Below are 72089 nucleotides of genomic sequence, written 5' to 3' on the forward strand. Positions count from 1 at the left end.
TATAGGCATGGTATCTAAAATGCAGAAATGATTCTGAAAATTCCTATTGACATGGTATCTAAATGCAGAAGTAGTTCTGAAATTTCCTATAGACATGGTATCTAAATGTAGAAATAGTTCTGAAATTTCCAATAGACATGGTATCTAAGTGCAAAAGTGATTTAAAACTTTATTGGCATGATTTAGAAAATGCAGAACTGATTTTGAAACTTTGCAGGCATGTATTTAAATGCAGAAAATTAATTTGACAGCCTTATAAGCATGGTATCTAAATGCAGTAATGTGAATCTTGAAAGGATATTCAGAATTATTTTGGCCCTATAGGCATAATATCTAAAAATGGATCAAGACATATTGAACAAATTAAATCCTATAGGCATGTTATCTACTGCATGCAGTAACAGAATATAAATAACCTATAGTTAGGATATTTAGCATATAGTAGTGAAAAATATTTGAAAGAAACATGCACTTAAAGTAGGTTTTCTACCCCCATTCTTATGAAAATAGTAAACTAGGCCCAGTTTTCCCCAATTCACTATATCCCCATCGTTATTACAAAAAATATTACATACCATAAGAAAATGAATAAATTACAAGGTGTATAGCTATAGGAGGCTTGCAGTAGGTCCAATGTATCTAGATAACCCAAGCCTTCAAACCATAACAACTCCAAAGCTTAGAGATACACAGCAAACATTGGCAAAGTACCAAGAACCCCAAATCTCTAGTGTGTTAGAGTTCCCAAGGGCTTCGAGAACCTAGGGCAGTACTCACACAAGAGAACAAATGTTCAGAAGTAGTTCATAAATGATAGGAAACCAGCCCCAATGTGTCAGAGTTCAGAGGAGTCTCATGGACCCTAAGCAGTGCTCACATTGGGGGTAGCAGGACCATAGTTAACTAAGAGTAGGATTTGAAAATAATATATGAAAATAGGAGACAATTTTGTTTTATAAAAATAGTTTGGATTTCAGAAGTGCATAGGAATAGATTACCAGATTCCAAGAACCACATGCAGTACATATTTAGTAAAATGAGTTCAACCGTGAACTTCAGTAATCAAACAACAGACAGGACATGGTAACAATTAATTTGAACAAGGTTTCACATGACCTTAATCCATTAGCTATTACTAGGTGAACATACAGGCATATATAAATCAGAGAACAACATGCTGGGATTAAATAACTGATCAGACAATCATATAGAAATGTAACAAAAGTTGAAAGCATAGAAATCATGAATTAATCAGGAGTTTGTTAAGGTGAAACACTTAAAACATGACAGGAAGCATGCTAGTTGAGAAACAAATAGTCATAGGTCTAATTGCATAGAGGAAGACGTGCTGAAAACAAGAAGCACATAGGTCTAATTTCATGGAAATAGGCATGCTGATTATGAGTAATAAACATGAAGCAGATAGGTCTAATTACATAGAAGTAGATGATAGCAGAAGTGGAGACATACCAGTTAAGAGATAGTAAACAGGAAGTTGAAAGTGTGCAGAATCCAATTGCCTAGGCTTGGCTTTCAGCTGGCCAGACAATGTAGCAAAACACATGGAGCAGAAAGGTTTGAAAGAGCGCAGGAGTTTGTATGTGTGTGTGTGTGTCTTTATGAGTGTGTTCGTGTAAGTGTCTGAGTCTGTGTTTTTTTTGAAAATCAGAACAAGAAGGGTTTTTATAGCATGCAATAGGGTAGGTCACATAAGGTAATGAATCAATCACACATACATAAGGTATGAAAAATCAATTAGCAATCAGTCAGGAATCAATTAAGAGGACAAAGTCAAATAAGTATCACTTAATTTAATGAGATATCTCACACAGAATCAATCCGTAATTAAGAGCAAGGTTAATAAGGTAAGAAATAGTTTCCGAAATCAATTAGGAATCAGAACACACAATCAAGCCAATAATATGGATACATAAATAGGGTAAGAACAAGTGAAACTTAAATAATAAAATATGGGTACTAAATTCAAACCCTAATTTAGGTAAGTAAATCAATTAACAACTTAATTGGCAGAGTTATTGGTAATGGGAAAAAGACAACAGGATAAATAGTTAGAGAATCAAAACCCTAGGATATGTCAAAGGCAAAGAGATGAAGCTAAAAATGGATCGGTCGAAATAGTAAAGAAAAAAATCATAGTTGAAAGCATTTAAACATCTAAGCATTTTCACAGAAAACCCGTTAGAGATCAAAACCCTAGGGTTTAGAACACAGCCATGAGAATTAGTCGAACAAGTGAAGAAAATTAAGGTTAAACACTTAAAAAGTTAGTATTTTTTTAGAAACTTAAAGGGGTGAAACTCGAGCTTTCGAGAAGGCAAAAAATCGGTTAATAATAAGAAAACACAGAAAGTTTTTTAAGAGAAATAACAAAATAAACTTAAAACTATCTCAGATCTAAAAGGATCTGAACGGATTCGAGTAGCAAGAGGCTATGTTTTAAGAGAATAATAGAGATGAAAGAAAATCTGGTTTGGAACTATATATTTGAGCCATAAACACGAAGATAATAGTACTTACAAACGGATATGATCATAGGTAGATTCATAAATGGTTTTGAACAAATCTGAGTTGGATCTCTTCGAGATTCTTTCATAAAGCAACAAAATCGAACAACCAAAAGAGGTAAGAGGCCGGCAGGGGCCTGAAATCACAGAGGAACCCCATGGAACGGGTAGTTTTCCGGTGACGGCGGCTAGGGTTTGAGTTTTATCTGAGAGAGAAGAGAGGAGGAGATTATACAGAGGCCACGCAATTAAAGAGAATGGGTAGGGCTTGGGGGTCTTTGGATTAAAAATGGATAGGGATAACGTGGACCGTTGATCTCAAAGATCAACAGCCACGATTAGAGGAGGTTATGGGTTGGGTAGGGGTCATTTAATATGGGCTGGGGCAGATTGGGCTAAGGTTTAATTTGAATTGGGCTGGGGGAGTCCGAATTTAAACATAATTAAAGGGGCTATTTGTTAAATTCCAAATTTATTAATAAAATAATTTGTAAAAATACCAAATTAAATGATAAAAATGATTTTTATGCATGAAGATGATTTATAATAATTACTTAGCATTATAAAAATAAAAAAGTTATTTTTTGTATAGGTAATGTAATTATGCATATGTATTGGCTATTATTGCAAAATATGCAATTATAGTCTTAAAACTGCAAATATAATTGTAAAAATGCTATTAAAATATTGAACACTTATATGAGCATAAATGATGAATTTAGATCATGAAGTAATATGAGGGATTTATATAATTAAAAATGTAGAAATAAATTGATTTAAGGTCTTTAAAAATTCTAAAAACACTTGTGCATGTTTGTAAATGTATGTACCTTATCTTGAAAGTATGTATGCATATTTAAAAATATATGAGGAAACAATTAGGTATCAACAATCAAGTCTATACCTTTTCTCATAAGGAAGTTGTCTGATTCCTCTCTCCTGTTGAATATAGGTCTACCCAGGCTCATTTGTCATCCCTGAGGAGGACGTTTTGGCTGATCTTTCTAATGCGGCGAGGTTGCTGCAGAAGGCTTCTTCACAGACAAGCGTCTCCAGGCCTACTTCTAGTGTGAGTTCTTCTTCTCGGAGTCCCCGACCGGAGAACAAGCAACCAAAAACAAGGCGTTCCTCCGTGGCCGAGGGAAAGAATAAGAGGGCAAAGAATACTGCCCCCGAGTCATCTCTGGAAGTCGTGGTGATGAGCCCTCTACCCGAGTCGGCCACAGATACCGTGATGATTGACGATGATGGAGAAGCCAATGAGGAGAGGTATTCTCTACACAGAAGACGACGACCTTCCTCAACTCAATAGACTACTCAATCTGTTGAGTTAGTTACACTAACCGAGGATGATTCCTCGGCGCTCTGGGCGAGTTTGAGATGGTGGAAAATGCCAACTCCTAAATCCGGATCCCAGTTGTTGTGCCAATTATTGTGGGGTTGAGTACCGGGTCCTTGCCGTATTCGGTTGACGAGCAACCGATAAACAGCACTATGTTTTCCATAGCTGCTTTTTACCCTTCAACGCCATCAGCTTCATCTCCTTCTTTATCAACTCTTCCACCAGCAACTGCTACCTCATCTCCACCAACCGTATCTACCCGAGATAAGGATGTTTCTCTCCCCTAGTCCCCCAGTTCATAGGAATTTGGGGAAAAATTATGCTGCCCCCTTAGAAGATCCACAAAGGAGGAGGAGCGTTACTCTATCGGTCTCTACCGGATGCAATTTGTTGTCCCAGCTCGTGGAACTTGCTAACTATCTGAAGCCTTTGGCTTCAGAAAAAGATTGGGAAAAGATACAAGCTCCCTCGGGAGAGTGCTTGTTGAACAATGCTATGCACAATGCCACAACAGTACACTCTTCGTTTCCTTTGTCATTTTTTCTTTCTTTGATTTAGTAATATCCCAAGTTTGCCTTTCTTGTTTCATAGGCCAATTTCCTTGATTCCAAAGTACACCAGAGGTTGATTCGGGAAAAGGAAGAACTTACCTCCATGTGGGATCAACTTTTGGTCGAGCGGGACCAAACTACTACTCGCCTCTTAGAACTGGAAGACAAAGCTTCTGAGGTTGTTGTGTTGGAGGCTCGTTTACATCAGAGCAAGCAAGAAGTAGAGACCCTTAGCCAAGAGATCGTGTTGTTGAGGGTTCAATTTGAAGAGGCTAGGGCCAAATGAGTAATAGGTTGAAGTCCATAGTTTCATTCTTGCTGCATCCGATCGTAAGGCTGCCTCCGTTGAAAGATTTACCAATTTGGAGGCTGCCTTGAACTTCAAAACTGAAGAGCTTAATACTGCTGGAGGAAAGCATTCCAAGTTGGAGGAGAAACATAAGAAAACCTTAGAGCTTAATAAAATTTATATCTCCATTGTCCGTGATTTTGAAGCCAGACTCCGATCCATGAGATTCACGCGAGACAACCTCTCTGCTGAGATCGGCCAGCTTAAAGGAGAACTTCAGTGCTGAGTGTCTTTTCTCATTATTGAAAAAATATATGCTATGTACAACATTAGGAGAAAAACCTTGGAAGAGGTAAAAGGAGGTGTTATTGACTTTGATGCCAAAATCGCTAAGGCTCGCGAGATGGAGTTAGTTGCAAAAAGAGGTCTTCCAACCCGGCCTGATGCTACCAATGAAGATGAAGGGAACAGTGATGGAGGCCAAAATATCAAACCGGCAGCGGATCCAGCTGCTTCTCCTGGGGGTGTAGATGTTTTTCTTCCTTCGAGATGCAACATCTTAGTTTTTGCTTTATTTTTTCAAACTTCTGTATTTGTGCTGTTTGGAACATTTATTGTTCAAGTATCGTATAAGTTTTCCTTTCTGCGTACTTTCGTTTAAATATTTGTGCAAGTTTCCTCTTTTCATCTTTTTTTCGTTTAAGTATTTGCACAGGTTTTACTGTTTGCGCCTTATTATGCAAGGGTTTGGGTGTATTTTCCCCTGAATGCGTTTGTATTTCGAGAACAATTCTTCCAAAATTAACCCTTTATCATGAGAGTTTTTATAAGAGAGGGCCCTCTTATATTTATGGTGCTCTTGAAGAGGACATCTCCTGTTCATTATGGCACTAGCATTTGAAGTACTTGTTTAACTTTCAAATGACAAAATCAATTCATCATTCAGACAAGAAACAAGAAAAAAATAAAAAGGACGTTACTTTATTCCTTCAATTTTTCTAAAGTACATATGCATTCGTTATACTAAAAAGAAATTGCCATCTCATGTGGCCAACTTGTAGAATTTGTTTCTATGGGATGGTTGCGCAGTCCTCGGTCCCGATGATACAACTATGTTTCCGTTCGACGTGGCAGTCATTGTTGTCGTACCCTCATATCACCCCCTAGTGTTTGAATGCAAAGAATGCGAATTTGAACACTGGAAGATTTGCACCTTCGAGGACCCCACTAATGAATTGCTAGATAATCTTAAGTTCGGTAACAAACTTCACTTCCCCTTAGGAATTTATGCTATCGAGCAAAATACTATCTAACAATCCCTTAGTGGTTTGCACTAGTGAACGATCAGGCAACTTTTGCTTGATAGAAAACTTAACTTCCCGGATGGAATTTGCAATCGAGCCAAAGATCATTTAAGCGCTCTGGAGTGGTTATTCGCTTGTGTTCCTTGCTATTAAAAGGTCTTATTGCTGCTTTTGAAACCTTCTTCGTAGTATGCTTTCCGTTGCCGCCTCATTAAAAACCTTTCTAAAAAAATCCAATTAGGACAAAAACTGTACGAAGGGAAAAATAGTGCAGCACATACTTTCAGTACATGTGATGTTCATCAGCAATAATATCTCTTGAGGTGTTCCACATTCAAGTTACTTGGCAACTTTTCTCTATCTTGATTCTCCAAATCGTATGAACCTTTTCTGGTGATAGCTAAAATACGGTGGGGGCCTTCCCATGTTGGACCTAGCTTCCATGCGTTGAGTTCCCAGGTGTATTGAGTTACTTTCCTATGAACCAAGTATCCCACTTGAAATAACGGAGCTTGGCTCTTCGATTATAATATCTTTCTATTCTCTATTTTTGAGTTGCCATCCTTATATGCGCCAAGTTCATGCTTCAAGCCTTGATATGGTACAGTTGAATTTATACGTATTTTCTAGACAAGTGAATTAATTTGATCTTAAAATAATAGAATAATTAAATAAGTATGAAATACTTAGCCTTGAGATAGATTTGAAATAGTAGAAAAAGTAGTTCCAGGAGTAGGGCTTCTGGGCACAACAACAATGAAATCAAAAAGCAAGAAGCTAAATTTGTATTAAGCTTTGAATAGATTATAGCGTAAGTTTGCCAGAAATTCATGTCCTTTACAATGATTATAAAGCTCACTATTTATAGCTCAAACTACGAAATAAGGTCTGAGGATTAAGCCCTTCTTTAATGTAATTTATGAGGGCCATCGAAGAATGTGTAACAGCGAGTATGAATGTCAAATTCTTTATAATGGGCAGTGTACTAAATATTATAGAATATTCTTCCGGGTGGCAGGCATTTACTTCATCTTTATGAGTACCATTCTTTCTGTTAACAGATGGAATAGTTGCCTTCGGTTTTAGCTATCCTCTGCCTCTAGCTCCACGTGTCACTTCCTTATGTAATCACTTAATATAACATATTTACCCTATACTGGTGAGCCTTAACATCACTCTTCCAGACATAAGAATCACAAATATTTACTTGGAGATCATTGGTCTGCCTTGGTGAGAACTGAGGCCCATAAGTAGTAAGAGTTTGAATTGAAACACCAAATCATGCCAACAAGGAGGGCTAGTTTCTTTCCGTTGAAATTTATACATTCCTAGTTATCCTTTTTTGGTTGTGTGACCATCTCTGAACTAATATGGTGGATGCGTTTCTTGTCTAGAGTTGAATCCCAAAGAAAGTTTCGCTGAATGCTATATATGTGCTTCCTAGTTGCTAAAGGCAAATAGTTAATCTGCATTGAGTGGATATAAATTGCTGCTAGAACATATTGTATGAGAGTAGTACGTCCTGCGAGGGTCCAAAGCTTTGCCTTCCAACCTTTTAGGCCTAGTATTCATTCGATCTAAAATGAATTGATAGTCAGACCTTATAAGATGTCATTTTGAGACTTTTAACCATTCTTTCATATTTTGAGCCATAGGCTTTGAGAGGAGGATATCTTAAAGAGCAATTTCGGATGAGTTACCCATGGTCTTTATATATTAATTACCCATGGTCTTTGTGACGACCCGACCAGTCATCTCATGAGTTACCGCTCGGTTTCCCCCATTTCTGCTTTATTATGCTTCGTTATCCGGATTTTATATAATTGAGTTGAGTAGATTGCGTTCGGAGTGGATTTGGTAAGAAATGAGACACTTAGTCTCTTTTGAGAATGTTCAAGTTAGAAAAGTCAATCGGATATTGACTTGTGTGTAGATGGCTCGGATGAGAGTTCTGATGGTTCGGTTAGCTTCGGGAGGTGATTTATGGCTTAGGAGTGTGATCAGGATTGGTTTTGGAGGTCCGGTGTAGAATTAGGCTTGAATTGGCGAAGTTAGTATTTTGGTGATTTCCGGTTGGTTAGCGAGATTTTGATCCGAGGGTTGGAATGGAATTCCGAGAGTTGTTGTAGCTTTGTTATGTCATTTGGGATGTGTGTGCAAAATTTCAGGTCATTCGGACGTAGTTTGGTTGGGTTTTTGATTGAAAACGTATTTCGGAAGTTTTTAGAAAACTTAGACTTGAATTCGATGTGAATTAATGGATTTGGCATTGTTTGAGGTGTTTTGATGATTGGAACAAGTTTGAATGAGGTATTGGGTTGTGTTGGTACTTTTGGTTGAGGTCCCGGGGGCCTCGGGGTGATTTCGGATGGCTAACGGGAAGTTTGGAACTTGAGGGATTGCAGATTTTTCTGCTGCTTCTGGTGTTTTTGCACCTGCGGTTTGGGGACCGCATGTGCGGTATCGTAGATGCATTGATTGGATCGTAGAAGCGGAAAGGCTGAGGAAGTCCTGGAACCGCAGATGCAGAAGTGGGACCGCACCTGCGGAGCCGCAGAAGCGGCGAGTGGACCGCAGATGCGATGTTGGCCCATTAAGTGAAATTCCGCATATGCGGAGATATGACCATAGAAGCGGTACCGCAGAAGCGGCTATTTGACGGCAGATGTGGTTATGTCTGGGCAGAAGGTATATATGTTTCTTCTTCGCGGTTTTTGAAGGGTTTAACCATTTTTAACTTCGGACTTAGAGTTTTTGGGAGATTTTGAAGAGAGATTTCAAGGGAACTTCGATAAAGTAAGGATTTTGGACTTAAAACACACTTATATGGTAGTATTTCATGAATTAGGACTGAAATTTAAGGAGTTAATGGACTAAAAATGGAGGTTTAGGGCTTGATTTTAAAAGGGCTTAAATAAGGATTTAATGGGTCAATTGAACTCCAATTTTGGTGTTATTGATATGTATGAACTTGTGGGGAGATAAGGAATCTAATGATGTGAAAATTTATGAGTTTAAAGAAGCAGGCCCGGGGCTCAGGTTTTGTTAATTTCGGGATTTTTGATATTTTTCGATTGTTTTCGCTTGGGCTTTGTTTCCTTAGCATATTGTGACGTATTCATTCTGATTTTGGATAGATTCGACGCGCGTGGAGGCCGATTCAAGGGGCAAAGGCATAGCGAGCTAGAGTTTTTGCCGGTTCGAGGTGAGTAATGAATGTAAATGATGTCCTGAGGGTTTCAAACCCTGGATTAGCACATCGTAGTGCTATATTGAGGTGAGACACACGCTTGATGATGAGCGTGGGATCATTTACTATTGGGGATTGTGACTTGGTCCGTTCCGAGTGATGCTTTTACCTCATATTTGATTGAAGTTTATTTGTTATCATCATTATTTGGACTGATTGCCATATTTGGGCTTCGTACCAACTATTTGATCCCTCCGGGGAGTTTTATCACTATTTCCTCACTGTTTTGACTTACTACTTGAACTCAGTCGTACTATTTTCCACTGTTTTACAACTCAGCCACTTTTACTCATTTTGAAACTAAAATGATATATTAAATGATGTTTCGGACTGAGAACTACTGTTTTACTAATGCCCGAGGGGCTTATATGATTTCTGGACTGAGTACGGCCAAGGGCCAGATGTGAGGATACTAAGGTATCAGGCTATGCGCCGCAACAGTGTTATATTGATATTGATATGAGGCCGAGGGCCTAGATTGGATGCCACGAGATAGCTTGATATTGCGCTTGGGCCGTAAGGGGCCCCTCCCGGAGTCTACACACCCCTAGTGAGCGCCGTCGACGAAATATATAGATCGGGCTGCACGCCGCAAACGGGCACTATAGGGTACCATTCTATGTGTTGATTTTCTTTATATGTCTGCCACTTAACTGCTTATTTGTTGTATCATTACCATATTTCGTTTCCATTGGTTTATTGCTTTCATATTACTTGTTTTAAACTGCCGCATTATAGATTACTCTGTGTTTTTTCGTGACTTTTTATTCTCAGTCATTATTTATGCTTATTACTCACTGGGTCGGAGTACTCACATTACTCCCTGCACTTTGCATGCAGATCCAAGTGTTCCAGAGGCTGAGTGAGGATTTTCAGTCGATCAGTTCATATCCAGGAGCATCGAGGTAGCTGCACGACATCCGCAGACCATATCTCTCCCTTCTATCCTTTCGGTTTATCCGCATTTCCTAGACTGATTATGTATTAGGCTGTTAAACTTGTACTAGAGGCTCGAGACTTGTGACACCAGATCTGTATGGGCTATGTAGTAGTATTATCATCCGAAATTTCCTCATATTTAACTCGTTGTCTTAAACTCTTATTAGGGTAATTTAGCAATTTAACTGTGTTAGCTGATAATGATTTTTATAAGAGAATGGATTGAGGTTGTTAGTTGGTCAGGCTTGCCTAACAGTGTGTTGGGCGCCATCACGACCGGGGTTGGGGTCGTGACAAGTTGGTATCAGAGCCTAGGTTACATAGGTCTCGCAAGTCATGAGCTAGTTTAGTAGAGTCTCACGGATCGGTACGGAGACGTCTGTATTTATCCTCGAGAGGCTGCAGAACCTTTAGGAAAAACTTCACATTCTTGAAATTCTTGTCGTGTGCCTTTGTTGATCCGAGAACTAAACTTCTGTTATACTATTCTCTCACAGATGGTGAGGACGCGAGCTTCCGGACGAGGTGGACGACCACCAGTGCCACCCACTGAGGCCATCAGAGGCCATGGACGCGGTCGTGGACATGGCAGAGGCAGAGCAGCGAGGGCAGCACATGTTGATCCACTAGCTACCCTAGCTCCGGATCAGGCTCCAGCAGCACCAGTTCAGGCACCAGTTGTGCCCATCGTGATTCCGGGTCTTCAGGAGGCCTTGGAACAGATCTTATCAGTTTGCACTGGCCTGGCTCAAGCAGTTTCAGCCACTACTGCAGTAGCTACTTCACAGGCCGGGGGAGGCAATCAGACCCCCGCTGCTCGCACACCTGAGAAGGTAGTGCAGGGACTACAGATGCTGGGGCCACCTCTAGCTCAGCCGGTTGCACTAGTTTAGGAGTTCGTAGTACCAGCCATGCCGGATGATGAGCAGCATCGTCTTGAGAGGTTTGGTAGGTTGCAGCCTCTATCATTCAGTGGTGCTGAGGGCGAGGATGCCCAGGGTTTTCTTGACAAGTGTCAGCGGATGCTCCGTATAGTAGGGATTCTTGAGTCTAGTGGTGTGGCATTTACCACCTTTCAGTTCTTTGGGGATGCCTTTACTTGGTGGGAGGATTTTGAGAGGCGTAGGCTTGTCGGCGCAGAACCCCTTTCTTGGCAGTAGTTCTCCGCTCTCTTCTTGGAGAAGTATGTACCGCAGTCCCGTAGAGAGGAGCTGCGTAGGCAGTTTGAGTGGTTGACGCAGGAGGGATATGACCGTGACCCAGTATGAGATGAGGTTTTCTGATTTGGCTTGTCATGCCATTTGGATGATTCCTTCAGATCGTGAGAGGATTAGGAAATTTGTGGATGGCCTTAACTACCATCTCCGTATTATGATGACTAGAGAGAAAGCATTGGGTGCTACATTCGAGGAGGTGGTTGATATCGCTCGTGAGATTGAGACGGTTTGCCGTCGGGAGTGAGAGGAGAGGCAGGGCAAGAGGCTTCAAGGATCGGGAAGTTACAGTGGTGCTCCTTCGAAGGGCCAGTTCCAGCATGGTAGAGGTCGTTCTTTTAGGCCTGCTCAGTCGGCCCGTACAGAGTATCATGGGGCATCTTCAGGTCGTGGTCATCATGGGTCTCAGCAGGGCAAGCCTTCATTCAGCGTCCTCCCAGCATAGAGTTCATCTTGTGCCCCATCAGCTTAGGGTTCTTCTATGCCGAGTGCATCTGCTAGTCACTCCGGTACGAGGGGTTCCCTTTAGTCCCCATCTCCAGCACCGGGTAGTTGTTATGAGTGTGGAGAGTTTGGACATATGAGGAGGCAGTGCCCTCGACTTCGTGATGGTCAGTTTCAACAGAGGGGTCAGCCCTCGACTTCTGCTCTAGTTATTTCACCACCCACCCAGCTAGCTAAGGGTGGAGGTCAGGCAGCCAGGGGTCGCCCCAAAGGGGGAGATCGATCAGTTATTGCTTCAGATGTTGTCATTACAGTTATTGTTTCAGTCTGCCACAGAGATGCCTCTATATTATTTGATCCTGGTTCCACCTATTCTTATGTGTCCTCGTATTTTGCTCATCATTTGGGTATGTCCCGAGATTTTCTTGCTTTACATGTTCATGTATCTACCCCGGTGGGTGATACTATTATTGTAGACCGTATGTACAGGTCTTGTGTTGACTATTGGGGCTTTGGAGACCCGAGTGGATCTATTGCTATTGAGCATGGTGGATTTTGATGTCATTTTGGGCATGGATTGGCTATCTCCGTGTCGTGCAATTCTAGATTGTCATGCTAAGACAGTCACTTTGGCTATGCCGACTGTACAGAATCGAATGGCATGGTGTGACTGATTATGTTCCTAGTAGAGTGATATATTTCTTGAAGGCCCAACGTATGATTGGGAAGGGTTGCCTTTCATATTTAGCATTTGTGAGGGATGAGGGAGCTGAGACTCCATCAAATTCTAGGATTTGTCGATTTAAATATAAAGAACAAAAAAGGTAAAAAAGAGTGGCAAAATTTTATTTTTAAAAAACCTAAATTTTCTTAGAGAATAAAAAAAGATCATCTACACAATAACTCTCAGTAATTATAATCAATTAATGATTGTATAAAAATATCCCACTGGTAATTCTGTGTCACGACCCAAATTCAACATGTCGTGATGGTGCCTATCACAGTACCAGGCAAGCCGACAATCACAAATAATTACGCATTTTTAAATTGACAACATGACGAAATAAGCTTAACAATGAAAATCTTATAAATAATTGATAAGAAATAGTGTGACTCAATACAAAATTCCCAAAAATCCAAGTGTCACTGAGAACATGAGCTATTAAATATCACAATAGTCAAACCTTCTAATACAACAATCTGAAAAGATAGAACAGTGCTAAATAAACTGAAAAGGAGAGTCAAGGTCTGCGCGGGCCAAAGTAGCTACCTCAAAAGTCTCCAAGCAGGAAATGCTCCAAGTCTAGCAACCACCGTGCCCGGAAGTACGTGAATCTTCACAAGAAGTGCAGAGTGTATTATGAGTATAACTGACCCAATGTACTCAATAAGTAAGAGGACTAACCTTGGGCTGAAAGCAGTGACGAGCTCAGATGGTACAATCCAAACCAGATTAATAACAGTATTGATATGATAGGAAAATAACAGTAATAACTCAAAGAAAATCTCATAATCAATTGTACACAGTACAGAAAAGTAGACATTCTTTCAAAGATCTTAAATACTCTTGCCTTATGTTTTGATGATCTAACAAACTTACTGTTAAGAGCCAGATAGGGAACCTGACCTACTTGGATTGCTGCAAGCTTTAACGGATTTCAGCTAAAGGTGAACTGCTATAGCTTCAGGAGTTGGGAACTAACACAAGGACCTGATGCTCTTCTGGTTTCCTCATAGCAGTACAAAGTCAATTGGACACAGTTGGAAATGAAGTGACTGACGACACTGTTTCTACCGCACTGCACTACGCTGTCAGCCCACTAATTCTCTAACCAAATAAAGTACTCACATCATTTCAAGTGATGTGATCAAGATGTACCCAATGAGCTTTATACAGAAACATCACTGGAAGGGTTTTGTTTCATTATTCAAGCCTCTTGCAAAAACAGAGAAATCAATCCTTACAAGCTTGAAGAACAAGGTTAAACGCTACTACGGACCAGTTCCTAAAAGATAGATTGTTGTTGTCCTAGTTGAGTTGTAACCTTGTTATTGTACTTACTGTATCTCCTAAATTGCTTACCTAGAAGCATTCTGATTAGGAATCCTCTTGTAAATCCGTAAACTCGTTGAGTTTATGTTGTGACTAGATTTAGTCATAAGGAAAAGTCTTTGTAATCGTAGAGTTACAAAGTGACTTGTGGTGATAGCATCACAAGTTAGAAAAAGACTTTGTAACTAGGATAGTCACAAAGTGGCTTGTGGTAAAGGTACCGCAAGTTAGTTGAGTAAATCCTTTGCAATAGGAATTATTGTAAAGTGGCTTGTAATAGGTAGATTACAAGTTAGTGAAGTTAAAAGCCTACAGGAGTAGGTCGTGATTTTTTTATCCCCTTGTGTGGGATTTTTCCATGTAAAAAAATCCTCTACCTCATTTACTTACTGTTTTATTAAGTGCTCTCAGTAGAACCTCGTAGAGGACTAAGTACTCTACGATTTGATGGACCCACACAAACTAACAATTGGTATCAGAGCAGGTTCCTCCTATTAGGCTAACACCTAGGAAGGATCCGTATGGCGGCTCCACCAAATTTTGAAGAAGGTCAATCCATATACCGACCCCCCAAGTTTGATGGACAATGCTATTGGTGGTGGAAAGTTAGAATGCACGATTTCATTATGACTGAGGATTGTGAGCTGTGGGATATCATTTGCGATGCTCCTTATGTTCCAATCAAGGTACTAGATGAATTTCCATATTCAATGGAAAAAACTAGCAAAGAATTCACTGAAGCAGACAAGAAAGCTGTGGAGAAGAATTTTTGTGCCAAGAAAATTTTGGTATGTGGAATGAGACCTAATGAGTATGATAGAATCTCTACCTGTGACACTGTAAAAGAAATATGGAAAGCTTTGCAAACGGCTCATGAAGGAACTACACAAGTAAAACAGTCTGAAGATAAACCTAATACTGGTGATAGTTCCTTGATGGACGTTGAAGGCGAGGAGATTGGATATGACTCAACTTTTGCTTTTATGGCTCAATCAGATGATGATGAAGACAATGGCAACAAAGAGGTAAACTTCAAGGACGTTCAGAGAAATCTAAAATTCTATTCTCCAAAAAAATTCATGTGTTTAGCTAATGTTTTAATCACTGTCTTTTGTAGTCTTGCGGAGGATAGGGATTCCTTGATCTTAGAACTAGAAGAATCTGAACATACTAAAGAAGACTTAGTGGCTGTAGTTACTGACCAAAAGAAAACCATTGAAATCCTTAGAAAAGAAAAGAGTGATCTGTTGGCAGAAATTGCAGACCAAAGGGAAACAATAGTAAAACCATGGACTAAGTCAAAACCTGAAAGTTCTGAAGAGGAAAGGAGATAGCAAGTTAGGAATACCTTAGGCTTGAAGATGAGGTGAAAGCTATGAGATGTAGGATGTGTGCTGAAATTGAGAAAAAGAGCTCCTCCAAACCAATCTAGGAAAAGTAATGAATGATCTTGAAAGGTCTCTAAAGTGGACCTGGTCCTCAGAAGCTACCACTGCCTTGCTTCCTAATGATAGTGAAAAAAGGCAGGGAGCAGGGTTCCAAAGGGAGAAAACTCCTCACAACCCTCACAGTAAGAGCGTCACTGTCTCTGATAACTGGACTCGTACCCAATGTGGGAATACTGGGCGCTTCAAGGAAAGTGTCCAGGACAAGAATCAATCAATTCAGAAAGACAAAGTGGCTACTGAAACCGTGACCACAAAAGAGGGACCAGGTTCCACTCACAAAAAACGCACATTACCTGCATGGACTAAGAGAGCTCTTATTCATCCTCTTGCTTACTACAAGTTTGGGTTCCTAAAACTACCTCCTAATCTCTTGTGCATGGAACAGTGAAAGGAAGCAGTCAACAATGGTTCATGGATAGTGGATGTTCGGAACACATGACTGGAAACACCACAGACTTTCTTTCACTAAAAGCCCTGCAAGGAGGGAGTGTATCCTTTGGCAATGGCAAAAAGGGGTACATTCTTGGAGTTGGAAAAGTTGGGAAGTCACTCACTCATTCTATTGAAAATGTGTACCATGTCAATGGCTTAAGTATAGTCTCCTGAGTGTTTCTCAAATTTGTGATAAAGGAAACAAGGTGGAATTCTTGTCCAAAATATGTACAGTCACCTTCTAAATTAGTTTGTTCAGAAGGGAAAAGCTTGCATGGCCCAGTATTCTGTGCCATAGTTCAGCATCATCGTCAACCGCCTTCAGACAACTCAGATCACCACTCTGTAAAGATTCGAAATCAGCAACATAGATGTTCTTGTATCTTTTGGCCATCAGTACTATTTCACCTGTCATAACCTGGTCCATGGTCTACCTATGTCACAATTCAAGATTCAAAAAGTCTGTGATGCATGTGCTAGAGGAAAACATGTGAAGTCCTCCTTTAAGTCTAAAAGAAATGTGAGCACCTCAAAGCCATTTGAGCTCCTGCATATGGATCTGTGTGGACCAATGAGGGTGCAAAGTAGAGGAGGAAAGAGATACATTTTCGTAGTCGTGGATGACTATTCCAGATTCACATGGACTCTATTTCTCAGAACAAAAGATGAAACTGTTGAAGTATTTGTGGCCTTTATGAAGAAAATCCAGGTGAAGATGGAGTCTAGAGTCGTATGCATTAGATCATATCATGGGACAGAATTTGACAATGTCAAATTTGATGAATTCTGCAATGAAAATGGCATCACTTACAACTTCTCAGCTCATAGAACTCCTCAGCAAAATGGAGTAGTAGAAAGGAAGAACAGAACTTTGGAAGAAATGGCAAGAACAATACTGATTGACAATGGAATTGCAAAGAATTTCTGGGTTGAAGCTGTCAACATTGCATGCTACTTAGTGAACAGGTGCATGATCAGATCACTTCTGAACAAGACCCCGTATGAATTGTTGAATGGAAGAAAACCTAAGCTGAATCACCTAAGAACATGTGGATGAAAATCCTATGTTCTCACCAATGGAAAGGATCAGCTTGGTAAGTTCGATGCCAAAAGTGACGAAGGAATATCTCTTGGTTACTCTTCTCAAAGCAAGGCCTACAAGATATATAACAAGCAGACTTAATGTGTTGAGGAAAGTGTCCATGTTATTTTTGATGAATCTCATCCATCATTTGAGAAGAGTGCTGAGGAAGATCAAGATGGAGAGCCATTACTTGTTCTTAGTGAAGTCATTAACATGATAAATGGAAAAGCAGATATGATGAGTCAAGTGAAGGAGCCAAATGAAGACAATGCTGCCTCATCATCAACAGAACTAAGCACTTCAATTACAACCACTAAAGCTGAAGAAAGAGTGGTTGATGCAGTTTAGGGAACTCCACTAGCACCTGAGAGAAGGATAGAGGAAAATCAGCCAAACATACCTTCCTCCTCTTAGAATAAACCTAAGACATCAAACTGGAGACGTCAAAACTCTCACCCTAAAGACAACATAATCACTCCTGTAGATTTCGGAGTCCAAACCAGGTCAAGAGCCAGAAGTTCACTTGCCTTCTAAGCTTTCTCTCCTAGATAGAACACAAACAATATCAAGGAAGCCTTGAAAGATGCAGATTGGATTACATCCATGCAAGATAAGCTGCATTAGTTTGAGAGAAACAATGTGTGGCACCTGGTACCCAGACCCCAGATAGAATCATTATAGGAACCGGGTAGGTATTCAGAAACAAGCTCGATAAACATGGAATTACCACAAGGAACAAGGCCAGGCTAGTGGTCCAAGGCTACTATCAGGAGGAAGGGATTGACTATGATGAAACATTTGCTCTAGTGGCTCGCATGGAAGCTATCAGAATTCTAATCGCTTTTGCATCTCATATGGAATTCACCTTGTTCCAAATGGATGTCAAAAGTGCATGTTTGAATGGACTCCTTAAGGAAGAAGTCTATGTGAAGCAACCCCCAGGGTTTGAATGTCATGAGCACCCTGAATATGTGTTCAAACTGGACAAAGCTCTATACGGGCTAAAGCAGGCTCCTCGAGCTTGGTATGAAAGACTGTCAAAGTTTCTCTTAGAAAATGGCTTTAAAAGAGGGAAAATTGACAACACTCTTTTCTTAAATAAATGAGAAAGGAACCTGCTCATTGTTCAGGTTTATGTTGATGATATCATTTTTGGAGCAACAGCTGACTCTGTGTGTGAAGAATTTGCAAAACTTATGGGAAGTGAATTTGAAATGAGCATGATGGGAGAATTAAACTTCTTCTTGGGTCTTCAAGTAAAATATTCCCCAAAGGGTTCTTCCATTTATCAGCAAAAATACATCAGGGAACTTTTGAAGAGGTTTGACATGGAAGCATCAAAGATGATAGACATTCCCATTGAAACTGCCACTCGACTGGATATGGATGAAACTGGATCTCCTGTGAATCAAACAATGTATAGAGGCATCATTGGTTCTCTCCTCTATCTCACTGACAGACAACTTGATATTGTTTTCAGTATGGGGTTATGTGCGAGGTTTCAATCAAATCCCAAGGAATCTCACTTGAAGGCTGCCAAAAGAATACTAAGATATCTCAAAGGAACGCAGAACCTGGTGCTATATTATCCATCAAGTGACAGTTTTAATCTGATTGGGTATGCTGATGCAGACTATGCAGGTTATCTTGTGGACAGAAAAAGCATTTCTAGAGTGGCTCACTTCTTAGGATCATGTCTTATCTCTTGGGGTACATGGAAGTAAAATTCAGTGGCTATTTCAACAGTTGAAGCTAAATATGTAGCTACAGCATCCTGCTGTGCTCAGCTTCTATGGATCAAGCAGCAACTGGAGGATTTTGGGGTACTCACTAAGAGTGTGCCCCTTCTATGTGACAACACTAGTGCACTCAATATGGACAAGAATCTAGTTCAACATAAAAGGACAAAACATATTGATGTGAGACATCATTTTCTGAGAGATAATGTGGAGAAAGGGTTGATATGTATGAAGTTCTGTAGCATAGAAGATCAAATTGCATACATTTTCACCAAAGCACTAAGTAAGGAACAGTTTGAAAGAAACAGAGTAAAGCTGGGACTGTTGAGGCCAAATTAAGAACCTGATTCCTCTTTGGCTAGTTCGTTTCCTTAAGAAATAACTGGCTCGAAGTGTTTCTGGACCTGTCTCACTCACTTCAATACTGTTGCAGGTAAACACACATGATAAGCATAGAAGCAATAATGACTGATAAAAGAGGATTGATTCTTTTCAAAATAAAGGAAGAAGAAGAAAATGCTTTTTCAAGAACCAGGTTCTTGTACTAAAGGTTAGTAGTTTTGTGCATCCTTTTAATACACATCTTAAAAAGGGTACAAAATACAACTGCCATGTCATCAACTTTTCAGATTTTGCTGTCACGTCCCTTCAATTCAAAACGTTCCATCTCTCTCTGAAACATCGCAATTCTTCATGCCTAACTGCCATTTCAGAACCTGTGCCTATTCCTCTCCCTTTATAATTATCTTCTCCTTTTGAAAACCCTCTCTTCTGCCCTTCTTAACCATAATCCCTACTCTGCTCTCTAAAAGAGCAAGAAGAATAGTAAGAAGAAAAGAAGAATGTTGGTGAAGGATGGTGTACCTGTAAGTGATGAGGCTATCCCTATAGTCGAGGTAGAAGAGGGCACTCCTGAGGAACCTAGTTCCCTTATTAGGTGGTTCTCGAAAAAGGTAGAGCCTGTTTCAATGGAGAAAGAGTCAACATCTAAGTCCAAGATGACGGAGGTAGTGAGTGATGAGGATATACTAGTCAAGTCCAAGGGAAAAGGCAAAGTCAGTGGAGAAAAGCTTAGGAAACGCAAGTCTGAAACTGTTGAAGAACCTAGTTCGGGAAGAAAATGAGAAGTGAAGTATGCCTTGGCTCTGAGCGCCTGAGGCATCAAAAAGTTCTACTGGGTCGTACGTTTGACCCAACAATATCTGAGATGGCCGAAATGTGCCAAATTGTAGAAATGGTTGAGTTTCAACAATGGGTGCATCTATTTCACATTGATGCACCTAAAGTGTATGAGGAGTAGGTACAAAGTTTCTTCGCTAGTCTCTTTCCAGTTGATACTGACCATGTCTGTGCTTTGGTCAACGGGGTGGACATCGTCTTTGATGTGAAATTGCTTGGAGAGATTTTGAAAGTTCCTACAGTTGGGGTGTAGAGTGTACGAGATGTTTGTTAGTATAACTTCAGAAAATGCAGTGGTGAAAGACAATGCTAATCAAAAAGGGGACCAGATCCATAAGAAAGCACTACTCCATATCTACCAGCTGCTATTTGAGTTGGCTAACAAAGTCCTGTTGCCTCGAGCAGAACGGAGGTCTGTGACTTCCAAGTCTGACCTATTCCTATTGGAGCAACTGGACGGTTTCAACCATGTGAGTCTGCTTTCCATAATGATTGAACACATGCAGAAGGTTGCCAATTTCAAGGACGGTAATCATGGGTTTCCCTATGGATTCTTGCTTACTCCGGTGTTCAAATTCTTTAAGTTTCCACTAGGAACAGGTAAAGTGGGGACCCGAAAGCAGACGTTCTCATAGACAACCTTGGAAGAGTGCGAGCGTGTTGAGAAGTATGGGAGGTAGGAAGTACATCAATTGTTTCTCAGCTCATCAATGCCCATAACAGTGCAGCTAAGGAAATTCGTCGGTTGAAGGCCAGGAATGCTATCCTGGAAGGTCAGCAAGCCCGAGCGGTTCCCATGTCGAATGATGAAGTGGTTCGTTTGACACAGGAAAATGTTGATCTCAGAGCGCAAGTTGAGAACCTGAAGGCTGAACTGCTCAATGAGCAAAAGTCGGGAAACGCCCGAATAGACCTTGTTCTCCAGACACTTGCTGCAGCTACCAAGCCTTTTCCTCCTAGTGCCCCCTAAGAACCCTTCAGTGACCAATTTTCTGGATATGTTTCTTCTTCTTTTTTGTTTCTTTGTTGATGTTTGGTGGATGTTTTTTTTGGGTCATTTTTTGATGGTTGGGATGTACTACTACTGCTCCTGTGAATAAGTTCAATGTTGATCATTATTAATATAAATCCTTTTTTATTATGTTTAGTACTCTATCTCTGTGCTCTATTCTCTATCATGATTGTGTGCACATATGTGGCATGAGTTAGCTTAACTGGACTTCTTTGTGCTATTGTTCTTTTTAATGATGCCAAAAGGGGGAAAAGACTCAGGGGGAAACATATTGGGGAACTGGTTCTTGTGCTCTATATAGTTTCAGGGGGAACTCTGTGTTCCCTAAGACTTTGAAACTAGTTTTTACTGCCCCAAATTCCTACTTATAAATGTTAAGCTTGTCATCATCAAAAAGGGAAAAATTAATAGATCTTAAATATTCTTGCCTTATATTTTGATGATCTAACAAACTTACTGTTAAGAACCAGATAGGGAACCTAACCTACTTGGATTGCTGCAAGCTTTAACGGATTCCAGCTAAAGGTGAACTGCTACAGCTTCAAGATCTAGGAACCAACATAAGGACCTGATGCTCTTGTGGTTTCCTCATAGCAATACAAAGTCAATTGGACACAGCTAGAAATTGACGGCACTGTTTCTGCCGCACTGCACTACACTGCCAGCCCACTCATTCTCTAACCGAACAAAGTACTCACATCATTTGAAGTGACGTGATCAAGATGTACCCAATGAGCTTTATACAAAAACATCACTGGAAGTATTCTGTTTCATTATTCAAGCCTCTTGTAAAAACAGAGAAATCAATCCTTACAAGCTTGAAGAACAAGGTTAAACACTACTACGGACCAGTTCCTAAAAGATAGATTGTTGTTGTCCTAGTTGAGTTGTAACTTTGTTATTGTACTTACTGTATCTCCTAAACCACTTACCTAGAAGCATTCTGATTAGGAATCCTCTTGTAAATCCGTAAACTCGTTGAGTTTATGTTGTGACTAGATTTAGTCATAAGGAAAAGTCTTTGTAATTGTAGAGTTACAAAGTGGCTTGTGGTGATAGCATCACAAGTTAGAAAAAGCCTTTGTAACTAGAATATTCATAAAGTGGCTTATGGTAAAGGTACCGCAAGTTAGTTGAGTAAATCCTTTGCAATAGGAATTATTGTAAAGTGGCTTTTAATAGGTAGATTACAAGTTAGTGAAGTTAAAAGCCTACAGGTGTAGGTCGTGGTTTTTTTATCCTCTTGTGTGGGATTTTTCCACGTAAAAAAATCCTCTACCTCATTTACTTACTATTTTATTAAGTGCTCTCAGTAGAACCTCGTAGAGGACCAAGTACTCTACGATTTGGTGGACCCACACAAACTAACAAAGTTCGACAGTTTAGGCTTAATACTGGTAGATATGGCAAGTGCAACTAACATGAGGAATATTACATCTATATGTATGCATGTCAAACATGTGTATCACCTGTAATGCAACACATTAATAAACTCATATACTAATGCTCTCGGAGTATTCAACTTCACTCAGGACGCCCAATCACTCAGCACTTCCAATCACTTAACACTCTCAATCACTCGTCACTCGCACTCATCACTCAACGGTACCGGCACTCACTGCTGGTATGTTAGACTCCGGAGGGGCGGATCCTTCCCAAGCGCTAATATAAGCCAACATGGCATGCTACGGCGTGCAACCCGAACCCATCTAGAATCAATAAGGCCTGTTGTGACGTGCAGCCCGATTCTATAAATATCACTCACAATCAGGCCTTTGGCCTTAGTCATCAATCTCTCCAGTCTCTTGGGCTCACAGATCTCATGACAATCAGCCCAAACAATGACAATATGATGTAACAATAAATAACAATAGAGACTAAGATATGATATGTAAAAAATAGATGTGACTAAGTACGTAATTGCAATTTAAGCAGCTAATTCAATAGTAGAAATGACCTTTGTGGGTCCCAACAGTACTAACATATAGCCTAAGCATAATTTATAACATGGATCACAACTTAATTTCTCTAACACATGGAGATTACATGATTAGCAACAATATTAGGTAACTAAACAGTTCCACATAATCAACCGAGTCACAATTACTACGGTGCACGCCCACACGTTTGTCACCTAGCATGTGTGTCACCTTAACACCAAACACATAAAACATAGTTCGGGGATTCATTCCCTCAGTTTCAAGTTTAAAAGTGTTACTTACCTCAAACCATTCAAACCTCTACTCGAACAAGACCTTGCTTCGCGGATCGGCCTCCAAACGACTCGAATCTAGCCACAAACAACTTAATACAATCAATATAAGCTACAAGAATTAATTCCATTCGATAAAGCTAAGTTCTTTAATCAATGTCAAAAAGTCAAGTCCGAACCCATGTCTCGGAATTGGATAAAATTTGTAAAATTCAAACACTCATTCAATAACGAGTCTATCCATACCAAAATCACCCAATTCTGACCTCAAATCCCCAAAATTTGGTCTATGAAGTTTCATAAATTTTTTCCAAATTCCACCTTAAAACACATAATCTAGGCATAAAAATCAATGGGTATTCAACATTAATGAGTAAATATAATCAAGAGTTGCTTATCTCTTCAATTTAGGTGAAAACCTCTTCAAACATTGCCTAAGTCCGCACTCTGAAACTTTCAAAATGAGAAGAAGACTCAAACCCTTGAGTTTTAAATATCTGCTAGCCATTTTCGCTCCTATGGACTCCTAGCCACACCTGCGGCTTTGCTTCTGTAGAAGAAAGTCCGCTTATGGAAAAGTCACTTAAGAACCTGACCAGCCGCAATAGCGGCCCAAGACTCGCACCTGCGAGGCCGCTTCTGCGGTCCGCTCCTCACTCCCGCGCATTCGTGCCTGCGAATTTCAATCCACTTTTGCGAGTCCATCCCCATCTACCAAAATCCGCATCTACGAAGACTCGTCGCATCTACTGGTTTGCAGATGCGAAAAACACCTCACACCTACGACCACTGCGCAACACCCATAGGATAGCTCCTGCAACCCCATGCTCGATTCTGCGATCACGCACATGCGACCAATCCTTCGCAGGTGTGATCACACCAGGTCAGCAGTAGATCAGCAACCCCTTAAGTCCACAACTCATTCCGATATCAACCTGAATCACTCCCGAGGCCCCATGACCCCATCCAAACATACCAACATATATCAAAACATCATATGAACTTAGCCAAGGCTTCAAACTACATCAACAAACATCAAAAACACGAATCACACCTCAATTCAAGCCTATTGAAACTAATGGATTTCCAATTTCTACAATCGATACCGAAACCTATCAAACCAACTCCTATTGACCTCAAATTTTGCACACAAATCAAAAATGATACAACAGACCTATTCCAACTCCCGGAACTATATTCCGAGCCCGGTAATAACAAAGCCAACTCTCGGTCAAACCTATCAACTCTACAAACTTCAACTTTTTCAACTTTCGCAAATTCAAGCCGAAATCATCTACAGACCTCCAAATCAATATCCGGACACACTCCTAAGTCCAAAATCACCATACAGAGCTATCGAAAATATCAAAACTCTGTTCTAGGGTCATTTACATATAAGTCGACATCCGGTCAACTCTTTCAACTTAAACTTCCAACCTTGGAACTATGTGTCCCAATTCATTCCGAAACATCCCTGGAACCAAACCCACCACCCCAACACGTCACATATCAACAAACAACTATGGAATAAGTAATAATTGGGGGAATGGGACTATAATACTCAAATTGATCGTCTGGGTCGTTACATTATGGTATTCTCAATATTCTTTGGTATATTGTATATTGATATACCGTGATTAGTATTAAATTATGGTGTACTTTTTTAGAATACACTAAACTGTATACCCAAAAATTTTGGTATACTACATATTGGTATATCGTAATTACTGTTGAATCATGATACTTTTAATATTCTTAGTATATTACATATTGGTATAACATAATTAGCATAGTATACCAAATTTTAGGATTCATCGATTTAATTAGAAAGAACAAAAAAAGGTTAAAAATGATAAATTTCTTATGGAAAAAATTCTTAATTTCTTTAAAAATTGCAGCAACAAAAAAAGTCATCTACAAATATTAAAGAATGACACCATAACTATCGATAACTATAAACGATTAATAATTGTATTGTCACGACCCGGATTTCCCGCCCTCGGGAGTCGTGATGGCGCCTACCTACTCGTGGAAGTTAGGCAAGCCGAATATTGCAAAATTATCTCCCTTTTTATTTAAACATATTAAACAATGTAAAATACTAAGTGGTTAAACAACGGAATAAGATTAAACAATCGGAAATGCGGAAGCCGAAACTTAATATTCTAACCAAACACTGCTACATAATTTAAAGTACAATAATACCCAGAATTTGTGTCACAAGTCACGGACTGTCTAAGAACACTATAAACAAAGTCTGAATGAAATACATAAGTCGGTCTCTGAGTAAGTAAAACAGAAAGAGAAAAAATAGGAGGAGACGCCAAGGCCCGCGGACGTCTGTAGGCCTACCCCGGGTTGCCTGTGTTGACTGAAGACAGCACCCCCACTGCGGTCCAAACGCTCTAGTATCAGTATCTGTACACAGTGCAGAGTGTAGTATCAGCACAACCGACCCCATGTGCTGGTAAGTGCCAAGCCTAACTCCGGCGAAGTAGTGACGAGGCTAGGGCCAGAATACCAAATAAACCTGTGCAGTTAAATCATATACAGCGAAAATAGAAGCAGATAATTACAACTAAAGTTGGACGGGGGAAACATGCTGTGAGGAGTAACAGGTAACAACAGAATGATAGTAGAGAAATATAAGGAATGTCATACATCAATTACCAGCAAAGATAAGGAAATAGAAGAACAGGTACACATGTAATACCGTTGCAGGCGTGCAACCCAATCCCATTTCATATGATACCGTTGCAGGCGTGTAACCTGCTCCCATTTCATATATTACCGTTACAGGCGTGCAACCCGCTCCTATTTCATATATTACCGTTGTAGGCGTGCAACCCTCTCCCATTTCATTTATAAACACCAATCATAAAAGAATCCCGACAAGGGAACAATAGCAATATAACAACATCCCGACAAGGGAACAATAATATTACAACAACATCCCGGCAAGGGAATAATAATATCAAAACAAACATCCCGACAAGGGAACAATACTATGACAATAACATCCCGTCAAGGGAACAATAATGATAATCCTCATATGAAGCGTAATAAACCACAACGGAGTCGTAACAATTACAATACAAGACTCATGTGCATGTTTGGCACCGACGTATAGATACTCGTCACCATGCCTATACATCGTACTCCACAGTTAACACATAGCAAATAAGACACGACTTATAATCCCTCAAGCTAAGGTTAGACCAAACACTTACCTCGAACTTCCACGGTCAACTCAAGCCTCAAACACCGCTTTTCCTTTTGAATTTGGCTCCAAATCAATTGTATCTAGACATAATAGACTTAATAACATCAATAAACACTAAATAATCTAATTCCAATGCTTAATTATAGATTTTCTATTATTCTTCCCAAAAAGTCAAAAATCGACCCCGGGCCCGCTTGGTCAAAACACGAGGTTCAGACCAAAACCCGATCACCAATTCACCCACGAGCCCGAGTATGTAATTAGTCCCAAAATCCGACCCCAAAATGAGGTCCAAATCCCAATTATACAAAAAGCCCTAATTCTACCCAAAGTCTTAATTTTCTACCTATAAGAACATGATTTAGGCCTAGAAATCTAATGGGTGTTAATGGAAATTGAAAAAGATGAGTCTAAGATTACATACCTATGGATTTGTGGTGAAGTTCTCTTTCAAAAATAGCCCAATTTGGAGTTTGGAAGAAGAAGTTATGAAATTTGGGTTAAATCCCGTATGTTTTGTTATTGTTTAAAAATCACTAGGCAGGCCTTCATCGCGTTCGCGATAGGCCTATCGCGCTCGCGATGGGTCAGGCCCAGCTGATCATCGCGTTCGCGTTCGAGGCTCGCGTTCATGGAGCTTCAGCTCCTAGAGCCTTCGCGTTCGCGGTAAGATTGTCGCGTTCGCGTAGAACAAATGTGAACCCCCCCCCAGGCCTTTAACCTTATGCGTTCGCGAGTGCCTGGACGCGTTCGCGAAGGTTACTCCCCCCAAATCCTCACGTTCGCGTCCCAAGCTCTGCGTTCATGAAGAACAAACTGGAACCTGAGGAAATTGCCTTACGCGTTTGCGAGTGGAATCACGCGAACGTGAAGAACAAAACCTCTGTGCAGCTGAGACAGCAAAAACCTGCAATTTTTTCCTAAGTTCAAAACCTTCCGAAACTCACCCGAGCCCTCGTGGCTCCAAACCAAACATGCACACTAACTCAAAAATCCCCTATGGACTTGCTTGTGCGATCAAATCGCCAAAATAACATCAACAACTATGAATTTAGCATCAAAATCATGAAATCACCTAAGAACTTCAGTTTTTTCAATTCTCTCAAATACAGTCTGATTCACGTCGTTTCAAGTTCGTTTCTTACAAAATTTCACAGTCTCGACTTAAACCACATATAAGACCTGTACCAGGCTCCGAAACTAATATACGGGCCCGATACTATCAAATTTTAAACACATTTCATTTTCAAAAACTCATAAATATTCCAGAAAACAATTTTCTTTAAAAATTTATTTCTCGGGCTTGGGACCTCGGAATTCGATTTCGGGCATACGCCCGAGTCCCATATTTTCCTACGGACCCTCTGGGACCATCAAATCACTGGTCTGGGTTCGTTTACCCAAAATATTGACCAAAATCAACTTAAATTCATTTTAAAGTCATAATTCATCATTTTTCACCGATTTTTACATAATGGCTTTCCGGCTACACGCCCGGACTGCACACGCAAATCAAGGTGATGCTGAAAGAGGTTTTTAAGGCCTCGGAACACAGAATTCATTTCTAAGACAACCATTCGTCCTCGAACGGATATAAGAAGGAAGTACTTGAGTTGGGGAAAAGATGGGGATAACGGCTCCGCATGTCGGACTCGGACTCCTAGGTCAATGCCTCAGCAGGCTGACCTCTCCACTGAACCCAAACAGAAGGAAAACTCTTCGATCTCAACTGACGAATCTGCCAATCTAGAATAGCTACCGGCTTCTCCTCATATGACAAGTCCTTGTCCAACTAGACAGTGCTGAAATCTAACACGTGGGATGGATCACCGTGATACTTCCGAAGCATGGACATATGAAACACTGGATGTACGGCTGATAGGCTCAGCGGCAACGCAAGTCTATAAGCCACCTCTTCCACTCGATCAGGAATCTCAAATGGGCCAATGAACCTAAGGCTAAGCTTGCCCTTCTTCCCAAATCTCATCACGCCCTTCATAGGCAACACTCGAAGCAATACCCGTTCACCGACCATGAAAGCCACGAACCTTGCGATCGGCATAACTCTTTTGCCTGGACTGAGCTGTATGAAGCCTATCATGAATAATCCTGACCTTGTCCAAGACATCCTGAACCATATCCGTGCCCAACAATCGAGCCTCCCCCGGCTCGAATCATCCAACTGGAGATCGACACTGCCTACTATACAAAGGCTCATAAGGAGCCATCTGAATACTCAACTGGTAGTTGTTGTTGTAGGCAAACTCTGCTAAAGGCAAAAACTGGTCCCACGAGCCTCCAAAGTCAATGACACAAGCTCGGAGCATATCCTCCAAAATCTGAATGGTCCACTCGGACTGTCTGTCCATCTGAGGATGAAGCTGTGCTCAACTAAACCCGTGTACCCAACTCTCGCTGAACTGCTTTCCAGAAATGTGAGGTAAAGTTCTTAACTCGATCCGAAATGATAGACACGGGCACACCATGAAGGCGAACAATCTCCCGGATATAGATCTCAGCTAACCTCTCGAAAGAATATGAGACTGCCACAGGAATAAAATGTGCTGACTCGGTCAGCCTATCAACAATAACCCACACTGCATCGAACTTCCTCTAAGTCTGTGGGAGTCCACCAACGAAGTCCATAGTGATACGCTCCCACTTCCACTCAAGAATCTCAATCTTCTGGAACAAACCACCGGGCCTCTAATGCTCGTACTCAACCTGCAAACAGATCAAACACCGAGCCACATGAGCAACAATGTCCTTTTTCATTCTTCGCCACCAATAATGCTACCGCAAATCTTGATACATCTTAGCGGCGCCCGAATGAATAGAGTACCGGGAACTATGGGCCTCCTCTAAAATCAACTCTCGAAGTCCATCCATATTAGGCACACAAACTCGACCCTATAATCTCAGAAATCCATCATCTCCTAAGGTAACATGCTTGGCACCTCCGTGCTGCACCGTTTCTCTGAGGACACACAAATAGGGATCATCATACTGCCGATCTCGAATACGCTCCAATAATGAAGAACGAGCGATGGTGCAAGCTAATACACGGCTAGGCTCAGAAACATCCAACCTCACGAACTGATTGGCCAAAGCCTGAACATCCAAAGCAAGCGATCGCTCACCAACCGAAATATAAGCAAGACTACCCATACTGGCTGACTTCCTACTCAAAGCATCGGCCACCACATTGGCCTTTCCCGAATGATATAAGATGGTGATATCATAGTCTTTCAACAGCTCCAACCACCTTCTCTACCTCAAATTTAGCTCCTTCTGCTTGAACAAGTACTGCAGACTCTTGTGATCCGTGAACACCTCACAAGCTACGCCATATAGATAATGCCTCCAAATCTTCAACGCGTGAACAATGGCTTCCAACTCCAAATCATGGACCGGATAGTTCTTCTCATGAATCTTCAACTGCCACGAAGCATAGGCAATGACCTTGCCATCCTGCATCAACACCGCACCAAGTCCAATATGAGATGCATCACAATAAACTGTATAAGGCCCTGAACCTGTGGGCAAAACCAATACCAGTGTCGTAGTCTAAGCTGTCTTGAGCTTCTGAAAGTTCGTCTCACACTCATCTGACCATTTTAAATGGGCACCCTTCTGGGTCAACCTGGTCATCAGGGCTGCAATAGACGAAAATCCCTCCACAAACTGATGATAATAGCCTGCTAATCCCAAGAAACTCCGGATCTCTATAGTTGATGCTGGTCTAGGCCAGTTCTTAACTGACTCAATCTTCTTCGGATCCATCTGAATACCCTCCGCTAATACAACATGACTCAGGAATGCAACTGAACTCAACTAGAACTCACACTTCGAAAACTTGGCATACAACTGACTACCCCTCAAAGTCTAAAGAACCACTCTAAGATGTTGCTCGTGCTCCTCCCGGCTACGGGAATAGATCAAAATATCATAAATGAAGACTATCACGAATGAATCCAAGTAAGGCCTGAACACTCGGTTCAACAAATCCATAAAAGTTGTTGGGGCATTTGTCAACCCGAATGACATCACCAAGAACTCATAATGCCCGTACCGAGTGTGAAAAGCTGTCTTAGGGACATCGGATGCCCTAATCCTCAACTGATGGTAGCCAGATCTCAATTCAATCTTCAAAAATACATTGGCACCCTGAAGCTGATCAAACAAATCATCAATCCTCGGCAATGGATACTTATTCTTGATTGTAATCTTGTTCAACTGTCGGTAATCTATGCACATTCTCATCGATCCATCCTTCTTTTTAATAAACAACACTGGCGCGCACCCCAAGGCGAAACACTAGGTCTAATGAAACCTTTTTCAAGCAAGTCTTGCAACTGCTCCTTCAACTCTTTCAACTCAGGCGGGGCCATACGATACGACAGGATAAAAAAGGGCTGAGTGCCCGGAGCCAAATCAATGCAGAAGTCAATATCCCTATCGGGTGGCATACCCGGTAGGTCTGAAGGAAATACCTTAGGGAACTCACGAACTATAGGCACAAAATCAATAGCAGGAACCTCGGCACTAGAATCACGAACATATGCCAAATAGGCCAAACACCCCTTCTCAACCATACGTCGAGCCTTCACATAAGAGATAACACTACGGGTAGAATGATTAGGAGTCCCTCTCCACTCTAAACGAGGTAAACCCAGCAAGGCTAAGGTCATAGTCTTGGCATGATAGTCCAAGATAGCGTGGTAAGGTGATAACCAGTCCATCCCCAGTATGACATCAAAATTAACCATGTCCAGAAGTAACAAATCTATACGAGTCTCAAGATCCCCAATCACAACTATACAAGAACTATGGACTCGATCTAACACAATAGAATCACCCACCGGTGTAGACATATATACAGGGGCACTCAAGGAATGACTAGGCATGACCAGATACGGTGCAAAATAAGATGACACATAGGAGTATGTAAACCCTGGATCAAATAAGACTGAAGCATCTCTACTACAAACTAGAACAGTACTTGTGATAACTGCGTCGGAAGCCTCAGCCTCAGGCCTGGCTGGAAGAGCATAACATTAGGGCTGGGCCCCACCACCTTGAACTACATCTCTGGGACGGCCTGCTACTGGCTGGCCTCAACCTCTAGCTGCCTAACCTCCCCTCTAATACCTCTACCTCCACCTCTAGCACCTCTACCCCCACCCCTAGCTGGCGGAGTGGGCGATGGAACACCTGGTGCCTGAAACATAGCACGGGAACCCTGCTGCTGAGAACTACTCGGTGCTTGAGGGCAATATCTAGCAATGTGCCTCGTGTCGCCACAAGTAAAACAAGCCCTCGGCTGCTGGGGCTGACGACCCTGAAAACTCTGAAGCGGCGATGCATTGATAGGAGCTGGTGGTGCACTGTAGGACTGCTGATCATAATACTGCATATGAGAACCACGGCCACCTGAAGTACTGTGAGAAACCTGAAGTGCCGACTGAAAAGGCCAAGGAGGATGGCCTCTACCATGCGAATCCCTGCCTCCAGATGAGGCGCCACTGAATCTGCCTGAATGACGAGGCCTCTTATCAGACCCCTGACCACCTCTATGCGACAGAACTATCTCCACTCTCCTGGCCACATTGGCCGCCTCCTGAAAAGAAATCTCACTCCCTATCTCCCTAGCCATCTGAAGTCGAATCGGCTGAATAAGTCCCTCAGTGAACCTCCTCACCCTCTCTCTCTCTCTCTCTCGGTAGGAAGTATGATAAGAGCATGACGAGCCAAGTTGATGAATCTGGTCTCATACTGAGTAACGGTCATAGAACCCTGCTGGAGACACTTAAACTGCCTCCGGTAGATCTCTCGCTGGGTGTTAGGGATAAACATCTCCAGAAATATCTGAGTAAACTGCTCCCAAGTCAAAGCTAGTGATCTGGTTGACCTAGCCAAACAATAATCTCTCCATCAAGTCTTGGCGGATCTAAACCAACAAAAAGTAGCAAAGTCGACCCCATTGGTCTCCACTATCCCCATGGTCCTGAGAACCTCATGACAGTTGTCTAGATAATCCTGAGGATCCTCAGAAGATGCACCGCTGAAAGTAGTAGTGAAGAGCTTGGTAAAACTGTCCAATCTCCACAAGGCATCGGCAGACATAGTCCCCTCATCACTGGTCTGGGCTACCACACCCGGCTGAACTGCTCCAACCGGTTGAGCTGTTGGAGTCTGAAACTGGGGAGCCATCTGCTCAGAGTGTGAGTAGCAGGAGTCTGGGCTCCTCCTTCAGCCTGAGAGACGGCTACTGCTACAGGAAGCAAGTCTGCCCAGGTGACACTCTCCGTAAGGCCCACTAGACGGACCGGAGCATCCTGGAGTACTAGGGTAGCAATAAACCCTCTAGGACCTGAGCTGGGTCCACCAGAACTGTCTTGGCCGGAACCTCATCATCAAAGTCAACCTAAGGCTCCGCCGCTGGTGCTGCTGCTCTGGGCTGAGCTCTGCCCCTACCTCGGCCTCTAGCACGGCCTCGGCCTTGCCCTCTGCCCCTCGTAGGAGCTGCTGCTAGGGGCTCGGGCTGCTAGTCAGTAGATGAGGAAAAGCGTGTCTCGCCATCTACAAAAGAATATAGTATAAATTCAATTAGCACTGAGAAACCAAACCGCACGACAAGAAAGAATAAATGTGAAGCTTTTCCTAACTTCGTAGCCTCTGGGGATAAATACAGATGTCTCCGTACCGATCCCTTAGACTCTACTAAGCTTGTCCGTAAATTGTGAGACCTATGTAACCTAGAGCTCTGATACCAACTTGTCACGGCCCGGATTTCTCGCCCTAGGGAGTCGTGATGGCGCCTACTCGTGGAAGCTATGCAAGCCGAATATTGCAAAATTATCTCCCTTTTTATTTAAACATATTAAACAATGTAAAATACTAAGTGGTTAAAAAACGAAATAAGATTAAACAATCGGAAATGCGGAAGCCGAAACTTAATATTCCAACCAAACACTGCTATATAATTTGAAGTACAATACTACCCAAAATTTAGTGTCACAAGTCACGGACTGTCTAAGAATACTACAAACAAAGTCTGAATGAAATACATAAGTCTGTCTCTGAGTAAGTCAAACAGAAAGAGAAACGATAGGAGGAGACTTCAAGGCCCACGGACGTCTGCAGGACTACGTCGGGTCGCCTTTGTGGACTGAAGACAGCACCCTCATTGCGGTCCAAACACTCCAGTATTAGTATCTGCACACAGTGCAGAGTGTAATATCAGCACAACCGACCTCATGTGCTAGTAAGTGCCTGGCCTAACCTCGGCGAAGTAGTGCCGAGGCTAGGACAAGATTACCAAATAAACCTATGCAGTTAAATCATATACAGCAAAAATAGAAGCAAATAATTACAACTAAAGCTGGGCGGGGGAAACATGCTGCTAGGAGTAACAGGTAACAACAGAACGACAGTACAGAAATATAAGGAATGCCATACATCAATTACCAGCAAAGATAATGAAATAAAAGAACAGGTACATATGTAATACCGTTGCAGGCGTGCAACCCGATCCCATTTCATATGATACCATTGTAGGCGTGCAACCCACTCCTATTTCATATATTACCGTTGTAGGCGTGCAACCCGATCGTATTTCATGTATTACCGTTGCAGGCGTGAAACCCGCTCCCATTTCATATATTATTGTTGCAGGCATGCAACCCGCTCCCATTTCATTTATCAACACCAAACATAAAAGAATCCCAACAAGGGAACAATAACAATATAACAACATCCCGGCAAGGCAACAATAATATTACAATAACATCCCGGCAAGGGAACAATAATATCAAAACAAACATCCCGACAAGGGAACAATACTATGACAATAACATCTCGGCAAGGGAACAATAATGATAATCCTCATATGAAGTGCAATAAATCACAACGGAGTCATAACAATTACAATACAAGACTCACGGGCATGCTTGACACCGACGTATAGATACTCATCACCAAGCCTATATGTCGTACTCCGCAGTTAACACGTAGCAAATAAGACACGACTCCTAATCCCTCAAGCTAAGGTTAGACCAAACACTTACCTCGAACTTCCACGGTCAACTCAAGCCTCTAACACCTCTTTTCCTTTTGAATTTGGCTCCAAATCAATTGTATCTAGACATAATCGACTTAATAACATCAATAAACGCTAAACAATCCAATTCCAATGCTTAATTATAGATTTTCTATCATTCTACCCAAAAAGTCAAAAATTGACCCCGGGCCCGCTTGGTCAAAAAACGAGTTTCGGACCAAAACCCGATCACCCATTCACCTACGAGCCCGAGTATGTAATTAGTCCCAAAATCCAACCCCAAAACGAGGTCCAAATCCCAATTATACAAAAAGCTATAACTCTACCCAAATCCTTAATTTTCTACCCTTACGAACATGATTTAGGCCTAGAAATCTAATGGGTGTTAATGGAAATTGAAGAAAATGAGTCTAAAATTAAATACCTATAGATTAGTGGTGAAGTTCTCTTTCAAAAATCGCCCAATTTGGAGTTTGGAAGAAGAAGTTATGAAATTTGGGTTAAATCCCGTATGTTCTGTTACTGTTTAAAAATCACTGGGCAGGCCTTCATCGCGTTCGCGATAGGCCTATTGCGTTCGCGATGGGTCAGGCCCAACTGATCATCGCGTTCGCGTTCGACAGCTCGCGTTCGTGAAGCTTCAGCTCCTAGAGCCTTCGCGTAGAACAAATATGAACCCCCCCCCCCCCCAGGCCTTTAACCTTATGCGTTCGCGAGTGCCTGGACGCGTTCGCGAAGGGTACTCCCCCCACAGCCTCGCATTCGCGTCCCAAGCTCCACGTTCGCGAAGAACAAACTGGAACCTGAGGATATTGCCTTACGCCTTCGCGAGTGGAACCACGCGAACGCGAAGAACAAAACCTCTGTGCACCTGACACAACAAAAACCTGCAATTTTTTCCTAAGTTCAAACCTATCCAAAACTCACCCGAGCCCTCGGGGCTCCAAACCAAACATGCATGCTAACTCAAAAATACCCTACGGACTTACCCGTGTGATCAAATTGTCAAAATAACATCAACAACTATGAATTTAGCATCAAAATCATGAAATCACCTAAGAACTTTAAATTTTCCAATTTTCTCAAATACGGTTCGATTCACGTCGTTTCGAGTCCATTTCTTACCAAATTTCACAGACTCGACTTAAACCACATATAAGACCTGTACCGGGCTCTGAAACCAGAATACGAGCCCGATACCATCAAATTTTAAACACATTTCATTTTCAAAAACTCATAAATATTCCAGAAAATAATTTTCTTTAAAAATTTATTTCTCGGGCTTGGGACCTCGAAATTCGATTTCGGGCATAGGCCCTAGTCCCATAGTTTCCTACGGACCCTCTGGGACCATCAAATCACTTATTCGGGTCCGTTTACCCAAAATATTGACCGAAGTCAACTTAAATTCATTTTAAAGTCATAATTTATCATTTTTCACCAATTTTCACATAATGGCTTTTTAGCGACACGCCCGGACTGCGCACGCAAATCGAGGTGATGCTGAAAGAGGTTTTTAAGGCCTTGAAACGCAGAATTCATTTCTAATACAAGTGATGACCTTTAGGTCATCACATGTATAGAAAGTATTACAATACTAACTAGGTTATATATCTAGAAAGAAAAAAAAACAAAATTAAAAGTAGAATAAAGTGATAAAATTTTAATAGAAAATTTTTACTGAAAAAATAATAGTAAAAATAATAATTATAAGGAAAAAAAGTGAAAAATGTTGAACTAACAGATTTTACTTTAAAAATAAAATCTAAAATTTCTTAGAAAAATGCAAAAAAAAAAAAATATCTACAAATATTAAATAAAAATTAAAATAATCAAAAGAGTTACATCATAGCTCTCGATAATCATAATAGATTATTGATTGTATAGGAAGTACCCCAATATAAATTTTATGACTCAAGTATTTATCTAAAAATAAATAAAAACAAAAGTGAAAGAAAGTGATAATAACAGTTTTGGCCTGAAAAATTTACTGAAAATAATAGAAAAAATTAAGATGAAAATAATAATAATAAGAAGAAGAAGAAAAAAAGTGTCAAAATATTTTGGATGGAGAGATTTTAGTGGAAAGAATAAAATTAAAAATTAAAAAATAAACCAAAAATTAACAAATCAAAGTAAAAAAAAAGTGAGAGGGTTACTACTAAAAAGAATAAAAAAAGAATAAAATAATAAAAAGAAAAAATAACTACAACAAAAAATAAAATTAAAAATAAATAAATAAGATTGCATAATTTTATTAGAAATAAAAAAATAAAGTGAAATAAATAATGACAAAATAAGGGGGAAAAAAGGACAGAAAAAAGGGAAAATGAAGAAGGAGGAGGAGGACCTTTGGTGAAGCCTAAGCATAGAGGAGAATGCAGCATGGTCTTAAAATCTTCAAAAAAAATATATTTTGTCTTTTTTCAAAAAGACGCATTTTGGTTTAATATATACTATATTAAAAGCACGAAGGCCCTTGGCGAAATATCGTTCGCCTTTTTTACTCTTTAATATAGAATTTACAATGGACAAAATAGTTATTTAATTATTTTTCTAATATTTAGGAGACATTAATCAAACATTGTATATTTACTTTCTTATAATTTGAATTATATAAAAACTTCCAATATTTAGAAATTTAATTCACCTAAGGATTTTATATCGTTAAATTTTTTAATATGGTATCCAAATCAGTCCAGAACTCTTTATCTCTAATAAATATATGTAAAAGTACTTCTAATATGGTAATACGAGATAATTATAGTTTTCCTCTCTTCTTCAATCTCTCTTGCCCTTCTTCAGTTATACTCTTTTCTTTCTAATAGCCTTTCACGAGAGGTACACTTTTAGTTTTTTTTTCTCCATTTTTTAGCTTCTTACTTTAGTTGTTGGAGTCGTATTTTCAAGTAATTTTGTTAGAAATTTATGATGCATTGATCTTTTTGTAGAAGAGATTCTCGAATTTAGTAAACATTATTTTTGAGCTGTTTTTTAAATCAAATTGTATGCAATTATATTAATTTCATAATTTGTTGGGAATATTGCTGAGTATTTAGTTAGAAATCCTTTATTGGAGATGGATTTATTTTATTTTGATTAGAAGTTAATTTTGCTACATGTTTAGAAGAAATCTACCTGCAGATTTGTAACGACCCGACTGGTCGTTTTAATCAATAGTGCTCGGTTCGGCAGTTTGAGGTCTCGAGCAGCTTCATCATATGTGTATTGACTTGCGTGCATGGTTGAAATCAGTTAACAGATGATTCAGAGTCAAATTGGAAGGAGGAAACTAGTTTTGGAAGTTTAAACTGTGAGAATTTGATTGGAATTGGACTTTTGTGTAAACGGCCCCTGAATGGATTGTGGGTGATATCAACAGCTTCGTATGGTGATTTTGGACTTAGGCGCGCGTCCGGATTCGGATTTGGAGGTTCGTAGGGTAATTTGAGGCGTTTCGGCGAAAGTTGGAAAAGTTGAAGTTTGACCTATAGTTGACTTTTGTGGTATCGGGTCGGAATACGATTCCGAGAGTTGTAACAGCTTCGTATGTCATTTTGGACTTGTCTGCAAAATTTGGCGTCATTCCGGGTTGATTTGATAGGTTTCGGCACAAATTTTGGAAGTTGGAAGGTTTGAAAGTTCCTAAGTTCAATTCATGGTGTGATTCGTTGTTTTGGTATTGTTTGATGTGATTTGAGACCTCGAGCGAGTCCGTGTTAGGTTATATGACTTGTTTGTGTATTTGGACGGGGTCCCGGGGGCCTCGGGTGTGTTCCAGGTGGGCTGCGAGTCATTTTCCTTCTATTTTGAACTGCTGAATCTGTCATCTGGTTTCCTTCATCGCGTTCGCGTCCTTGCCTTCGCGTTCGCGTAGTGTTACTTTAGAAGGTGAGTTATTTCTTCTTTGCATTCGCGTTCAACCTCTCGCGTTCGCGAAGGTCTGCCTTCCCCTTCTTCGCATCCGCAGCCCCTCCATCGCGTTCGCGTAGTAGAAATTAGGAGCTAGAGGCTGGTGGCTATTTCTTCTTCGCGTTCGCATTTTGTGGAAAGTATCATGTTATGATTGCTTCAATTGCCTTTTTATGCTTCATATGATGTTGTTAGCTTTCTTCTAATTCTTACGTGATACATTGATCCTTAATTGCCTTAATTGAAGTAATTGTCTTCCTTATTGTTTTGATACTTCTTGATCGTGAGTTCCTCTATGACTTCGTGCAAATATGTTACATGTCCAATTATTGTGGTTACTGGTGTAGTTATCACGTGTTTATTATGTCTTGTTGTTTTGTTGAGGTTATCGTGCTTCTTGGTTTTTCCGTGACCGTTATGATGTACTTGTTGATTCCCTTGCCAGGGTGTTGTTGCTTATGATATTGTTTCTCTTGCCGGGATATTGTTGTTATACTATTGTTCCCTTGCCGGGATGTTGTTTCTTATGATATTGTTTCCCTTGCCGGGATGTTATTGTTTCTATTGTTGATTTCCTTGCCGGGATATTATTGTTTTTATTGTTGATTCCCTTGCCAGGATGTTGTTGTTTCTACTGTTTGGGTAAGGAAAGAGTGATAAAGCAGGAAGGGTGATGTCGTGCACGTTTACATTTATATTATTCATATGGTGAGGAATAGTGATAAAGCACGGAGAGTGATGCCGTGCACATTTACATTTATATTATTCATATGGTGAGGAAGAGTGATAAAGCATGAAGGGTGATGCCATACACATTTACATTTATATTGATACATATAGTGAGGAAGAGAGATAAAGCACGAAGGGTGATGTCGTGCACATTTATATGATTCATATGGTGAGGAAGAGTGATAAAGCACGAAGGGTGATGCCGTGCACTTTTCTATTATTGATTGCATGGTAAGGATTGAGAATTAAAGCACAAAGGGTGATGCAGTGCACTTTCTGTTGCTGTGTTTATTTGTTGTTATCAATTCAAGTGTTTTAACTGTTTAAATTCCTTTATTGTTGTGATCCTTTGCGTTGGAACCTACAGTGTTTTCAATACCTCGCCATATTTATATTTATACATTCCAATACTTTAACCTTCAATAATTGTTACATCTTTAATTCCATTAGTTTCTCAATTATATCCCCTTAAATCGTCTGAGGTTGTATTTTACTTAAAAAGGAATTTCTACTAAGTTTTAAGTTATTAACTCCCATGTTAAAGGTAATAATCCATTTGATGTTGTATTTTAATTGAAAGGGGGTACTTTCTTTACTCAAATGATTTCAAAAGAAATAACTTCATCTTTTCTCGCTGGTTTTCCTAATTAGTTTAGAAATTGTAATTTACTTATATTATGTAAATGAGACTTCTTGAACATCTTGAGTGCATTTGTACGGACATTATGTATTGTATAGCATGTGGATTTTGTTGTTAAAAGTGAGATAGAAAATATGGGGGCACAAGGTGCCATGTGTGTTGAAGGTTCGGAAGTTGAGATTTTGATATGAGAAACCGAGGATTGAGATGGTCGGGATTGTGTATTAGACATGATGTGATTGATTGGGTTGTCATTGCCTTCTTTATTTGAATACATTTTTACTTGTCTCTGGCCCTGTTATGTCAGTGTTGATTTACTTGGTTATCGTTCGTTACTACCCGTGTTCTCCCTTTATTGATCCTACTATTTGTATTTTGATTTCTCTCCGCTATTGATATTACCTCGTTATCTTTATCTCGATATTTTATTATCATATCCTGTTCATTTCATTTGACCAGTAGGTGTCTTGACTGTTCCTCGTCACTACCTCACCGAGGTTAGTCTTGATACTTACTGGGCATCGCCGTGGTGTGCTTATACTACACTTCTGTACATTTTTTATGTACAGATCCAGGTATTAATCGATAGTAGCTGTGAGGGTCGTCTCGGTGGAGACTCACGGTAACCTGTTGTTGTGTTCGCAGGCCTCGGAGTCACCTTCGTTTGTATTTACGTTCCATTGATTCCTTCTCGTTCTGGAACAGTGTTGCATTTATTTTGTATAACTACTCTTAGAAAGGCTTATGACTTGTACTACCGGTTTTGGGAATTGTGATTTATTGAGAGTTATTTAATTTGAAGTTAGTAAATGTTAATATTATTTCAGTAAATGTTAGGCTTACCTAGTTTAGAGACTAGGTGCCATCACGACTCCTTCGGAGGAATTTTGGATCGTGACAAGATTGCAGGAGTTCAACAAGCACTTTGCATTGGTGCATTACGGCAAGTAAAGGACTTATCATCTTGTATGCCAATTAAATTTATATCATAAATTGCGATTAGCTTCTTCAAATTATAATACTTATTTTCATCTTGGTGTTCTTCTGCCGCATATTTTCATGCAAATACGGTTATGCCTTCCAAAAAGGCATTTCAATCGAAGACTTTATTTATGATATGTAGTGATTCTTATTCTTTGAGATTTATAAAAAATTGTCATTTTTTTAACAAGTCATGCATGGGTAACTTTTCACCTAATTGATTTTTAACTATTTGAAATAGAATTCTTATTGAATAAAAATATGATTAAATATTTAAAACTTGATATGAGCTAATTAATATTATTTATCTTTTTAAGTTTGCAACCGCGCAACCCATTATTTTTTGACAATATTATTTATACACATGATTTGCAACATTATACAATATTATACCATTATTATAATCTATCTTATATACTAAACTAAAAGCACGAAAACCCTAAGCGAAATGTCGTATTTGATTATTTTCCTAATATTTGGCAATAGTTATTTTAATTGATTTCCTACTATTTAGGAGTAGTTACCTTTTAGATTTAGTTTTTTTTTTTTTTTTTTTTTTTTGTTAATGAACTAGGAAATTTCGTATATTTTGGAGTGTTAAATATCTCTTTTTAGGTTTAGGAGGGTAACAGTATTAATTATTTGCAATTCACATTAGGCTTCGTTTGCTTTCTAATTTCACTTATATTTAGATTTCTCCTTTTAGGTTTAGGAAGGATTTTTATTTAATAAAATTAAGTTTTTTCTTGTTAATAAACTTTTGATAAATTAAGTCCTTATAAATATATGTTAGGTAAAGCACATGCATTTTAAACTCAATTTAGAAGTTTTTATTTTTTAATAATTCTTTTGTGATTTTGAACTATACATAATTTGACTTTATATAATTCTTTTTTCTGTTTAGAATTGTACACACGAGTACTTCTAAAAAAAGTGTTACAATTCCAGTTGTCATCATCAAAACTTTGTTGTTCAGTAGCAACTACAAAATTAAGGATTTTTATGTTCTTTTTTTTTTTTTTACTTTGAGTAAAACCTTTTTGTAATTGAATTTTACATTCTCATATTTATATTAATAGTTATATTTTACAGTCACACATTTGTATTAATAGTTATATTTTGTATTCACATATTTGTATTAGCAGTTAATTTTGTATTCACGTATTAGCAACAAGAAAAAGAATTCTATTTTTTATAAAACTAAAATAAAACCAAATACAACGAGCAGTGGGATCCTGAGCTAAGCCTTAGATATCCAAGTGGATTACCTTTGAGAGTTAAGTCGAAGATCACGATAGTCTTGCGAGTAACTGCCACGGCAGTTTTCTTTCATAATGTTTTCTTATGGCCTCACCTCTGAAACTCGACAAAGCTGCCTACCTTTTTTCCAATGCTTTAAGATGGAAGTACGTTGAGTATAGGACTTTCTCAATCTCCGTCCAGACGGATTTGATTGCTTATTTCGTTCCTTCTCTATTCCTGGAAATATATCAAGATCAAGGATGTTAAAAAGACATTTACAAAGTCAATCAATAGATCAAAGAGTTATTTTTTTTTTTAAAGCGACATTCTCTCTTTTGTCTATCTTTAACTAAATTATGGACTTCGGGTGTATAAATATTTCAAGTAGAAGCAATAGGTGAACCAACATAATAAAGAAGCTAGCAAAAGGGCAGACTCATAGTCAGATTCGGCCAAATAAAGTAGTCTTCTTGTATCTTTGAAATAGACTAAGCGCTGTGCCATTAGTAGTTGAATTTTGCATTAATGTTTAATCTATACATCTTTATTTTGGTATTCTTGATTGTGAATCTTGGTTGAACTTGACAGTCGCCATATTGCGTCTGAATTTGTGCTCCAATCTTTTGTCAAGCTATTTCTCTACAACAACTAAACAAACTATGCCTTAATCTCAAATAACTTGATCGACTATAACACTTTTTATGATTCTCAATTAAAATTTAATTTAAGTTGATTAAACAAAATAAAAATAACTGTAAACATTTTCATATTGCTATAAATGCTACCAGCATAAAAGCACAAGTCTCAGATAGGGCTAAAAAACTCTTAAAAACATAAAACAAACAAATTAACATAATAAAAACAAGTTCTCTACCATTTGTATCGCCTTTATAGAATTTTTTTCTTTCGTTATACTTAGGGTGTTCATAAAAATCCGAAAATCCGAAAAACCAAACCAAACCGACCAAAAAAATCGATACTTTTTGGTTTGGTTTGGTTTTGGTTTTGAAATTTAAAAACCGATCAAATTTAGTTTGGTTTTGGTTTTAATTTAAAAAAACCGAACCAAACCGAATATAGGAGTAGCTATTTTAAATTTATTATTACACATATATATATGTATACTTTTATACAAAGTTTTAAAATTTTTACAGTAAATATTAATCGTTTGCATTTTTAGTACAGTTCTTTACCTTTACATTCTAGGTTAATTGGTAGTTTTCTTTTGTTAAGTGTAAGAATCTATTTCATGTTAAAAATAATATATTTTTAATTGAGTCCTTAAATTATTCATCACTATTTGATTCAATTATCATCAATATATCTTGGTAAATAATAGATTTCTCAAAGGGCAATTGATTTGATAGTATTACGTTGAAAATGTAGTCGCCGAAATGTGCGTTTGGTAGTGTATGTCTTATATTTAAGAAAAAACCGACAAATAACCGAAAAAACCGATATAAATCGAATCGAGAAAAAACCGACTTAATTGATTTGATTTGATTATAATATTTAAAAAACCGACTTACTTAATTTGGTTTCTTTTTAGGGAAAACCCGATCCAAACCGAACCATGAACACCCCTAGTTATGCTATATCTTTTGTTAAGTGTGAATTTCAAAAAATTGTAAATCTGTCAACTTCTTTTCATTTCATGTGATTTTAAATTTATTTCATCCACTTTTAACAACTTGGTGATTTTACACCTACATATTGAATACATATCGATACATCTGAAAGAAAGAAAGTTCAACCCTTTTTAAAGAATAAATACATGTTACTTATATCAAAGGAGAAGGACTAATGGTAAATGAGATTGGCGGAGGAATCCAAGACGAAATACAGTGTTAAAAGATTTCCTTATGGGTTAAGAATGCAACCTGTATTCCCAACTTTTGCTGTGAAGGTTATACTCAAGAATCATTACCGTAATGGAGCTCCCTCCCTCCTAGTCAGACAAAGAATAAAGCAGCAAGTTCTGACAAATAGATAATAATAGATGATCAAAGCTATAGCTAGCAAGCAGGAACCAACCTTTATCCTTTCTATCAGTTTTAGCAATTAATTTGGCGACAAGAAAACCAAACGCAGGTTAAGAAAAAAGTTATACTTTCCTCTTTTTTGCGAGGAATGTATAATATGACACGACATATATAAATTAAGAAATCAACCTTGTGCAATTTCCAAACTGTGAAGTTCCTTAGCTACATGTTGTTTCAGCAAAATAAGTAAAATTCCTTAAAGCAGCTAAAGTTGCAGCATAAATTTAAGTTATAAGAAATGTCATCAGAGTATCAAAATGCATCTCGTTTAAAGTTGCTGTAGGACACTAAACCAAAGAAGATATCTCCAGGTAAGATTTGCCATATCACTTGCTTTCAGCATCATATAGGTCTGTACTGAAATGTCTATTAAGGAAAATAAACAATAGCCCCAGAGCAAATAAAATTTGATAAATGGTACCTTTTCAAAAAAAAAAAACAGAGAGAGATAGATGACAAATGTTAGATGTATCAGAGAAGTATATGCATCATACTTCATCCAGAAATGAAAAGAGAAAGAACTGAGAACTTGATACTATCACAGCGTTGTCTAATTACAGACCCTCTAACACAAAGACACTCACATACATGCACACACAAGATGCAGTTCCAATACACAAGAATCTCATGACAATCCCCATAGATGAGATAAGCTCATTACTCAAGACTTAACATTTTCAATGCATCTACCTTAATGTTTGACTACTTAAGATAGATGTATAGAAAATGCTAGACATTTCTTATTCACACTGGTACCTTTCTGGTAGGGTCATACAAATTCATAACGTTTCATGTCAGTTATAGGTTGCACAACAGTTATTAGGTTGAATTCTTCGCATTATCTATTAATTTTCATTCAATTTATTTGAAGCCACCTTGAATTTCACTTAACCCAAGAATAACCATTTGATTATTGCTGCTGCAGTCAGGACGCTACAAACATGATAATCAAATAAAAGTTTTACTTTATCGAAACTGTGCATTCTAGGCATACAAAATATAGCTCTCCATTTTCTCGTTATCTAAGGTAAGAGTGACAAAGTAACACCTTATAAAAACTGAGTTATTGTAGCACACTTACACATAAAGCTCAATATGTGGGAAAAATTAATTCTCTTGAACCTTGGCGAAACAAAAATCCCCAGACTAGCTTTGTTCTCTGAGCAGCAATAACTTGCATGTTGGCATGCAAAAGTACAGCGGCTACATAGAGTAAACCGCACTGAGTCTAAACAGGTAATGTGCTAGGAGCTCCTGGTGCTCACTTTCTAAGGTTTAAAAATTGTCCTGAACAAGAGTACATTTCACCACAGGAATTCTAGAAAAAGACTTGTGAAAGCAATGAGAGATGGTTGACTATCAGAGCACTAATCTTCATACTACAAATAAGAACTTCTTTCGTAACATAGAACTATCTGAACTCCGTATTTGCATTTGACTAGATTTTGCATGATCTAGAAACTTGTATATGATATGAAAAGGGAGAACTTAAAACAGGAATTATAGGATTTGAATGGCCAAAGGTCTAATATAAGAAGATAACATACCAAGATCTCTAAGATAACTATCAACAAAAGCAAAGACACCTATTCGTGCACTGTAGATATTCATGGGAGGTATGGACCACGTTCCTAAATGTTGCTGGAGTCAAGTGGGTGGCTCCGGCTTCCATAGAAGACATAGTGAAGAGTTGGTGTAACGGATTGGGAAGAAGCTCAAATACATCTGGACCGCAGCATCACTATGTATTTTTGGTCAGTTTAGAAAGAAAGAAACGATAGATGCCCTGACAACAGATACACATCCTTAGCATGTCTGAAATTTCAAGTCTTGCATCTTTTGTACTCGATGCAATTTAAAAGATGCATACGATGTAAATACTTTTATAGACTTCATAAACTCCCCGCAGAATTGAGCGTAGAGTCCTTTTTGTTCTTTACCTTCCTATCAAAAATATAATAAAAAAGAGCAGTCCAGTGCACGAAGCATCCACGTCCACACAGGGTCCAGGATAGGGCCACACACCATAGGGTTGTAATGTCAGCAACTTTACTTGTCGCAAGCATCAATGGCTGACTCCACGGCTCGACCCTATGACCTACAGGTCATATGAAGACGATTTTGCCGTTGCTCCAAGGCAGTGTTATCAAAGGCGAAAAGCGCAAAAAAGTTCTAAGGTCTGTTGAGGGTTTAAGCGCAAAACGCTTTAAAGAAGAAAGGCGCAAATAGAAAAAAAGCTACAAATATGTATGTGTAGTCAAAGACTAATATCTATAAGCAAAAATATAGACAAAGAAATTGAAGAAAATTTACAATAAAGTGAAATATCAATTGTTTAGTGAAATACCAATATGGTCCAGGAATGAAGCCTCCAACTTATCATGAAGTTAGAGGTCCATATCTAAAAAAAAGGTGGAAGAGACTAACAAAATCGTGGAGGAGCACAAAGTAGAATGGAACAAGTTTGGTTGTTCCATTATGATGGATAAGTGGACGGCAAAAATTGGAAAAATGATCATCAATATCTTGCTGAATTCTCCTAAAGAAAGCTTATTTCTTGAGTCCGTTGATACAATAACTCTTCTATTGATTCAACCAAAATGTACTCCTTCTTCAAGAGTACAATAGACTTTATTGGAGCAGAAAATGTTATTCAAGTTGTCACGGATAAAGCTGGTGATTTGATGTCGACAGGGTACTCGCATATTTATTGGACTCTGTGTGCAACACATTGCATTAATTTGATCTTCAGTGACATTTTCAAGGAAAGACCCTTCAGTTCAGTCTTTAATCATGCAATTAGAGTGCATTGCTATATTGTTCAAAGGCCTTTGTTATTGAATATGATGAAGAGATTCACTAAACAAAAAAGCTTGGTAAAACCTACAAAGACAAGATTTGCTACCACTTTCTTGATTTTGCATAGGATGTATGAGCAAAAAAGCAATTTGAAGAAGTTGTTTGTTTCAGATGAGTATACTAACAGTGCCTATGGAAGGGAAGCTCGATGGAGAGAATCTGCAGATATTATGATTTCTACTTCATTCTGGAATAATGTGGTTCATGCACTGAAGATTGGTGGTCCTTTAGTTAAAGCGCTTCGTTTGGTGGATGGGGAGCAAAGACCACCAATGGACTACCCTTACGAAGCAATAGATAGGGCAAATGAGGCTATTCGAGACTCTTTTACTGATCAAAGAAAATATAAGTGTCTTTGAGATCATAGATAAAAGGTGGAGTGGTCAGATTTATCGCCCTTTGCATGCAACTGGACTTGTTTTGAACCAGGAATTGTTTTATGACAACGAAAAGAGGATTATAGGAGACGAAGAATTGTGGAATGGATACATTAAATGTATTGAGAAGTTAATACCTAATTTATCTGTGCAAGATAAAATAACAGAGCAATTTAGTACTTATAGGACTGCTGAGCAACTTTTTGGAAAAAACATGGTTATTAGACAAAGAAAGATGAAGTCACCAGGTAAGCGAGTGCTTATATGTTGCTTTATAGTTAATAAGTTACTCCCTCCGTTTCATATTAAATGAGGTAGTTTGACTCGGCACGGAGTTTAAGAAAAAAGAAGAAGACTTTTGAAACTTGTGGTCTTAAAAGCTTAAGGGGTAAGAAGCTTGTGGGGCCATGACATTTGTGTGGCTACAAAAGCTTCTTATTAAGGGTAAATGGGTAAAATGAAAGAGTTTAGAGTTGAATTATTTCCAAATTTAGAAATGTGTCATTTGTTTTGGAACAGACTAAAAAGGAAAGTACCTCATTTAATATGAAACGGAGGGAGTATTTCTTTATAAATATTATGTTTTGAATGTTTGTTCTATTTCTACAGTTGAATGGTGGAAGCAATATGGTCATTCCACTCTAGAATTACAAAAGTTTGCTACAAGGTTCTAAGTCTAATGTGTAGCTCATCCGGGTGTGAAAGGAATTGAAGTGTATTTGAACATGTAAGAACTAAAACGAAAGATTTGGTATATTGAGATAATTAAATTATATCTCAATTGTCCTAATCTTACTAATTACTTATTATTTGTAGATTCATACCAAAAAGAGGAACAAACTAACCTTGAAGCATCTCAATGATCTAGTCTTCATTAAGGACAATAGAACATTAAGGCGTCGTTACAACGCTCGCAATGTAATTGATCCAATTAGTTTGGACAACATCGATGATGCTAATGAATGACTAACTGGAGTCCCGGAAGATCATGCAGATGAATAAGTATTTAAGGAAACTTCTGATTTCACTTAGGGTGATGTTGCGGAGGCGCGTGGAATTGGGGATATGATTTATGGTTGGAGAGGGAGTACCTCAACTTCAAGCTCACAGAGGAAGGGAAAAGAAGCAGCTACTTTGTCCCTAATTGATGAAGAAGAAGAAGTTGAAAGAAGATGACGAGCAATATAATAATGATAATAGAATACAAGAATTTGACAATCTTGTAGAAGAATAGGATGCTCATTTTGTACTTTAATTGATGCTACTCTGTAGTTTTTACATTAAAGTATTGAACATTTGCTTACAGTTACATGTGTTGTCTATGCAGTATTTATTTTAATATATTTTTTTTTAAATTCCGCTTCACTTCAAAAAAGCGAGCGCTTCGCGTCTCGCTTTAAGCGAAAAGAGGTTTGTCGCTTTTCCTCGCTTCAAGCTCTTCACAACACTGGTAGAAATACATAAGGAAGCACCAAGCAGGTTTTTCATTGTTATCAGACATTTTTCAATAGCCTAACACCAACTACTCTCTAACTAAAAACTGAAATAGCAAATCAACTTTATGAAGAACAGAGTGATGCACACCTGCCACTGCTCTTACTCAATTATCCTCTTTCACCTCCTCTTATTGTAATAACAACTACCATACACAAATAGAGGTCCCTCCTCTCATCCCATCTTTTCCACCGTCAGCCTATCCAACTATCCTCTTGCCAAAGCATAATGTCAATGTCCTAATGGTTTTGCTACTAAATGAAATGCCACATAGATACCAATTTTAGTCTCAATAGGATAATCAAAGTGAAACCCAAACTGGACCTTATAAACCCCGGGGCACTTTATCCATTTACAAGGTCTACAAACATTAAAGAACCTTTTATGCAAAATCCTAGCAAGTATTACTGAAGTTCTCACATAAAAACCACAATACAGGAGGAAATTCTATTGGAAACAAATGTATTTGCTTAAATTCCTAAAATATATTCTTTATGAGAATTTAGGATTACAACATCAAGTACGATGTGAAAATGTCCTATGAGATAATATTTTATAAAATCAATTTCTGGTGTTAGGTTAGGTTGGTGGCATATGATAATATGCATGCGCGGCATTTAGCTGGTGCTCTGTAATAGTTATGAATTGCCAACCAAACACCATAAAATGATTAATTAAATGAAAGAAAAACTCTATAATACCAAATAGAACCTTTCTTCACATATCTATTTCAAGACAAAGCATCTAATAACCCCATTGTACGATTACTCTAATGTCTTTGAACTCATTCTATCCACTATAGACTTGTATTAAAACATAAGCGTTCAGAAGATTTGGTGAGGTGAAAAGAAAAAGCAATGTTAAAATGGAGGAACTCAAGGATACACTAAATAAGTGCCATGGGCAAATGCACCAGCCAAAACACCATAGAACAAACGATCCCTAAGAACTGGCTTGTGCCTCAGAGCTATCCTAACTGAAAAACCCAAAAACATCAATGCAGTGAGCTATGAATGATAAGAACGCAGATCCATCTGAAAAGAATATCAAATAAGCAAGAATTGGATAGATCAAAAACTAACTGAGGGGAAGGACAGGTGCATAAACAAGTGGAACCAAATACTCAAACGCGGGTCCTTTTCTCCTCCTTATAACTTGCCTTCAACAAAGCAAAAACACAAATTCAGCGCACAAAGAAACGCTCTATTTGTCCAATCGCATTTCATACGAGCAAGAAAGATTTACAGCGAGCAGTTAAAGTACCAAAAAAAAAAAACTTACGACTCAGCAGAATCAGACGGCGAAGCCATGGAGGGCAGAAATTTTGAGAGATACAAAAGCAAATTTCCAAGCAGCAAACGCAAATGTAAATTTGAGAGGAAGGGACAAATAAAGCGGTCACCAGACCAGCCCACAGTTTCCTCCTTTTCGAAAAAGGGTACATATTTGTTTGCGGTTAAAAGGTGGACTGATTTTTTTTTTTTTAAAAAAAAAGTGTATCAAGATTAAGATGTCTCCTCATTTGTTTTTTGTTTTTTTAAATTAAAGCATAATACACGTTGATATTCATATGTGTATTAAGATTAACACATTTGAATCTAAATACATATCTGAATATTAAGATGTGTGTTAAGATCTGAATACTAAATGATTAAGACTGTTTGATTTTTAACATATGAATATATAAAATTTATCTTAATTTGAAAATTAAACATAAAATTCATACGAAATACTTATCAATCTAATATTCTATCAATAAAATATATAGTTTTTAAAAATATAATAGTTGATGGTGATGATGGCTAGCAGTAGTGCTTGTGAATGCTGACTAGAGGTGGTGGTTGGTGGTAGTTTTGGTTGATGGTGGTGGTTCAGGGTAGTAGCTAGTGGTGATTGGTAGTGATGGCGATTATGATTGAGGATGGTGGTGGTGGGTGGTGATAATTAATAATAGCGGCGGGTGATAGTTCTAATTATGGAAGGTGGTAGTGGGTGGTGGTAGTTTATAATGATGGGTAGTGCCGGCTATAGTTGTTGATGATGATGGAGTGGTTAATTGTGGTAGTTGAGGTGGATGAGTGTTATTTGTGGTTGAGAATGACGGTGGTTGGAGTGGTAGGTGGTAGTCGATAATGGTGACGGCTATGATTGAGGATGATGGTGGTGGTGGTGGGTGGTATGGTGATAGTTGATAATGGTAGGCGATGGAGGCAGTTAATAATGAATATGGATTATAACATCTTAATGAACTTAAGTCTCTGTTATAGATCTTAATCATACAGACCCATTAAGTGGTTGGAAAGTAAAAAAATACACTTAATGATTAAGATCTGAATAATTAAGATTCAGACTTTAAAAACAAACGCACTTAATGTTTGAGATCTGAATGATTAAGATTCAGACCTCCATTAAGTACAAACAAATGAGGAATAAATACATATCTGAATGTTAAGATGTGTATTGAGACCTGAATACTAAATGACTAAGACTGTTTATTTTTAAACATATGAATGAATAAAATTTATCTTTATTTAAAAATTGATAATTATAAAATTCAAATAAAATACTAATTTACTTAATATCTTATCAACAAAATAATAAATATATGGTAGTTGATGGTGGTGATGGCTAACATTGGTATTTGTGGATGCCGACTAGAGGCGATAGTTGGTAGTGATTTTTGTTGATAGTGGTGGTTCAAAATAGTAGCTAGTAGTGATTGGTAGTGGAGATCATGATTGAGAATGGTGGATGGTGGTAGGTGATAATGGTGGATGGTGGCGGTGGTGGTTGAAGAAAATGGTGGTAATTCATAATGGTAGGTAATGACTATTATAATTAATAATGATGGTGTGGGTGGTTGGTGGTGGTAGTTGAGGTGGGTAGGTGAATGGTTGTGGTTGAGGACGATGGTGGTGGTGGCGGTGGTAGTTGATAATTGTGGGGGTGGTGAGTAGTGGTAGTCAATAATGGTGAAGTGACGAGTAGTGATAGTCAATAGTGATGGTGGTGACGATTGTACTTGAGTATGATGGTGGTAGTTAAGCATGGAGGCGGTGGGTGGTGCATGGTGGTAGTTGATAATGGTGGGCAGTGGCTGTAATTAATCATAAATGTGAATATGAACATCTTAATGAAATTAAGTCTATGTTATAGATCTTAATTATTTAGATCTATTTAGACCCATTAAGTGGTTTTGAAATTAAAAAAATAAACACACTTAATGATCAAGATATGAATGATTCAGATTCAAATTTTAAAAATAAATGCACTTAATGTGTGAGATTTGAATAATTAAGATTCAAATCTCCATTAAGTGCAAACAAATAAGGTCTCAATCTTGTCATCCCGTATATAACTATCCCTCAACCCACATATTAACCTCACTAATATAATATTTGGTACCAGATTGTAACACGTGTCACAATCTGGTGCATTCCATCTAAGCCAGTTACTCTTTTTGACCAGTTTTACGAGTCTTCCCTAAACGGTCTATGGTGATTATTATTACCGATAAAATAACTGTGTCTTTTCAATGTTAATCATTGTGTTGCTTTCATTTTGAATTCAATTTTGGGGGAAGAAGAGATGGTGATATTAATAGGGTTTTAAATTCGAAATTAGAATGGGAAGGAAGGATAACGAAGGTGGTCGTCCACATATATGATGTGACGAATAGTGGCTCCGATAATAATAACAATATAATTGCTCAGGTCAACAAATTTTTCAAAGACGACATCGATTTTGGTGGCATCTTCCATAGTGTCATCTAGGTTCACTACTTTTACTTTTTGCCCAATTTGTTGTTAAATTGGTGAATTGGATCTAGAGTTTAGTAATGGAAATTCTGCATTTGGATTTTTATTATTTTTTCCATCTTGAGTTGCTGGATACTAAAATTTTATGATTTTATTCTGTTGAATTATATTTTGATGCCTTGGAATATTTAATAGAAGGGGATCTGGTTGGATGTGTTCATGGTATATTATCTTTCTTTTTTTGGTCAATTAACATTTCCCTAGAGCAGCAAAAAGAGAAGAAGTAGAAATAAGAGTAACGGGTCGGGTTGATTTAGTATTAAAATTCAGGGTTTAGATGGAATACACCAATTGTGACACATGTCACAATCTGGTGCTAAATATTATATTAGTGAGGTTAATATATGGATTGAGTAATTTTGTTAAATATATCGCAGATGTGACCCAACTTATGCACGGCAAAGGCAGGACCGAGTCCACTTTTTAAAAACGGAAAAATATATACAATTTTGTATAGTTTACTAGCATATTTGGCCTTTTTTGGGTTCCCCCCTTTTAAGCCTATTGGTTGTGTGTGTATTATTGTAGAGATCGTAACAACGTTGATAAAATTCATGGTTATGTGTGTATTATTTTCTTACTCCCTCAATAAGTGATCTTTAGGCCTTTTTATTTTGGTTCAAAATAAGTATTCATTTAAATAATCAAGAAGGAATTAATTTTATTTTTTAAAAATTTATCATTATTTACATATCCCATTATGTCAAGGTAATAATATGAAAATTTTAATTAAGGGTAATTAGTGAATATATTTTTTCTTCTTTAGGAGTTAGTATTTCTTAATGGATATGTCAAATGCGAGTCACTAGTTATGGACTAGAAGGAGTATTAATTTGTTCCAAAAAATAGCATATCTTTATAGGAAAATAGTCAACTATTCGAAAAGGATTAATTTTACCCTATGTTATACTACCAATACAACAATAACACTAACGTTATAAAAATGGTTCAAAATTGGCCTTCCACCATTTATCCCCTCCACTATGGCTAACACCATCCCACGTGACTGCCAACCTAGCCCCGTTTTACCCCTACCCCAAGTACTTCTCTTCCCATTTTATTCTTCTTTCTTTCCTACTCAAAGTTACCAGCACCTCTAGCATTTTTCACCACCTCACCACCATAAGCCATTTACTCATCCTTTATTTCTCTAAAATAGAAAGAAAGAAAAACATAATTTACTCACAGACACCAAACTCCATCGACCTCTCTCTAATTTTGTTACGACCCGACCGGTTATTTTGGGTATTGGCATTTTGTTCGGTAGTTTGAAGTATTGAGTAGCTTCATATTATATATTATGACTTGCGTGCATGGTTGATTTTGATTAATAGGAAGTTCGAGAGTAATTCAGAAGAGTAATTCTCAATTTGGAAGCTTTGAGTTGAAAAGTTGACCAAGGTTTGACTTTCGTGTAAACAATTCCAGATTCGTATTTTGGGAGTTCCAATAGGTTCATATGGTAATTTTGAACTAAGGCGTATGTCTGGATTTGGATTTGGAGGTTCCTAGGTTGATTTGGCTCTTTTTAGAGATAGTTGACAATTTGAAGATTTAGAAATTTCTTATGTTTGTTTGGGAGTTGACTTTGATGGTATCGAGTTAGGATCATTATTTCGGAAGTTGGAATATATTCGTTTTATCATTTGGAACTTGTATGCAAAGTTTAGTCTCATTTCGAGTTGATTTGGTAGGATTTAGATGTGTTTGGTGATGTTTGAAGATTTGAAGGTTAAGAGAATGATTTTGGTCTTCGATTATTGATTTTGATGTTATTTATGATGTTTCGAGCTTTTGGATAAGTTTGGTTAATATATTTCGACATGTCAGTAGGATTGGACGGGGTCCAGGGGACCTCGTGTGTAATTCAGGGTGGTTTCGGACAATTTTGGTGATGTTTGAGCTATTGGTTTTTATCAGGTATCAGCGTTCTTCGTGTTTGCAGTCAGAGCAACGCATTTGCGAAGAGTAATTGTGGATTTGCAAGGCATTGTGATTCACGTTCGTGACAGGGTTTCACTTCCGCGATTGTTAGGTGATTTGTACTTCGCATTTGCGCCTGAATGGTCGTGTTCGCGGAGGTTTGACAGGCTTGGCAGACTTTGTTTATCGCGTTTGCGATGGTGATTCCACGAACTCAAAAGCTTATTTCGGAGGCAGGTTCTGTTGTGCTTCGCGAACACGAGGCCTCTTTCGCGTTCGCGATCGGTATTCCTGAGTAGTACATTTAAGTCTTTATTTCGGACTTTGAACTCATTTTATCATATTTTAAGATTGGGAGCTCGGATTGAGTCGAATCTTTAGGAGATTTTCACCACTTGGATTGGGGTAAATGTTCTTAACTAGGATTTAGTTATTTCTCATGATTCCATCCTTGATTATAGCATTTGATTGTTGAATCTAAGAGGGAAAAATTGGGGGTTTTGGCAAAACTTTTTAAAGTGTAAAATGGAAATTTAAACTGTTACATCTCGCGTTTTCATACATTAAAAGTTTCGTCTTCAGTTAATTGACATAGACTCGGGGATGAGATTATCTTGAGGTTAACGTATTTACACTATTTATAACAAGCGATAAATAAGTGTCATAAAGGATAAAGGGTACATGAATTAAAGAAAACGAGTTTCGTTGAAAATGGATAATTTGGGATAAAGTGCGGGTCGAGCGATACTACCCAATAATTATGGACTAGTACCATACAAGTGTAACGATCCGGCCGGTCGTTTCATGAGTTACCACTCCATTTATCCCATTTCTGGTTCTTATTGCCTTTTTCAGCTGTATTTTGTATTATCAGGTTGGTTGGCTCGGGTTCGGAGAGGTTTTGGTAAGGTTTGAGACACTTAGTCTATTTTGAGGAAGCTTAAGTTGGAAAAGTCAACCGGATGTTGACTTATGTGTTAAATGGCTCGGATGTGAGTTTCGATGGTTTGGATAGCTTCGAGAGGTGATTTGGGAGTTAGGAGCGTGCTCGGAATGTGTTTTGGAGGTCCGGAGTAGATTTAGGCTTGAATATGCGAAATTGGAATTTTGGCGTTTTCTAGTTGATAGATGAGATTGTGATATAGGGGTCGGAATGGAATTCCGGAAGTTGCAGTAGGTCCGTTGTGTCATTTGGGATGTGTGTGCAAAATTTCAAGACATTCAGACATGGTTTGATAGACTTTTTGATCGAAAGCTGAACTTGGAAGTTTGTAGAGTTCTTAGGCTTAAATCCGGTACAAATTTGGTGTTTTGATGTTGTTTTGAGCGTTCTGAAGGTTGGAACAAGTTTGAATGATGTTATGGGATAGGTTGGCATGTTTGGGTGAGGCCCTGAGGGCCTCGTTTGAGCTTCGGGTGGTTAAACGGATCATTTCAAGTTGTAGAAAATTGCAGAAAATTGCAGAAAACTGCTGTGTATGTTACAGACTAGTTGGCCTTCGTGTTCGCGAGTGGTCCCTTGCGTTCACGAAGGGTTATCATGTGAGGATGAAGATTTGGACTTCGCGTTCGGAAGGGAGGTCCCGCGTTCGCGAAGGGCTGGAGTCATTGAGCTATGTGTTCGTGAGAGGGGAGTCGCATTCTCGATGGGTTGTGGAGCTGAGCCTTCGCGTTCGCGAGAGGGGAGACGTGTTCGCGAAGAAGAAAAATGTGGTCAACGTCAGGTTGTGCTTCGCGAATGCAGGGCTTTGACCGCCTTCGCGAAGAAGGATTGAAATGTCTGGGCAGAATGTTTTAAAAGCTCATTTCCGCGATTTTGGGTCTAAGTTCCTCCATTTTTGGGCCATTTTGAAGTTTTTTGAAGGGATTGAAGAGGGAATCAAGGGGGAACACTTGGAGGTAAGATGAACTTAATACTCAATCCTAATGTGATTTCTACTTAATTAATCATGGAAATTATTGAATTTAAGCCTAAGTATTGAAGAACTAGGGCTTGTAATTGGAGACCTAGGATTTGGTATTTGAGGGGTCGTTTGTGGTTGGATTTTGGTGCTTTTGATATGAATGAACTCGGGGAGTGATAAGGAGTCTGTTGATGTAATTTTTATCGGATTCCGAGGTGTGGGCCCGGGGGTCGGGTTTGGCCAATTTCGGGATTTGTGTTGTAATTTAATTTCTTTCGAGTGGTCTTTGTTCCCTTAGCGTATATTGATGGATTTGCACTGATTTTGGTTAGGGTTGGAGCATCCGGAGACCGATTTGAGAGGCAAAGGCATCGCGGGCTAGAGTTTGGGTCGGATAGAGGTGAGTAATGATTGTAAATGTTGTCCTGAGGGTATGAAACCCCAGATTTCACATCGTTGTGCTATATTGAGGTGACACACATGCTAGATGACGAGCGTGGGGTCGTGCACCGTTGGGGATTGTGACTTAGTCCATCCCAAATGATTGTTTTACCGCGTATTTGATTGAAAACTGTTTGCTATTATCCTGTTTTGGGCTGAATACCATAATTGGGCCTTGTGCCAACTGTTTTAGACCCTTAGGGGATTTTTACTACTATTCCTCACTATTTTGACTTTATACTTGTACTCAGTCATGCTATATTCCACTATTTTCATAACTCAACCATGTTTATACTATTTTGACACCTTAAATGATATTTTGAGTTGAACATCATATTTTACTGTGCCCGAGTGGCTTTTAGAGATTTCTGACTGAGTATGGCCGAGGGCCTGTGTTATGAGAATTATTATGGGATCGGGGCTTCACGCCACAGCAGTGTTGTACTGATTATGATTATTAGGCCGAGGGCCTGAGTTGTTTGCCAAAATGTGGCTTGATATGAGGCCGAGAGCCTATTGATTATGCCAGAGATGGCTTGATATTTCGCTTGGGTCATAGGGCCCCCTCTCAGAGTCTGTACACCCCAGTGAGCGCGGGTACCCAGTGTGATATGTGATATAGCCGAGGGGCTGGTGTTGTTCCATGTTATTGCCCGAGGGGCTGATTCTGTGGACATTGTGCCCGATGGGCGGATTTTATGTGTTTATCTTTTCTAGCTGTTTTTCATTTACTTGTTTAATTGTTAAAAATGTGTTTTAAAGAAGCTTATACTGAACTCAAGTGTTTTTATAAGATTTCACTGTTTTATTGCATTTTATTGGTTTTACACTACCTCTTTATAGCATGTTGTTGTGTTTACGTGATTTCTTATCGCTCAGTCTTCATTTATTGTTATTACTCACTGAGTTGGAGTACTCACTTTACTCCCTGCATCCTGTGTGCAGAATCAGGAGCTTCAGGTCCCGCCAGTGAGGGTTGATTGCTCCCAGCAGGCCATTCGGAGTCCACTAGGTAGTTGCTTGGCGTTTGCAGCCCAATGTTTCTCCCTCCTATCTTACTTTCTGTTTTCTAGTTCTGTAATAGACTGTATAAACTCTATCAAACTCTTAGACACATGTTTAGATGCTCATAACTGGTGACACCCCAATGTTAGGTTGTGTTAGTTCAACAAGTTGTACTATTTCACTATTTCTTTTGGGATTTAATCATGTTAACGACTTAAATTGTGCTATTTTAATTGTTTAAAATGAATTGAGTTTTGTGTCAGCTGGCCTTGTCTTCACGAGAGGCGCCATCACGACTAGGTCTGGGTTTAGGGTCGTGACAAGTTGGTATTAGAGCCTAGGTTACAGAGGTCTCACGAGTCATGAGCAGGTTTGTAGAATCTCGCGGATCGGTACAGAGACGTCTGTATTTATCCTCGAGAGGCTGCATAACCTTTTGGAAGAACTTCTTTTCTTGAAATTCTTGTCGTGCGAATCTGTTGACCCGAGTACTAAACTCCTATTATTATATTCTCTCACAAATTGTGAGGAACGTGCTACCGGTCAGGATGGACGACCACCAGTACCACCAGCTGTGGCCACTAGAGGCCGATGATGCGGTCGTGGTCGCGATAGGGGTAGGGGTGTGGCCCACACAACAGCTAGGGCAGCACCAGATCCACTAGCCGCCCCAGTTCAGGATCAGGTCCTAGTTGTGGATGCTCCAGCCGCACCAGCTCAGGCACCAGCTGTGCCCATTATGATTCCGGGTCTTTAGGAGGCCTTGGCTCAAATTCTATCAGTATGCACTGGCCTAGCTCATGCAGTCTCAGTTACTACAGCTGCAACTACTTCTCAGGCCGGGGGATACACTCTGACTCCCGCCGCTCGCACACCTGAGCAGGTTGTGCAGGGACTTCAGACACCGGGGGCATATCCAGCCCAACCGGTTACAGCTGCTCAAGACTGTATAGCTCCTGCCATGCCAGAGGACGAGCAGCACAAGTTGGAGAGGTTTGGTAGACTTCAGCCTCCGACTTTCAGTGGTACAGAGGGCAAGGATGCCCAGGGTTTCTTGGACAAGTATCAGAGGATTCTTCACACAACGGGTATTCGGGAGATCAATGGGGTCGCTTTCACTAATTTTCAGTTTTCTGGAGCTACCTTCACTTGGTGGGAGGCTTATGAGAGGCGTATGCCTGTTGGTGCAACACCCCTTAGCTGGCAGCAGTTCTCCGTTCTCTTTTTGGAGAAGTATGTGCCACAGTCTCGTAGAGAGGAGCTGCGTAGGCAGTTCGAGTGGTTGCGTCAGTGAGAGATGACTGTGATGCAATATGAGATGAGGTTCTTAGAGTTAGATCGTCATGCTATTTGGTTGGTTCCGACAGATAGATAGAGGATTAGGAGGTTCGTTGATGGCCTCACTTATCAACTTCATATTCTCATGATAAGGGAGAGGGTGTCTAGTGCTACTTTTGAGGAAGTTGTAGACATTGCTCGTGATATTGAGTCAATTTTGTCGCCAAGAGCGAGATGAGAGGGAGTCCAAAAGGCCTCGGGGATCTGGTAGTTATGGTGGTGCTCCTTCGAGAGGTTAGTTTCGGCACGGCAGAGGCCGTCCATTCAGGCATGCTCAGCCAGCTCACCCAGGTTATCATGGGGCGTCAACAAGTCATGGTTCTCACAGTTCTCATCAGGACCAGTCATCACTTAGTGCCCTTCCAGCTCAGAGTTCGTCCCGTGCTCCATCAGTTCAGGCTCTTCTATGCCAGGTGCATCTGCTAGTCATTTCGGTGCTAAGGGCTCCCTTCAGTCCCCATCTCCAGCACCCGGGAGTTTCTATGAGTGTGGAGAGATGGGTCATATATGGAGGCAGTGTCCTCGTCGTCTTGCGGGTTCATCTCAGTAGAAGAGTCAGCCATCGACTTCAACGCCGGTTACTTCACCACCACTCACCCAGCCAGCTAGGGGCGGAGTCCAGTCAGCTAGGGGTCGCCCTAGAGGAGGAGTTCGATCAGGTAGCGGTCAGACCTGTTTCTATGCACTTCCAACTAGACCCGTTACTATTACTTCAGACCCCATGATCACAGGTATTGTCTCAGTCTGCCACAGAGATGCCTCTGTATTATTTGATCCTAGTTACACTTATTCTTATATGTCATCATACTTTGCTCGTTATTTGGATACGCCCCGTGAGTCTCCTGTTTCATCTGTTCGTATATCTACTCGGGTGGGCGATACTGTTGTTGTAGACCGTGTATACCGATCGTGTGTGGTGATTATTAGGGGTATGGAGACCCGAGTGGATCTTTTGTTGTTATGTATGGTGGATTTCGATGTTATATTAGGCATGTATTGGCTATCTCCATGTCATGCTATATTAGACTGTCATGCTAAGATAATGACGTTGGCCATGCCGGGTATGCCATAGATTGAGTGGCAAGGTTCGACTGATTATGTCCCCAGTAGGGTAATATCATTCTTGAAGGCCCATCGTATGGTTAGGAAGGATTGTTTTTCATATCTAGCCTTTGTGAGGGATGTCGGTACAGAGACTTCTAGTATTGATTCCGTTTCTGTTGTGAGGGATTTTCCCGATGTGTTTCCTACAGACCTGTCAGGCATGCCACCGGACAGGGATATTAATTTTGGTATTGACCTGGTACTGGGCACTCAGCCCATCTCTATTCCACCGTATCGTATGGTACCAGCGGAGTTGAAGGAGTTAAAGGAGCAACTTCAAGAACTCCTTGATAAGGAGTTCATTCGGCCTAGTGTGTTGCCTTGCGGTGCGCTGGTTCTATTTGTGAAAAAGAAGGATGGCACTATGAGGATGTGCATTGATTATAGGTAGTTGAACAAAGTAACAATTATGAAAAAGTATCATTTGCCTCGTATCGATGATTTGTTTGACCAGCTTCAGGAAGCGAGAGTGTTCCTAAGATTGATCTCCGTTTAGGTTATCACCAGTTGAAGATTAGGGACTCGAATATTCCTAAGACAGCTTTCAGGGCCCGATATGGTCATTATGAGTTCTTGGTGATGTCTTTTGGGCTGACTAATGCCCTAACAATGTTCATGCATTTGATGAACAGCGTGTTCCGGCCTTATCTCGACTCATTTGTCATAGTTTTCATTGATAATATTTTGGTGTACTCGCGCAGTCAGGAGGAGCATGTGGCGCATTTGAGAGTTGTGTTGCATAGATTGAGGGAGGAGAAACTTTATGCAAAGTTCTCTAAGTGTGAGTTTTGGCTCAGTTCAATGGCTTTCTTGGGGCATGTGGTGTCCAGCGAGGGTATTCAAGTTGATCCGAAGAAGATAGAGGCGGTTCAGAGTTGGCCCAGATTGTCCTCAACCACAGAGATTCGCATCTTTCTTGGTTTGGTAGGTTATTACCGCCGGTTTCTTCAGGGATTCTCATCTATCGCATCGCCTTTGACCAAGTTGACTTAAAAGGGTGCTATATTCAGGTGGTCGGATAAGTGTGAGGAGAGCTTTCAGAAGCTCAAGACTGCCTTGACCACAACTCCAATGTTAGTTTTGCCATCAGTTTTAGGTTCATATACCATGTATTGTGATGCTTCGAGAGTTGGTATTAGGTGTGTATTGATGCAGGAGGGTAGAGTTATTGCTTATGATTCTCTTCAGTTGAAGCCCCATGAGAAGAATTACCCTGTTCATAATTTGGAGTTGGCTTCACGCGTTGAAGATTTGGAGGCATTATTTGTATGGTGTGTCATGTGAGGACTTTGCTGATCATCGTAGCCTCCAGCACTTATTCAAGTAGAAGGATCTCAATTTGAGGCAGCGAAGATGGTTGGAGTTGCTAAAGGATTATGATATTACTATTTTGTACCATCCGGGGAAGGCCAATGTGGTGGCCGATGCTTTGAGCCGGAAGGCGGTGAGTATGGGGAGTTTGGCATATATTCTGTTGGGGAGAGACCTCTTGCAGTTGATGTTCAGGCCTTGGCCAATCGGTTCGTGAGGTTAGATATTTCGGAGCCCAGTCAGGTTTTGGCTTGTGTGATTTCTCGGTCTTCCTTATATGATCGCATCAAAGAGCGCCAGTATGATGATCCTCATTTGCTTGTCCTTAAGGACAGGGTTCAGCATGATGATGCCAGAGATGTAACTATTGGTGATGATGGGGTGTTGAGGATGCAGGGCCGGATATGTATGCCCAATGCGGATGGGCTTCAGAAGTTGATTCTAGAAGAGGCCCATAGCTCGCGGTATTCCATTTATCCGGGTGCCGCGAAGATGTATCAGGATTTGAGATAACATTATTGGTGGAGGAGAATGAAGAAGGACATTGTGGGATTTGTAGCTCGGTGTCTCAGTTGTCAGCAGATAAAATATAAGCATCAGAGGCCGGGTGGCTTGCTTCAGCAGATGGATATTCTAGAGTGGAAGTAGGAGCGGATCACCATGGATTTTGTAGTTGGGCTCCCACGGACTTTGAGGAAGTTCGATGCTATTTGGGTGATTGTGGATCAGCTGACCAAGTCCGCACACTTCATTCCTGTGTGTACTACCTATTCTTTAGAGCGGTTCGCAGAGATCTATATCCGGGAGATTGTTCGTTTGCATGGTGTCCCAGTTTCCATCATTTCAGATAAGGGCACTCAGTTTACTTCGTAGTTTTGGAGATCTGTGCAGCGAGAGTTGGGTACTCAGGTGGAGTTGAGCACAGCTTTTCACCCTCAGATGGACGGGCAGTCTGAGCGCACTATTCAGATATTGGAAGACATGTTGCGTGCTTGTGCCATTGATTTCGGAGGGTCATGAGATCAATTTCTACCGCTTGCTGAGTTTTCTTATAACAACAGCTACCAGTCGAGTATTCAGATGACTCTATATGAGGCTTTGTATGGGAGGCGGTGTAGATCTCCAGTTGGTTGGTTTGAGCCGGGTGAGGCTAGGCTATTGGGGACAGACTTGGTGCAGGATGCTTTAGAAAAGGTGAAGGTAATTCAGGAGAGGTTTTGTACAGCGCAGTCAAGGCAAAAGAGTTATGCTGACAGGAAGGTTCGAGATGTGTCCTACATGGTTGGTGAGAAGGTCCTGTTGAAGGTTTCACCCATGAAGGGTGTTATGAGATTTGGGAGGAAGGGTAAATTGAGTCCTCGGTTCATTGGGCCTTTTGAGGTACTTTATAGGATTAGGGAGGTGGCTTATGAGCTTGCTTTGCCACCCAGCTTGTCGAGTGTGCATCCGGTATTTCATGTTTCTATGCTGCAGAAGTATATTGGGGACCCGTCTCATGTTTTAGATTTTAGCACGGTTTAGTTAGATGATGATTTGACTTATGATGTGGAGCCAGTAGCTATTTTGGAGCGTCATGTTTGAAAGTTGAGATCAAAGGATATAGCTTCAGTGAAAGTGCAGTGGAGAGGTCGGCCCATGGGGGAGGCTACCTGAGACCGACCGGGAGATGCGGAGCAGATATCCTCACCTATTTGAGGCTTCAGATATGTTTCTTGACTCGTTCAAGGACGAATGTTTGTTTAAGAGGGGGAGGATGTAACGAACCGGCCGGTCGTTTCATGAGTTACCGCTCTGTTTCCCCCATTTCTACTTCTTATTGCCTTGTTCAACTGTATTTTGTATTATCGGGTTGGTTGGCTCGGGTTCGGAGAGGTTTTGGTAAGGTTTGAGACACATAGTCTCTTTTGAGGAAGCTTAAGTTGGAAAAGTCAACCGGATATTGACTTATGTGTTAAAGGGCTTGGATGTGACGTTCGATGGTTCGGATAGCTTCGGGAGGTGATTTGGGACTTAGGAGCGTGATCGGAATGTGTTTTGGAGGTCCGGAGTAGATTTAGGCTTGAATTGGCGAAATTGGAATTTTGGCATTTTCCGGTTAATAGGTGAGATTTTGATATAGGGGTCGGAATGGAATTCCAAAAGTTACAGTAGGTCTGTTGTGTCATTTAGGATATGTGTGCAAAATTTCAGGTCATTCAGACGTGGTTTGATATACTTTTTGATCGAAAGCGGAACTTGGAAGTTTGTAGAGTTCTTAGGCTTGAATCCGATGCAAATTTGGTGTTTTGATGTTGTTTTGAGCGTTCCGAAAGTTGGAACAAGTTTGAATGATGTTATGGGATAGGTTGGCATGTTTGGGTGAGGTCCCGAGGGCCTCCGATGAGCTTCGGGTGGTTAAACGGATCATTTCAAGTTGTAGAAAATTGCAGAAAACTGCTGTGCATGTTACAGACTAGTTGGCCTTTGCGTTCGCGAGTGGTCCCTCGAGTTCGCGAAGGGTTAGCATGTGAGGCTGAAGATTTGTCCTTCGCATTCGGGAGGGGGGTCCCGCATTCGCGAAGGGCTGGAGTCATTGAGCTACGTGTTCGAGAGGGGGGAGCCGCGTTCGCGATGGGTTGTGGAGCTGATCCTTCAAGTTTGCGAGAGGGGAGACGCGTTCGCGAAGAAGGAAAATGTAGTCAATGTCAAGTTATGCTTCGCAAACGCAAGGTTTTGACCGCGTTCACGAAGAAGGATTGAAATGTCTGGGCAGAATGTTTTAAAAGCTCATTTCCGCGATTTTGGGTCTAAGTTCCTCTATTTTTGGGCGATTTTGAAGCTTTTTGAAGGGGATTGAAAAGAGAATCAATGGGGAAAACTTGGAGGTAAGATTTATGGACTTAATACTCAATCCTAATGTGATTTCTACTTAATTAATCATGGAAATTGTTGAATTTAAGCCTAAGTATTGAAGAACTAGGGCTTGTAATTGGAGACCTAGGATTTGGGATTTGAGGGGACGTTTGTGGTTGGATTTTGGTGCTTTTGATATGAATGAACTCGGGGAGTGATAAGGAGTCTATTGATGTAATTTTTATCGGATTCCGAGGCATGGGCCGGGGGTCGGGTTTGGCCAATTTCGATATTTGTGTTGTAATTCGATTTCTTTCAAGTGGGCTTTGTTCCCTTAGCATATATTGATGGTTTTGCACTGATTTTGGTTAGATTTGGAGCATCCGGAGGCCGATTCGAGAGGCAAAGGCACGCGGGCTAGAGTTTGGACCGGATAGAGGTGAGTAATGATTGTAAATGTTGTCCCGAGGGTATGAAACCCCGGATTTTACATTGTTGTGTTGTATTGAGGAGACACACACGTTAGATGACGAGCGTGTGATCATGCACCGTTTTCGAATTGTGACTTAGTCCATCCCGAATGATTGTTTTACCGCGTATTTGATTGAAAACTGTTTGCTATTATCTTGTTTTGGGTTGAATGCCATAATTGGGCCTATTGCCAACTGTTTTGGACCCTTAGGGGATTTTTACTACTATTCCTCACTGTTTTGACTTTATACTTGTACTCAGTCATGCTATATTCCACTGTTTTTATAACTCAGCCATGTTTATACTGTTTTGATACCTTAAATGATATTTTGAGCTGAGCATCATATTTTACTGTGCCCGAGTGGCTTTTAGAGATTTCTGACTGAGTAGGGCTGAGGGTCTGTGTTGTGAGGATAATTATGGGATGGGCTGCACGACGCAGTAGTGTTGTATTGATTATGATTATGATTATGAGGCCAAGGGCCTGAGTTGTACGCCACAAGGTGGTTTGATATGAGGCCGATAGCCTATTGATTACGCCACGAGATGGCTTGATATTGCACTTGGGCCGTAAGGGGCCCCTCCCGGAGTCTGTACACCCAGTGAGCGCGGGTACCTAGTGTGATATATGATATAGACCGAGGGGCTGGTGTTGTTCTATGTTATTGCCTGAGGGGCTTATTCTATTGACATTGTGCCCGAAGGGCGGATTTTATGTGTTTATCTTATCTAGCTATTTTTCATTTACTTGTTTAACTGTTAAAAAGGTGTTTTAAAGAAGCTTATACTCAACTCAGGTGTTTTAAAGAAGCTTATACTCAACTCAGGTGTTTTTATAAGATTTCATTGTTTTATTGCATTTTATTAGTTTTACACTGCCTTTTTATAGCATGTTGTTATGTTTACGTGATTTCTTATCGCTCAGTCCTCATTTATTGTTATTACTCACTGAGTTGGAGTACTCACTTTACTCCCTGCACCCTGTGTGCAGATTCAGGAGCTTAAGGTCTAGCCAGTGAGGGTTGATTGCTCCCAACAGGCCATTCGGAGTCCACTAGGTAGCTGCTCGGCGTTCGCAGCCCAGTATTTCTCCCTCCTATCTTACTTTCTGTTTTCTAGTTCTATAACAGACTGTATAAACTCTTTTAGATTCTTAGACACATGTTTAGATGCTCATGGCTGGTGACACCCCGATGTTGGGCTGTGTTAGTTCCGCAAGTTGTACTTTTTCACTATTTCTTTTGGGATTTAATCATGTTAACGACTTAAATTGTGCTATTTTAATTATTTAAAATGAATTGGGTGTTGTGGTGGCTGACCTTGTCTTCACGAGAGGCGCCATCACGACCGGGTCTAGGTTTAGGGTCGTGACAACAAGGTACCATATGGCCGTGATAATATTATATATATATATACAAAGTATATTAAATATATATATATATACAAAGTATATTAAAAATGAGTAGTATTTTTAAGTAATTTGGGATAATTTTTTTAAATTATGCGGGTAATTGATTAATTATCGGGTAATAGGACATTACCTAGTTAACTAATAAGTAGATAAAAATTTATAAATTATTTTCCCCAATATGTGGCAAGAAGCCACAAATCAAGAAATGACTAAGTAGTTACTTATGCCTATGTGGCAACCTAGGAATGAATAATTATCCAAAAGCAAGACACATATACAAGTCGTATAATTCAAAGGACACAAAGCAACGTTACTCATTTCAGAAAGAAAGCAAGAAGGATTTCATTCTTAATTTGAAAGGTTGGAAGCTAATTCTTCATAAAGGAAAACGTTGAAGCAGAAGAATTTCGTTTCAAAACAAAAGCTTCATCAGAAGCAATTTCGTCCAAATTTCAAAGAATCAAAGCAAGATTTCGTTCCTCAATTTCAAAGCGCAGAAGCTTAATCCGATTTTTGGGTTCTAAGTTCAATCCACAAAGGTTTCCAAATTATACTGAAGAAATGAGCAAACGCATAGTTTCCATAAATTACTCTATTCATAGAAATATTATGGGTGTCTACATTCTTGATTCCCCATGAAAATTATTATTATCTTCTGTTCATGGGTCTTAGAATTATACACAATTGAAAAAGTTTATCCGGAAGGAATATTGAGATTATTACGTATTTTTCATGCATTTCATCCATTTATACATGTGCATTGACCCATGACCAGATGACATTATATATGCGTATATATATAAATATATGTATATGGGATATGGGAAAAGGTTACGACATTATATACGCACCACCACCTGATCAGCTAGTATATTTCGATGATGTTTCCCACATTGGCCGATGTTGCCTACCTTTTTTCCTTCGCGGAATCGTGTTCATGACATTTTGGTTGGGACAACTCTTTCCTTTTGGGAAGTGGTTCTTGCAATTTTGGAGAGTCGCCACCTACTGATTTTTAAGGCATGTTAGGGCACCTATAGGGGTCATTTGCAGCTACATTTTGGTAACCAGAGATAGGGTAAGGGCTTGAAATTATCGTAAGGGGAAGGTGTTAGGCACCCCTTAGGATCCACTAGTGTAGTTTTCGACCAGACAATTTTTTGTGAATTTGTGCAATTATCAAGTAGACAAGTAAGGCTCACATAGTAGGGGATTTAGGTTTAAATACACTAGTGTTTGAAAATGATTAATGAAAAAACAAGATTTTAAAAGGAGTTACAATCTAAGAATGCTTATGAACGTAAAGGGGAGTCCTAGGTTTGTTTGTAATATGGATCACATCAATGCAATACCTGGTATGACACTCCTCGAAGAGGGGCTACACTTGGTATTAGTGCACTGGTCATCATATCTATATCTACCCTTTCCCGCCCCGTGGAGTTAATTAAAGCGAGGGTGGGTCTCGACCCTTATTGCATGCTGTTACTCGTCCCTTCTTATCAGCCCCAGAGGAGTTTAGGACTTCTATCCTATCAGAGAAGTTCTAGGCAGACCCTTAGGTTTAAAGGCAAAATACTAAGCGACAAGCAAGAACATATAGGACTGCATTTTAAGGGAAAAGACAAGCAAATAGAAGGCTCAGATATACCTCCACATGTGATGCATATAGACAGTATGACTCATACACAGATAAGGTCTGAATGCATAATTCTAAGCATGGTATCTAAATGATTACAACAGAATTAGATCTATCACATGACTCAGAAAAGAAGTCCGAATCAGGCTTGCCTACTGATTTTAACATACTGGCAATTAAATAAAGACAATTCTGTTTTTTATTCAAGCGGTTACCTAAGGCTTGCCTAGGCGTAAGTAATGTGCAGTAGTTATTTCGAGTTATTAAAACAGTGGGAATTATATTTTTTACCCTAAGAGCATGTTGTTCTAGTTGATATGAATGCAGAAGTTATTACCAATTATTTTAGACAGGATAATCAAGTGTGAAACTGTTTTTACCTCTTTTATAATCAACCGTTTGCACTAAGTGTGAATGCAAGTACAAATGAGGTCCTAAAATATGGTATCTAATATGCATGTATAAAACTCATGATGCAGAATTCCTAGAGCAGAATTTCTAAATGCATATGGCAGGATTACAGAATTTCCTAAGAGCAGGATTTCTAAATGCACGTGGCTATGTAGAACATAATAAAGTACTGATTATTAGCAGGTTTTAATACATGATTTGTAAGGATAACACATGCTGAAACAATAAACATGAGACCTAAGGGCATTGTTTCTAATGCATGTATAACCCTAAGCATGGTTTCTATCACGCAATTAGGAACATAAACCTAATATCATATTTTCTACTCTTAACGACTATAGCATGCATATTAACCCCATCCCGTTTCACTAGCCACCCCAATACTTGTTTACAAATGATTTCAGACCAACATTGAAAAGAATTACATAATGAAAATAAGAAGTTACACTATGGGAAGCCTAATTAGGACTTCCTCTCTGAGTTATGTAATCAATCATCTCAAGTGCCAAGATTGTTCACAGCTTTCCCTCATATCTAGGTGTGTCAGAGTTCCCTAAGGACCTCAAGGGATCTCGGGCAATGCTTACACCCAGATTTCATAGCCAAGACAGAATAAGTGCAGTATGGAAAGGCCAGCTTTCATGTGTCCGAGTTTAGAGGGAGCTCAAGGGTCCCAAGGCAAGGCTCACACAAAAGAGGAGAACCTAGTATTCAAAGAGTATAGTGAAAGTGCAAAACACATGTTTGAAAGGAGTTAGTTTAAAAAACTGGACTGACAAGTCCATTTTGAAAGCAATCAGTAACAGAGATGATTGAAAGCAGTTGTAGAAGTAAACAGAACTCAAACTCCTTAAGATGGGATCACACACAGAATCAGTAGTCACACAAGGGTCAAGGGATTTGGGGATACACAGACATTTGACTGTAAACACATAACCCCAGCAAGGGTCTTAGGACTGGTTTGGACATGCTCAACAATAGTTGGTACTGGCATAATCCCAAACTAGTCAAAAAGAACATAAACACACGGAAGGGACATGGATTTGGGATTCATAAGATGGTAAGTACACAGTAAGTGATTGACGAAGCATGCTTTGAAACACACGTAAGGGGATGCATTAATTTAAAGGACAAGGGAGACATAATAGCATGCTAGTAATGTAACTCAACTGAATGTTTCATAATAGACATACCAGTTGAGAAAGCAAAGTGCAGAAAAGTAAAGCAGGTAGAATTCCACAGTCTAGCCTTGGCTTTCAGCCAGCTAAACAAGCAGTAGCACAAGTAGTAGAGAAAGAAGAGAGAGTTTGAGTGTGTATGTGTATGTTCTGAACTAATTTGTTTGTGTGTTGAGAAGTAAAACAAGAGTGTAAATATAGAACTTTAGGAGTAGAACTAATAAGGTAAAGGAAATTAGAGTTCAATCAATTAATGATCAATCAACCAATCACAGAATTAATTATCATAAGGGAGTCGGGAATAGACCCCCTTAATTAGGGGTAATTGATTAACGATAATAACAAGAGAGTCTAATTAAGGTAAGAATCCCAATCATACAAAGTAAAGGATCAGTAAAAATCACAAAATCATACTGATGGATAGTTAAGGCAAGTGTGATCAATTAAAATTACAAATAAGGAAACAAATAAAGTTCATGCATACAAATCTTTAACAGAACAAACCAGGCAACCAAAATTTCAAAAATAATACTGATTTGAAGAGAGGGAAAATATCAGTTTTCCGTAAATATACTAATAGGCAAAAATAGAAATTCATAAGCATGCATAAAATTGCCAAGAGATCGACTCAGAAACCCTAGTAGAGATGAACTAGGGTAAAAGTCACGAGATACTGAATTAGGCTAAAGGGGGAAATCATGAAAGTCAAAGCACAACAGCAACAATGTAACAAATAGCTCGGAAAGACTCAGAGTCGAAGCAAAACATAAGAAAATTAGGGATTTAACACAAACTAGTTAGGGTCCAGACAATCTTATCAGAAATCAGTCAATAATACCTAAGAACATATTATTAACACTCAAAAATCATGAAAACTTTGAGAACGAGTTTCAGTAAACCCTAGTTTAGAAAAGATCAACTAAAATCGAAATAGTTACTCAAAACAGGAGATGTTTTTTAAGGAAAACATTTAATAACACTTGAATCATCTCAGATCTATAATGATCTGAGAAGAATCGAATAGTAGTGAGTTAGGGTTTCGAAAAAAATAGCAAAGATGCAGAAAAAATCTGTTAAAACTCATGGACATACTTAGATCTAAGATAGATCTAAAGAAAAAATGGAAAATCTCAGGAGCTAGGGTTTCAGAGAACCCAAGAAGGATGAGAAAACATTAGATCGTTATCGATTTCAGCCGGAAAAGCCATGGTTCTTACTCGAACGGCCATGGATGGCTGGAAAGTAGCATAAGAGACCATGGGTGGAAGTTGAGCAAGATCTGGACTAGATCTCTACGAGATCTTTCCACGAATCACAGAAACGGGCAGCCATGAGACGAGTATACGTCTCAAACAGCCATGGGAATCCATGGATTGAGTGAGGATCGAAGGGGATTAGGGCTGGTTTGGGTGGCGGCGGCTAGGGTTTGAGTTAGGTTTTCAGAGAGAATTGGAGAGGAAAGGGGATTCAAGGGCGGAGGATGAGATAGGTTTGTGGGGATCCGGGTTTGGGTAGGATTTAAATTGGGTTAGGGTCGGTTTTTAATTGAAATTGGGCTGGGAAATTGGGGTTTGATTTGGGCTATAATTGAAAGCCAATTTGGCTACATTTTAAATAGCCATTTTCCCCTTTTAATTTATAAAAATAGTAAATAGTTTCTGAAAACTAATTTAAAGTACTAAAATGATTTATAACACATAATTAGCAATTTAAAAATACAGGATCCAATTTTGTGCATATAAAACCTAATTAAACCTTAAAAGGGCACATATTGCAATTATGTGCAATTTAGCTTTAAAAGTACTAAATGTAATTATAAAAAATATGAAAAAATTACTTTAGCCATATTTTGGCATAAATATAGAAATTAAATAGAATAATTACCAAAATAATAATTTTGAAAATAATTATTGGGGATTTTATGGATAACAAGGGAGGAAATAAATCAATTTAGAACCTTAAAATTATGAAAAAATAATAAAAACCTTAGACATGCTTATATATGCATATATATGTTTTTTTGAAGGTATTTTGCATATTAAAAATATATAGAAAAAAATTGGGTATCAACAACTGCCCCTCTTTACCCGGGAAAAATGAAAGAGTTTCCGGGTAAAGAAATGATGGCCAATTTTGACCGAGCGAAACGGTTTGAAGAGGTTGGGCCGTAACCTGGATTCTGAGCTGCCTACATATCCCTGGTTTTGTAGGAATCCGGCCGTTTGTAGTTCACGGTTCACCTGCGGAGTATGCCGATGAAGATACTTCAAGATCGGACGCAATATCTAGGGCCGGGTGAGTAGATAGTTTACAGGAATGGTTAGGTCTAATGTGGCTGAGGGAACTGGAGTGGGATCGCACCTACTGGGGTAGTCGTTTCTCACTATCTTACCTTCAAATAGAAGTAATACAAGCATATACTGTGCATAAATTTAAACATGATGCAAATTCTTGTTGGACCATGAATGTTGTCTTTGGATGGTTAGGAATGACGTCCTCAGACCATGATGTCCTGGGCCATGAAGAGTATGATAAAAGATTCGAAGGCCATAAAATGATGCTCTCGGGCTATGAGGATGGTGCCTCCGAACCATGATGCCTTTGAATTAATGATATGCAAAATATTAAGAGAGATCCTCAGGCCATGACATGGTGTTCTTGGGCTATGAAGATGGTGCCTCCGAACGATGACGCCTTTGGATGAGTTGGCGATATTTCAGCCCATAAA

General features: G+C 39.5%; 1 protein-coding gene across 1 annotated transcript; it reads right to left on the reverse strand.

Moving 5' to 3' along the window:
- Positions 1-43960: 43960 nt before the first annotated feature.
- On the reverse strand, positions 43961-50015 carry LOC104214857 (uncharacterized). Its single transcript, XM_070171030.1, has 4 exons — positions 49860-50015; positions 49661-49737; positions 49464-49554; positions 43961-44205 (listed from the first exon to the last, which is right to left on the reverse strand). Exons 1-4 carry the CDS (start codon positions 49886-49888, stop codon positions 44175-44177), a joined length of 228 nt encoding a protein of 75 aa, XP_070027131.1. The 5' UTR covers positions 49889-50015; the 3' UTR covers positions 43961-44174.
- Positions 50016-72089: the final 22074 nt, after the last annotated feature.

The sequence above is a fragment of the Nicotiana sylvestris genome, chromosome 1 (assembly GCF_000393655.2).
Source record: "Nicotiana sylvestris chromosome 1, ASM39365v2, whole genome shotgun sequence".
Lineage (NCBI taxonomy): Eukaryota > Viridiplantae > Streptophyta > Magnoliopsida > Solanales > Solanaceae > Nicotiana > Nicotiana sylvestris.

Coding starts and splice junctions, on each gene's coding strand:
- LOC104214857 (XM_070171030.1), bottom strand. CDS start 49,888: ATGGCTTCGCCGTCTGATTCTGCTGAGTC. Junction 49,555..49,660: donor TGCACCTGTCCTTCCCCTCA/GTTAGTTTTTGA, acceptor TGGGTTTTTCAG/TTAGGATAGCTCTGAGGCAC. Junction 44,206..49,463: donor GCCCATGGCACTTATTTAGT/GTATCCTTGAGT, acceptor TAGACATTTCAG/TACAGACCTATATGATGCTG.